The sequence below is a fragment of the Pinus tabuliformis genome, chromosome 3_1, assembly GCF_031772625.1.
Source record: "Pinus tabuliformis cultivar Carrire ecotype Pingquan chromosome 3_1, CPIR1, whole genome shotgun sequence".
NCBI lineage: Eukaryota > Viridiplantae > Streptophyta > Pinopsida > Pinales > Pinaceae > Pinus > Pinus tabuliformis.
This window is the reverse complement of record NC_142301.1, coordinates 393,241,619-393,313,707: the sequence shown is the minus strand read 5'-3', so window position 1 is coordinate 393,313,707 and position 72,089 is coordinate 393,241,619. Positions and strand designations below refer to the sequence as shown.

The following is a 72,089-nucleotide window of genomic DNA, read 5'->3' as shown; positions in this document are numbered from 1 at the left end:
CTCTACCTTTCTGTAATTAGGTGTTCATCGAAATGAAAGATGCTTTACTCATTCTAGTTGCATCCTCGGGTTTTTGATATATATACGGTAGGGCCTGGAAATTGAAACCTAATTCAAGATTAACTCTAAAATGAAATGAATGAACTTAACAACGCATTCGAACATAACGCACATTATTTAGAGGTCCAGACTAGAGACCTGCTCTGGCATCGTTAAATCTAGTCACTATTGCTTTCACTTAAGGTTGGGTGATTCCTCCTTCTGTGACTCAATAGCCGCTAGTACAGACTTGTGCTTCCAGTACCGTCGAGTATATATCAGGAAACTCCAACAAGTTATCATCTTACATCCATAGGAAGCCATGTCTACCTCCTTGCGAACCGTAATGCATTGAACACAGCATTCAGGAAGATTGACTATCGTACAGAAAGTCCTTGGTCATTTCTCTTTCATTTGATCACCAAGGTATATATGCAGTTTTATGGTTTGTATGGTTAACCTTTTGCCTAGTTCTCCAGAGTAGTCACTTTCATTGCTTTTTGACTCCTTAAAAGAAAAGGTCCATCTGAGCACTTGTCCTTTCAGGCTCATTAAACCTTGAAAGAGATAGAGTCACCTTTTCGCCCTTTTCTCGACTCTTGAAACATGAAAAGGTCCAGTTTTGTTGCTGTGTCATAAAATTTACTGCTTGCGAAATATTCCTGGTAACAGTTCGAGTTCTTAGTTATAGTATGAGTGTTTTTTAGGCTTGTTCCTTATGGCAACATTCCCCGAGTATACCAACCAAGGTCTTCCCCCAGATGGAAATCCTGGTCCATTTCCACCTTTTGGAAATGCCAGTGCTCCGTACATGACAACGTTGCCTTTGCCTGGGTTAACCATCGGTTTTCCCGTGTGGTTGTTTTCAACCTCGATGGTCCCGAGCATCATGACCCCTGTTCCGCCATCTCCTTCGTTTGAATCACGACATGATGATTCCAAGGTTGAGCCTTTGCCTTCTTCTTCTGTTTCTTCATCTTCATCTCCTACTTCGCCTCGTGAAAGTTCCACATCTAGTAACTAGGAAACTAAGAAGAAGAAGAAGAAGACGAAGAAGAAGAAGAATTATGATAAGCATGAGGCCACTTGTGCAACTATTTCTCCGAGTACATCTCAGATCAGAACACCTTCTTCTACTCTGCGGAAGGTTAAGTTTCCTTGTAAATTGTGCAAGGGTGACCATCTCCTTCGTGATTATCCTGGCATCCCTAGGATATTAGAAGTATGGTATCATGATCTGGCTCATCCCTCATCATCCTCAGAGGCTCATGACGATGCTACCCTATCAACTGGCAGCGGTAAGAAGAACGGGAAGATTTGATTCCCCTGTAGGTTGTATGAAGGAAACCATCCCCTTCACCTTTGTCCCTTCATGGATAAAGCTTCCGCCATTTTGGAAAGTCTTACAACTTCTTCACCTCAGATTCTCATTGGTTATCAAAGGCTCTCTTCAGACCCTCTCCCCGTTGACAAAGAGATTGACCTAGATTCTTCTCTTGTCCGCCCTCCTCTTTCCAAACCTAGCTGTGCTAAGCTTGTTCTAGACCAACCATTGGTCAGAGAGAGTGTCGACTTAGATTCACCACATGTTGATCACTCTGTTCCGGAGGGGCATCAGGATTACACTGCTCATGTCCTTCTCATCTCGTCAGATTCTGCAGAGTCCAAGAATGACCCTCCTATCCCAGCTGATTTAGAGAGTCCTTCGGTTCCTATAGAGCATGGGGGCAATCATATGATACCCCCACCAAGTAGTTTAGTCGTTTCCTTCCACTGGAGTCATTTGACTGCATTCTGCGTTCCATCTTATGTGCCTTTCCAGATTACAGTACATGCCTATGATAAGGAAGTACCTGGCACAGTCTTGGATGAGGGTGCGTTGGTTAGTCTCATGCCTTTCACTACTTGGCAAGCTTTGGGCTCCCCACAGCTTGTGTCGGTCATGCAGAATCTATTGGCGTTTGACGAAGGAACCAGTCAACCTTTAGGGATCCTCCCAAAGTTTCCTTTTTCTTTGGGGGGCAAGACCATCTATATAGACCTAATGGTTGTCCAAGGTGCTTTAGATTTCAGTCTTCTCCTTGGCCATGACTATATTTATGCCATGGGGGCCCTTGTCTCTTCACTTTTCCATGTGGTTTGTTTTCCACACGACGGAAGAATGGTGACCATAGATCAATTATAATTCTTTAGTCCCCCAGTGCCTCCTATGCCGCCATCGTCCCCTATCGGTTCTTGCTCGTAAGCAGTACCTTCCCAGCCGCAAGTCAATTATGTGGCTACCCGTTCCATCTCCACATCTACTGACGATCATGCAAATGGTCTCATACATCATGTACTGGGGGCATTGGAACCCGTTCTGTCATTAGTTCCTCATGACATGTATTCCTCCCAGAGTGCATTTCTTCCATCCCATGAAGAACTCTTGGGAGCCATGTTCTCATATGGCCCATGAATAGGATCATGGAGCATAGTTACTTGTCTTGTGTCAAGCTCGTTAAAAAATGAAACAAGGGTTATGAGGATAGTTCTTTTACTGTGTCAACCTCATTAAAAAAATGAAACAACTCCCTTTTCCAAAATCAGATCTTTGATTAAGATCTCGTAAAATACGAGTCGAGTCTTTCCAAGATCTTGAAAGTGAACCTTCATTCCATCCACCTCATTGAATGCAATGAAGCTTGGGGGGCATGTAGCTAGATTTGTGTCATTATGCTGGGGGCATGCACACTTATAACAAGCATAGTTTTTCGTTTCAAGCTTGTGTAAACATGAAACCGAATTAAAGCAGAGTTCTCCATGGTTCAAGCTTGTGTAAAAATGAACCCATACTCTATTTACATCTCATGATTACCGTTTCTATCTGCTAATTTCTGCTAGATGAGCCTTGGTTGTTTCATTCCATCACCACCATCTCTTTGGCCGATTGTATGCTTTCACTTGGTTGTTTGTCCTTTCCTGAGGAATTGCAGCGATGAGTGGTTTTATTAGCCAGCCTCTTGACCATTACATGTTTTGAGCAGTTCCACCATTTCCGAAACCAGCTGCTACCCTTTATACCACTCGTTCCTCTAGGACGAGTCACCTTTAATCTCTTTTGTGACTCGTAAAATATCGAAAGATTGGCGAGTTTTTCCTTTTTGACTCATTAAACGGAAAAAAGTGGCAGTCTGCTTTCAGCTCTTTTCCGACCATATAAACACGAAAATATTGTTGGACTTTTGTCGTTTCGAGTTCGATACTGGTTACGAAACTACATGTATTCAATCACTTTTCTACTTTTTTGAATCGAGGCCACTACTTATGAAAAGTACTCCTTGATCGTAATGGTCAAGCAGTTCTCTCGAGTATTATTACATAATTTTTCGAGCTCGAGGGACACAAATTTACGAAAAAGGACCCCCTGGAGTTTTCCTTTCCGTGTCTTTTTCAAACTCTTTAAACATGAAAAAGACTCCGAGTTTTCCCTATGTCGGACTCGTTAAACCCTGACGATGTTGGACTCGTCACCATGAAGAGACTCAAACTTCTCCTCCCTAGGGCTCATTAAATTATTACTAGGTTGGATTCGTCCGAAGGTCAAACTTATATTACAAGCAAATGCTATCCCCTTCAAACTTGTTTTCAAAAATAATTTGGGTACTCGCCAGTAGTGGTGGGGGAAAATTTGGAAGTCGTCATTGGTTACCTACGGTAGCTAGTCACTCTTAAACATCGACACTTTTGCTTCTTGTTGGGTTGGGATATCCTTGCATCGTCATTGGCCTTCCGGGGTTTTGGGTTTCCATTTTGCCTCACTCCATCTGATCCATGTTGTCTCCATCAAACCTCCGATCCTTTGGTACCAAAATGCTACCACATTCCAGAGTCGTGTTGCTGATATGTTCAAGAGTATAATCTTTCTACAGTTCACACCCTTACCTCCTCCTTTGATACTATGTTTCACCACATACCACTTGTTCCTTATCTCGTGTCATTGATGGGGGAAAAATTATGGCCCTCCTGCGACGGATCATCTCCTGTCGACATTAGCTCATTATCCAAGACATCGGTCTAGAGATCCCCTTTGGTACCTTGGAGCTTGCATGCCTCAATGGCAAGTTCTTCACACCTGACGATAGAATCTCATCATTGGTCTTCGATTGGGTGATTCCACGTTCGACTTCAGCTCATTTTTCACTTAGTGGATTGTACCGGATAGTACCTTGAGATCCATTGGCATTTTTGGTGGTTTCTCTCGCGCTTGTTAACGGTTTTCATCATTGACCAGTAATCAAGTGACTTTCTATCATGCTCGACCTCAACATGTCTGTTCACATGCTAAAATTTGTACTATGATCAGTTGCGTTTCAAGACCCCGAACTAAGATTACATATGTTCGAGCTGCATGGATTGGTTCGTGATTACATACATGACTCTTTGATGGATGGCTGTGACCATACCTGAGTCTTCATGGATGGATGCGACCATACCTTTATCATTATCATGGTCTTGTCAACTGGGTTGTTGTGTCCATACCACAGACCAAGTTTCATATGTCTTTTGGATGGCTACACCCATGCCTAGACTAAATGTATTTCACTATCAGAGATATCAGTTGTACTTGCGCCTGCAAGTTCTTCAAGGTGGTATTCCAGTTCAGACAGTTTCATAAATCATTTCACCCCTCCCACTCTCTCGAGCTTCATGCTTTAGGGGGCATCTATTACACAGTAATTTGTCACTATCCTCATCTCAGTCCCTCTACTGTGTCATGTGTCAAATAAACATGTTCATATTGATGAGCCTTAGAAATGGGTAATTATATGGGCTCATTTTACCTCTTAATTTGACTTAATCCACCATTCTCATTAGTTTATTACATGTTTTTTATTATATTTATGCTAATAGAGTGAATTGGGCTAGTCATTATGCCAAAAAGTCTAATGTGTGCTTTATGCAGATTTTTGGTCAATTTTGAGACAAAGACAAGGGTTTAATGAGCATTTGGCAGCCAAATTCGTGGAAGAACAAGGGAGAGGATTTTTAGGAGGGTGTCCCTTTCATTTATGAGCCCTTACCTTGAATTTTGCATCAAAAACTCAGAGCACAAAGCCAAGGGGCAGCCAAGCAAGTCAAGTAGGATTGTTGTTATCTTCAGTTCCAGGAAGTCGAGTTCCTTGATTTTAGGAGGACTGTTGGAGGTCCCAATTTGTATAAATAAGAAGGCTTAGGGCCTCAGTTTTGTTAGTTATATTTTAGTTAGATTTTATCCATTTGATATTCTATTTTCACACTTTGGTGCAGCCTTGTAATCAACACATTTTCGAGTTCTTATTGTAGACAGTTTTTGTGATGTAACTAATTTTTTTTTATCAATGAAGATGATTCCTGCTTTGCACCAGCTCTAAGCTTTCTTAGGAGGCTGTAGCTCTTGGGTTTGGGCCCAACCCAAGTGCCCAGTACCTCATTTGTGTACTTTTATGTGTTTTTACTGCATTCATAGGATAATTTCTATTATATATGTTAAATCTTGCTTTGTTACTTAGGTTGTTTTTTATGATTAAGATAGTTGTTCATGCTTCAGGTTGATTTGACAGTTTGGTAATCGGAAAAGATACAAAAAAATGCTATCAAGCAGTCCTTGATCTCATTTCTCCCTCCTTGGGACCATGAGCTAAGACCAAGGCATACTTGCTGCCACAAAAACATTGTTTTTGCCTCCCAATGCAATTGCTAGTGTTAGAGTTTAAGTTGGAAAAGTTGCTGTCAGTTGTATTTTCGTATTTAGATTTGTTCTTTCTCAGTTTCCATAGCTTTCTTGTGTAATTTCATGTCTATAAACTTTTGTTCATCATGTTTCTGGTTTTTAAGTCAGATTAGGTCAAAATAGATAAATCTCTATTTTTTTAGCCTTTGCTTGGATCAGTTTTGGAAAGTAGTGTGCAGAACACCTGTAAGACACTCCAACCTATCCTTCCTCCATCATACAACCTTCTCCCACCTCTCTCTCAAGATTTCCTTCACCCATTCGCCATGCTTTCCCATCTCACCCTAATTTCTACATTTTTGTGCAACATTGCTTCCTTCACCTTTAAACAAATCCAACCATCTTCATCACTCCTGAGCTTCATTTACCAGGTCCCAGACCCCTTAACATCCATATCCATCCTTCATTTCCACTTTCCCACCATTTTTCCACCATCAACCCTCTAAAAATCACTTTCGGCCTGTTCCTGTAGAACTTCCTGTAGAACTTCCTGTAGAATTTCCTATAGATCCCCTACAGCCTCCTGTAGAAGTTCACGCGAGCTATTTTTCGAGATCTAGTGGAAATCTCCAGAAGGGTGCTAGGGGCCCCTTAGGTCCTCTCCACACCTTCCCAACCTCTTGCAAATGCCCACTCCATTTCCTTTCACCAATAAACCTCTGCACAATCAAAAATAGTTAAAACACATGCATAATAATTCTGCATAAAATTGCTCAAAAATACAAAAAGATTATTTTACATATTTTCCTTCAGAAGTAGCTTGAACACATGAATTTTACCTTTTCAATAGTCAATGGCATCCATTTCAATAGCTTACATCTCTTTTCTTGCACAAGTAGGGTTAGTCGGTAAAACTAGGGTTTGCTCGGGTTTGCATTTCCTTTCAGCTTTCATCTTCTTTCTGCAAGTAGACTAGCCTCTTTTGAGTTAGTTTCATCCATCACAATTAAAAGCTTCTTCTAAGAACTCATATAAGTTGGCTTAAGCTCCTAGCGAACTTGTGCCAATTGATCAAGTGACAGCTTGCATTAAGAGCTAGTACTTGTGCATACAGCACCGTCGCTTCCAAGTTTGATACGAACTACCGGGTTGATAAAAGTAAAGAAGGGATTCCCAGGAGTTGCAGCATCATTGCTGCAATACTGAAGCCCACCACATATCTTCCTACCAATGTAGGAAGATTAATAAAATGCTCTCTGATGCTACAAGTTGACCCTCATTCCCTAAGTTTTTGCCTCGTCGCGAGTAAACCCTTAATATACGCGATGGTCCCCTGTCATAAACGGTCTCATCACGACCCCGTCGCAAGTGTACATCTGTTTCCTGTGAGGGTCGAATTTCAAGGCCCGGTGCGAGGCTATTGGATATTTATCGCGACGATTGGTCTGCATGCATTGCCTTCTTGCGATGCCGTCGCGGAGACTTAGTTCACAGCTAGTGACGATCCAGATTGGGCGAACTTTTTCCAACAATCATCCTTCTAGATGTCTCTAGACCTGGTTGTTGGGTCAGTTTGGGTCGCCCTTCCCCCTCTGGGATGGTAGTTCTGTCCTTTGTGCTACCATCTTTGAGGATAAGCTCCCTCTCCCTCATTTCATGAAGACTCCTTCTCCTATCAAATCATTGACCATTGCTATGATCTACTAGTTCTTTTGTTTGGACAGTGCTGCTAGTGCTTTTGAGTTTGGTAGATAGATTTGGTGTGAGTGTGGCAAGTGTGGGATTACTAATAGTTTGTAAGAGGTTGTGGAGTGCCCTTAACTTTGTATTAAAGCTTGTGAGTGAAAGAGAGATATTGTTTGTTGGGAGACCCATCCTTGAGAGTGAATGCTTCAAGAAACATACTGGCTGGACTCTCTAAGAAGGCTTGTGACGTCAAGACTTGGTTGTAAGCTTTGCTCTTGATTCATTATTAATACAATCAATGATGATTTCCTATGTTTTGTATGTAATTTACTTGATAGCTCATGATTTCTTGAATTTATGATTAAATAAATCATTATTGTTCTTGGTTACATGCTCTGTTGTTCTCTTGTGGTGTTTTAGGTTGATTGCTCATTAAGGAGAAGGAAACGAAAGCTGGAGCAGCGCAACGAAACTTCATCAACCACCAATTTGAGGTAGGCCTCCAACGATGACTATTTAAGGGAATGAAATGTTGTTTTGTGTTTGCTTTGACTAGACCCACTCTAGGGCTAGAGGGGTTGCCTCTGTCCGTAGAGGGAACACTTTCCTACCTCACAAGGCACGAGTAAGCACTCTGACTGGTTGTTCTTGAGTGACAGGATACTCCCACAGTCTCTCTTCTTTGGGTGACCCAGGCACGAGACTTAGAGGGATCTCTATTTCTTCGAGATGAGGCTTTTCCAAATGGGAGGAATGATCTTTTCAACCTTTACGATCCATGTATTAATATTTTTGAATCCACGCACGAAATTTATAAATAAAATCCTGTAAAGCTATGGACGGAGATTCAGGATCTCCTTCTAGCACCAAATTGTTGACATGGAGAATTTTCGTTGCCAACAAAGGGAACTAACCCAATCACAGACCCCAATTAGATCCACTCTTGTTTGGAATGGCTAGCTCCAACGGGTTTTAAAGGATCCCGTAAACTGTTATAGATGTTGAAAAATTGCTTCTTGGAGGAACACTTTGGTTAAATAAAAAAAGAAACAATTAACCTATACGTATCAAATCTTATCTACACTAATTCTAACTACTTATGCTAGTCCTAACTATTCTAATATATCCTGTAGGAGCATAACAAAAGAGGTTAAACATCATATATGGATTCCAAGTCCAAATGAATCAATTACTGGTTCACAGATGAACAAGGATGTATTAAATCATAATTGCAATCTAATTACTCATACAGGAATTCACATTCCTTTCCATACAAATAAAACTTGCAACTGATGTTTAATAGGTTTAGAATCAGCAACCTTTCGTGAATCAACCATGGTAACAAATTATATTTGAATAACCAAGACTAGTCACGAACTGTCTTTTATCAATATGCATAAAAACAAAACATATTTATACCTATGCCATCGACAACACCTTGATTTCAAAACATATGAAAGAAGAGGAAAATAAATCTGAAAAGGCTCTTTCTCAACCAAACAGTATTCTTTATTCACAATAATCAAAAGTAGTTCTGCCAAAAAAAGGTCACCCTCTCATCTCCGGAGGTAATACTTATGTAGAAGGAAATGACCCTCGGTCTTCCCTTAACTTTTCACCTCCCTTTTCTTTTCAATATACAAATCAGAATATACAGACGTAGAATAGTCAGTGTAATGTTGACACGTAAAGGGTATAACTCCTGGAATGCTTCATTTCCTGGGGAAATGAATAGATGCCGATGAAAAGGAAAATGAATGTGTGTCATCTCTTCATGACGAAACCTAGGACAACTTCATTTTGGGAATACGTAGGCAATGCGTGGAAACCTGACCGAGAATGCCTAAAGCCAGATCTTTAAACAGAACACACCCGCATATATGAACTCTTCGGATCCACTCACGCGTCTTTTACTCCTCGCCTACCGAGATAATTAACATTAGCTTTATGATTATGAAACATATGGTAGAAATGCCTAAGAACAACTCTTGCCATCATTAAAACATTTTAAAAAATGATAAGGCATAATGAAATCAGAAGGAGCGAGTGTGAAAGAATCGGCCCCTGGTTCAGCCAACGTGCAATCACATGCAACATCACCCCTATCATATTTTCCTTTGAAAACCTGGACCACAACATTTTATCGAATACACAGGAAAACACAGGAAAACCCGCAGCCGGACCATAAGGCCAGACTTCAAATATTATGCACCCGAGCGTATAATTATCGCCGAGTCCGTCATATGGTATCGCACCTTATGATAAGCACTTGACTCTGCCGACTGCGATATGCAATTGGGTAAGCGGACCCGAAATAGATATGTGTCGTGGTTAATAATGCTGGTGGATCCGCCATATAACACTTTCCTTTGAAAACCCAGACCACAACACTTTATTGAAATACACGGGAAAACACGGGAGAACCTGCGACTAGACCATAAGGTCGGACTTCAAATATTATGCACCCGGGTGCATAATTATCGCCGGGTCCACTCATCGCCCCTTCGCATATCGCATGGGCTTCAGTTTCGCCGACTACCAATTGTGATTACCAATAGGCCGGACCCGAAAAATATATATGCTGCATTTAATAGTCACGACGGGTTCGGTATATAGAGGTGCGCCTTATGTATAAGCCCTGGGCTCCGTCGATTGCGACTTGCAATTGGGGGAAGCGGACCCGAAAATATATATATTGTGGTTGATGATCCCGGCGGGTTCGGTAGATCACGGTGCACCTTATATACAAGCATTGGACTCCACCGATATGGATATGCGATGGGCTCTGGACCCGAAATAAATATGTGTTATGGTTAATAATGCCAGTGGGTCCAGTGTATCATGGTGCGCATTGTGTATCAATGTTGATTGCAATAAGCAAAAAGGGTAAGTTATGCATGTTGTATAGTATTTCTATTATCAAGGCATTGATAAAGGAATAAGGATGTGATGGGAGGTTTTGAGGGTTGAAAGAGTCCCGATGACGGATATGAATGAAGGGCTAGACTGGGTTATAAATGAATCATGCTGCAGAGATTTATTCAAGGGGGGTCTTGACCATTAAGAATTGAAGATTTGACTCGGCACAGAGTTAAAATCCTGAGATAAAAACAGATCTTTTGGAGAAGTGAAAGATAAAACTTCTAGGGGACCCATTCAAATTTGCTACCAGAGCATGTTTTAATAGGGTGGTGGTTGTGGCCACAACAGCTACATCTCCTAGTTCAACTTCCAATGCAAACCCTCTTTCATTAAAATTTATCAAAAATGTGTTTACATGCTTTACACAACTCAAATAGTAGAAATTATGTCTCCAATGGATCCAACAATATCAAAAAAACTTGTTTTGCTTCTTTCTATACCTCACATTAGGGGAATTTTGAGGTCTAAAATGGGCCTCCTAAGGAAATTATAAAATAATAGTGGAAATAATAAAATAAGATTAGATTACATCATCAAATTTTAGAGGGGAAAAAGAAAAAACTATTTGTTCAACTCATATTTTCAATTTATCTCCCTATGGGTTTACTCAAATTTTGAGCGGCAACACTCATTGCATACAGAATTTGATTCCTCATCTAAGGAGTACCCATGTTGCATAATCACTTTTTTTCATGTATTTCTCATTTTTCATGTAGTATGGTCCATCAAAAGTATGCAACATGGGTACTCCTTGGATGAGGAATTAAATTTTACATCCAACGAGTGCTCCCACTCGAAATTTGAGTAAAACCTTAGGGAGATAAGTTGACAATATGAGTTGAAAAAGTAGTTTTATTATTTTATTATTTTTTAATCTTTTTACTTTTATATTCCAAAAATGGTGAATCATCCCCCATGGTTGCCATCATCCTTTTGAATCCTATGGTTCTTATAAAGTTTATTTTGGTTGTACATTTTTCTTAGGAGGCCCATTTTATACCTTGAAATTCCCCTAATGTTTGGCCAAAAACTGAGAAAGTTATGCTTGTTTCTTCATTTTACCAAATTCTACAGCTAATCATCCTCCAATTCGACCTCAACCCGGGTTGAGCACCCCAAACGCGAAACGGACACACTAAACCTGACACAATTCTTGCTCGGTAGGAAAAATTGTAGGACTGTTAAGGGTGCCATTAATCCCCTAGTCCCGAAATTCCTGGTCATGTGGTGTCATGTGACCGCATAGTGGGGCGATATTCCAGGGTTGTTGTCTAGCACCCCACTCTGATGCGCCCTTGGTTCTATGCAACAAATATGACCATGGTTCGACCCTCCTTGGTGTTGGCTCCTCCAAACTCTACCATTGTTGGTCACATTGTAGGGTCATACAACTCAGGGTTGGCCCCTCCAAACTCTACCATTGTTGGTCACATTGTGGGGTCATATGACCCAGGGCTGGCCCCCTCCATTTTTTCACTCCCAGTTGCGATGTGGGCATGTGCCTATGCGAAGGGTCATGAGGGTTTGGCTAGGCCTTAGACCTTGGCCCCCCGCTAGTGGTCCTATGGCTCAGGAGTGCCCAGGGGTGAGGGCTTAGCCCAACCCCTTCCCCACATGTGTGTTTCCAAACTTTAAATATAATTCTCTTTCATCATATAACAAGTGACATGGCAGTGGCGCAATGGTAACATTGTTGGTTTCTTGGTACTTGGTCTCATGTTCGACTCCCAGGGGTGCTCTTCAACCTCCATAAAATTATAATTGGCCATTAGGAGGCCACGTGACAGCCAAGGATTGGCCCACATGGCTCCTCCTAATTGGTCTACCAAAACCAACCATTAACCAATGAAAATTTTCCGTGCCACAACTAATCAAACGATGATAAATGGAAGTCATTCATAGGCCCACCAAAATATATAGTCAACCCAGTCAAATGCCTAGTCAGCGTACAGACTATTGACTAGGTGTACATGCAACTCTTTTTCCCAAAAAATTTAGTTGTTTCCCAAATCGATCAGAGTTTAATTCTGGGAGCATCCGATGTGGGATTTTAGTGAAACGAATTGCGTTGGATTTAGGTCATCGAGATCTATCCATTCATTCATGTTTCGAGCTCTTTCACACACTTTCAATTTTGAGCATTTGTTTAATCCACTAGATTATAACGAGAGATTAATTATAAAGTTATATTGAAAACATATACATATATATTATGAAACAACATAAATATATTTTAAACATTATATTAACCATTCACCACCAAGTATGTTGTAGTACCATAAAAGAAAAACCTAAGTAGATCAACTATGGTGTAAAATATAAAGATTATTATTGACATAATGAAATAAAAGAACATAAAGGTAATAATATTACATGATTCAATTGAAATATAATTATTCCATGCATAGTAAAATGGTAAAAAAAAAAAAAAAAAACTTTGTATTGGGGAATGCTACAAGTGGTATCAGAGTTGAAGGGTTCAACACTGTGGCCTCACTAAGGGAAAGAGGACATAATTTTTTTGTTAAGAGTTCATTAAATTGGTACCATTACCTAAGTCAAATTATCAAATATTAATTATAAAAGTATTAACTATCTGATTGTGAAGGCTACCTTTATCTACAAAGATTGACTTGACTTATTGAGTGCCTAGGAGAACAAGCAACTTCTTGGAAGATTTATTTAGTGATTAATAATTAAGTAAATCATATTATGTCACCAAATTGGAAAACGGAAAGACCATGAATCTAAAATGATGAGGAAATGGATGCACCAAAAAATCAAAATATGAATATGGATAAACTAAGTAAAGTATGGATGCGTCTGAGAAGAAAAATGGGTGTTGCTTCTAAGATCATCCTGAGAAGTTTGGGGTTATCTGTAGGATGACTTCCTATTAGTGGTTGTGAAATTATTGTGTTAATTTACATAAGATTCATTTGTTTATGATTTCTCCCTACAAAGAGAACTAATAGACACAATAACAAAATTATGTTTGTATTATTTTTACTAAAACTTGTACATAGAATATCAAATGAAAGAAAACTATATTTTTTATTTATTGTATAAGATAGAGAATGATGTCCATAAAATATGGAAGAATTAGCTACATTATACAAGAAATAACATTAATATAATATAGAGATAGTTCCCACATATCAAAAAGAAAAGTATTTCTTAATGTACATAACTATTCCAGCGAAATATAGCAACCGGAATAATGGAATACTAATAATTTTAATAGTTTAGCTTAGCCTCCTCGTCAAGCTAGTTAAACCCCAACATCCTAGAGATAGCTCTAAACACAGAATTAGGGATTAAATCTGCATAGGTTACTTCAGATTCATTTCAACATGATAGAAAAAACACTCAATATGATGAATGCATTCAAATAAAATGAAAATCAAGAACCCTTGTTGTATATAAAGAAAAATGTAAGGTATATAGATATAGCTAAGGAAGTTGATTAAGCATACTTAAGGAGGGCTCTTTTCTAAGCTGGATGGGGATATAGGATGCTCATAATAATGAAACAAATGTAGTCCATGGTGGGTGATTGGTGGGAATAGTGGAATCCCTTCAATTGATATCACATATATTGCAAGTGATAAAAATAAAATGGAAGATAAAACTATATATATATATATATATAGCAACTAACACAAATAATTAACAAGGATGATTATAATAGTTAAGGTGGTCCTGAGCGGTAGCTAAAAAGTTACAAGATAGAGATAAGTTGTGATAGATATATTGGAAGGAAATTAATCTCGAAAGTAATAAGTAAACAATATATTGGAACCTTTAAGTTGGAAAGAGCATGGTAATTGTATCTGGGTTATTCCCTAATACCAAATAGACATGAATGCACATCAGAATAATGTTGCAGTAATCTAAAGAAGGTATCCACATTATATCAAATTTTAATAAGTACAAATAAGTAAGATCGGAGTCAAAACATGAAAATTTATTAAGGAGTAAAATAATTGTAAAACATGGGAAAGGAATCCAGATAGATTTGGAAATTCCTACCCCTTATGTGGGCAAAGGGCTCAAGGATTCAATATCCTATAATGATTTGGTAAATGTTATTTTATAAGCACCCCACATTTGAGAAGGATGATTGAAAACAATATAACAATAGAAATAGGATTAATTGAAATTACTATGACATTGAAAAGACTAGAGATAAGACTAGAGATAAGTTGATACCATAAGGAACATGAGTAAATGTATATTAAGGTTTATGGGCAATTTGGAGAACTGTAGGAAATTATATTCACACCAAATGACACAATTATAAATTATGGTCGTTGGTGATTTGATGTTTTTGCTATAAATATTTTTGGCCAACATCATAATGTTGGAAAGGAAAACATAAAATATAAGTATGTGTACATATATATGTGAGCTACACATGACAACAAACTTATATTTATAAGATCTCATTGTGCTAGCATGCCTTGAAGAATAGGTAGAGGGTTCAAGTAAAATGATGATTAAGATAACAAAGGATATGGCATTTAATATTAACAAAAATTAAAGTTAAAATTTTGATAGCAAATTAAGAGAAGTGTTATGACATGGATATGGTAGCATACCACCAGTTAATATTACCCGATTAAGTATCTCAGATATGACTCTGACAAACGCAAAAGAAGTTTGGTCAAGTGATTGAATAGAGTGAATTTTTTCTTACAAATTACCACGACAAGACAACCATACAAAGGTGACGTATTTAAGGGAAAATGATTCCCAGATACCCTAATTAATATTTGTAGAAAAAAAGGACATAAGAGACAAGATGAAGGTTAAGAGAAACTCCTAAGTGAGACAAGTTAGAAAAATACTATTACGAAATATAGTGACGAGAATTTATTGTCTTCTTTCACTAATTCTAAGTATTCCATACTATTCAAAGTTGTGTTATTAAGTTGTTATGGTGACTCCAATAATATTACCCTATGTTTTTTAAATCTTGTTGGTATTGGGAAAGAACAAAAAAAAATTAGAGTTAAAAAATAAATAAATAAATAAAATGAATTATAAAGTACGATTAAGAGTTCTATGTGAGGAAATTAGAAGATAAGTAATGTGGATGAAATCAGGTCCACCTAAAAAATGAATAGAGGTGGTACTTTCTATGGAAATGGTGAGACGAAGCGGTTTCACTAGAACCCAGACAACATGTTGTTGTGACATCCTAGACAAGGAGTGTGCCTAAAGAATAGATCCTTAGTTGCAAGCCATCATGGGAACAAAATAAGGGCTCTCCATCAGAATTAAAATAAATAAATAATAGAATGATAATGATAACAAGTATGACTAGTGCGAAATGAATAGTTAATCGCATATAAAGCTAAGCTTGTTGTTTTTTTTAACAAACCCCAGGATCCTATAGGTTAAAAGTATTAAAGTAACCTTTCGACTGAATGATGCGAATGACAAGCCAAGAATTATTATATATAAGGAAACACTATGCTATACTAATGTAGTGTGGGATAGTTAATATACATATAAATGTAAAAGAGATAAATTTTATGAAGAACTTTGGGATAGTTAATATACATATAAATGTAAAAGAGATAAATTTTATGAACAAACATGGAAGCAAATTGTGTACAAGTTTTATCTGTCACGTATAATGTAGCATGACAAAAGGCCAAAATTGAAGGAATGATAACTCTTGTTGTTGTGATGGAAGAAGACAACAAGCAATCTAAGGTGGACATAAAGGAGCTACTTGGACAAGTAGACAACAATATAGGCATCTTAAATGTGGAAAGAAGAGGAATTTGTACTAAACTCTACTTAAAGCATAATTAATGCATATGTAACCTAAAAGTATAAGATCATAGTAATGCTACCTAGTACGATAATGCACTAACTGTAATCCATTTTAAAAAAAGAGAGAGAGAGAAGAAAACAATAAAAAGTTCTTGCAATATTATTACCATGTAAATACTTGGTAGTTCCATGAATTAGAATTTATAATAGAACCACGTGATGGGGTACTTGGAAGTTGACAATTATTGGCTAAATGGAAGGGATCAAGGCTATTGTTGATGAGTTACTATGATGTTGCTAACTCTTATTGAGTGCAGGTTGTTAACCTTCTAGAGTGCTGAAGTATGTTAATGACTTCATTGAATACATAAGTAACAATTGGTGATGTTTGTGATACCATTTGAAATGATTATATATGTATACATGCTTCTTAAATAATAATTTATGGGAACTAACCATAACCTTTATGATGGTGAATGTAGGTTGAATTGGATGAAAATTGCTTGATCGAACCTCTATGTATTCTTAATTAGACAAAAAAATCATGCTGTAGAGATGACCAATTACCCAAATTAAGTGCAATGGAAGCACTTCAACTATAAGAGGTTACGTGGAATATGAATATTATATGCACAAGGAATATCATAACCTATGTGGAGGGATAAGAAAATATTGAGGATGTTGTTTCACTCAACGTAACACCCCTTGGTAGGAGTTATAAATGTTTTGTTTTGCCGCTAAATACTTTGTAAAAACTGTGGGCCAGGTAAAGGCCTAGGTGGATGGTAAAACATAAATGTTATTTATCTATTTTAGTTTATTTTTATAAATAATACAAGTTATTGACAACCATGAAATTACGGGAAAACGTGATAAATGTGAGTTTCATTTATAAGACAATTAAGACAATTATTCCTCTACCAAGAGATAAATAATCTTAGATGGGACAAGGGAGCCAAGAGGGAGAGAGGGAAGGAAAACCCGAGGTGATCTTGGAGACTTGGTACATGGCTGGAGGAGGTCCAAGAGAGGAGTTGAAGCTTCAAGCTTTGGAACCTAAAACAGGGCATTGCAGAAGGTTGGCAGGACACTGCCAATTATGATATTCTTGAGTTGGTTGGTGGTCAGTGGAAACTTTCAGACATACTTGTGAGTTTGTGTGTTCTTTGGTTGGATTTGTACAATCATGATGCCCGATAATGGGACTAGATCTAAAATTCATTCGACTTCGTAACTATTTCCATACTAGAAGTGTCCTTCAATCTCATTACCATTTCCATGCTAGAAGAGTCCTTCAACCTCATAACTATTTCCATACTAAAAATATCATTTACTATTATGAGTTAGCTCCTTTGAAAGCCATAAATTTGGGGATAGGGGTTGTGCTTTCCATGGATTGTATATCATTTTTTCCCAACTAGAAGAAAATTAATTGTACAGTCTATTTGGATATAAAATTGAAATTACATCTCAAAGATATAAATGAGCAGTAAATATAAAATATATGTATAGTTATAACTAATAAACATTTTCCTTTCATCTCATAAAATATAATAACAAAATCACTTTTAACACATATTTATTTTTATTTGATTTATTGTCATATAATAATGTTTTAATGATAAAATTAGATACATAATTTTTAATCATTATATCTCATACTTTAACAAAATAAATAATAATAATTTACAACCATTTTTTTTCCAGGAAAAATTGCAACCTTCTATTAATAAAAATAAAAACGTTACATATAGGAGATGCACAAGTGTATTCATATATTGTCCCTGACGATTGAGGACCACATGTATGTACTTTAAGCACTCATAGTAGCTAGGCTAAAAAGTTACATTTGGGCAGATAACCCCAAGCGATGGAGTATTGGTAACAATTGTCAAATCATCACTTTTTGAAATGTTTGGGGCTTCTTTATGAGTTCGAGCTCTCAAAAACATGAGATCTCTTTATTCCATCTGAGCCTTGATTGCTTCTCTTTTCTTCGTGTTGATTCACATGAATCGAAACCATCGCTGAGTCATTGGGATTTTATCTCTATTTGTCCTGATCCTTCAACCTCTCTTCTCCCTCCTTTTGAGAACCTTGTTGATTCTGTGTCTCTGGATGTTACTGGGTCTGATCCAATTCTTCATCCTCATAATTTGAAGAAGGCGGACTCGGAATTTCCATCCTTTTTTCTTTTGCGGCCTTTTCTTTGTCCTTTTCTTTGCTTGTGCGCATGTGTTCTGCACGTGCCATGTTTGATGGCAGATCCTGCATCTAAAGGAGACATTTTCAAAGTATAATCATTGCGTCCACTTGAAGTCTTAATGTGTGAGATGAATATGATCTAGAAGTCCTTTGCTTAAGTCCATCTCCACACACATGCATGCAAAAGTGAAGATATTTTTATCCATTCTTTCTCGGTCTATCTTTAGGAATCTTCCCAAAGAATTCCAAATGCCAAATGACAGGGGGAGATTATGTAGCCTTAACCAAACCGGCATTTTTGTAACCACCATTATGTTGGCATCTAAATTAGGAAACCAAAGGGTTACAAAGAGACCCTCCCTTCACCAAAATCATGGTCCTTCATTTATAACATAATCAAAGTCTATAATTTACAACTTATTCATTAACAATTAATAACTTAACTCATATTGATGATCGCTCAACAATCAAAACCATACTTTTACCTATCCAAATACCGTGGATACACATGGTAGATCAATAACAATAGCTTTTGTGGGATAAACTTATAACATTTAATTTAGGTTGTAATTCTCCATAAACCTGAAATTGTATTTTAGTACAAAAGTCATAATGGAAGTTGAACTGAAATAAAAATTAGTGAATTGGAATTTTAATTATATATATAAATCAAAATAAAATAAAAACACACCATATATACATTAACTTCAAAAATTATTTACAAAAATTGTTCATATTTAGTCAAGTTTATATTTCATAAGATTAGAATACATTTACTTAAGTTTAAGTTTTATTTTAATTTTTTTATTTTATATCTAAAATTAACTTTAATTTGTACATATCGTGGAGGGCAATGGTTCTTATTGCTAAATTAAGGACCAACTCACATCAACTTCGGTGTGAAACAGGATGGTGGAAAGGGCCTAAAGAAGCTTGGGAAGAATGGGTGTGTACATTTTGCATGTTTGGGGTTGTGGAATTGGAAAAACATTTCATTTTGGAATGTGATGCATTCAAAGACATCACATAAAGTTATGAGAACATGTTAGCATCAGTTTCTTGGCATTGTCTTTTTAGTGATGGGATTGTTGGAAAGTTAGGTAAGCTCATCATCAATTTGAATCGGAAAATAGTTGAATTGCAAAGAGCAAAAAACAGGGAACTAATGGTCTCATAGACTATTTTTAGTCTCGCGGACCTTAAAATATCATTTCATTATAATTGAATATTGTTATATATCTAAATTTATTTTTTATTTTTTATTTAAAATTAACTTTAATATGTACATATCTTATTTCATTAATATAATTTAGGAAGAATATATAATTGAATATCGTTATATATCTGAATTTATGATTTGGTTGATTAAAATGTTTTTTGTTTTCTTTTCGCAATTTAATTAATAAATGTTATAAATTTTTTAATTAAAAATAAATAATATAATTTTATATAAAATTACAAGTTTTTATTGAAATAGTTTTTTATTAATTAAGTTTAGGTTTCTATTATAAGAAATTTTTGTTAAAACTTTTTTTTTTAGTTTGGTAGGACTCTTCGATTTTCGTATTTACATATCTATTATTCACCCCACACAAGATTCAAACTCAAGATCTCTGGTTGGTGAGACTTCATTCCACACTCATCACCACTTGAACTACCCAAATAAACTTTGATAAAAAAACATCATCATTTAAATAATATTTTTTATTGTATAAATAAATTCAATGTTATTAACAATCATACAAATTAAAAATAAAAATTCCAAAGTTTAAATAAAAATAAAAATAAATACACCAAAAAGCCAAAAAAAATCTATAGCTCTATCTACCCTCGTTTTATTCCGAGTCAAATACATCTAACAACCAAAAAGGCGTTCGGTCTAACGTCAAAATCACTCCACTCAATTCCCAATCAAATACATCTAAAAGCCACAACGAAATAAAAAAATAAATATAAAATATAAAAAATCCTAGTCGAACGTCAAATTCACTCCACTTGTTTTATTGCCAATCAAATACATCTGAAAACCCAAAAAAGGTTCGGTGTAACGTCAAATTCCATGAATATATGGGGTAGGAAGGAGTCTGTGCATGACATCATTAGCTTTTTCATGAAAGATGAGTTATTGAAAAGAAGCGCCAATGGTGTCGTGCAATGAACCAGTGAGTGACAAGACTCATAAAGACCGAAGTTGTCCCGAAACAATGAATGCATACGCTTTTTCCTTTCACAAACCGACAATGCAACTTTTAATTCCAATGCTATTGTGTTCGTACCTGCATAATGCATTTAAAGGAGCAACAAACTACATTAAAGCTATCTCTATACGCCCGGCTGGCAGTGAGGGATGAAATTTGTGTGGCAAATTGTTTAGGGGGATTTTTGCTTTAAATAGATTTGAAATTCTTATGTTTTTAGAAGTTGTCATATAACGGCAGTGGCTAACCAGCTTGTCATAGGATATTAAATGTCCGGAGAGATGCAGGCTGGATAGCCTGCTAACACGCAAATTTCAATTTCTTATTTAGTGCCCAGTTTCGGAATTTGCGTGTTAGCAGGCTATCCAGCCTGCATCTCCCCGGGCATTTAATGCCCTATGACAGGCTGGTTAGCCGCTGTCGTCATATAACATTATTTGAATAATTAATTGTTTTTCTAAGTGTGGTGAATGAGTAATTTGTTGGTGTAAGTGCCTATTTTTTAGGCTTCTCACAAATGACCAAAAATCCAAGTGGAATTTAAAACTCAATAGAGAAAATAACATTTAGTTATCTTAACCATATTATTTAAATAATTAACAACTCATTACCTTATCAAAACCTAATGTGAGTAAGTATGAATATCGAAGTGTCCCCAATCACACAATCTAATCTCACTAAGTATCAGTTTGTCCTAACCACACAATATTCTACCTTATCAAAACCTAATGTCACTAGTATGAGTACTAGAGTGTCCACAACCACACAAACCTAATCTTACTAAGTATCAGAGTGTCCCCAACCACACAATAATGTATTGTGATTCCAATGGAGGGCTTTAAATGCTTGTCGAGGTGATGGAATCTCTCAGAAATTACGGAGTACGTGTATCTCTGGCTTCTCAGATAGTACAACCAATTGTTAAAAAGTTATCAGCTGTTTGGCTATAGCTTTATAATTGGGTCCCCTGGAAGCTTTGAGGGTGCTCAGCAATTGAATCACTAAACCTAACGTCTGCAGGAATCCCAGAGCTTCTCGCCCTTATGACTCCATATATCATAGCTCCTTAGTTAAGAAAGCAATCAATTCTTGGCCTCCAAATATGGAAAAGTCTGAATCTCATGGATTAATCAAAACTCTGAATGCTAGGGGAGGGACGTCATTACCTGTGCACCCTCCCCTCCACCTCAGCTTTTTCCACATGGACACCTACCAGTGGTGTACGACACCTGCCGAGTGGAGCCTGCCATGTGTTGTGGTGGGTGGGAACATTTAACTTACCACATACATCGTTGTTTAGGGTTTCATTTCAACTGTTTTCTCTGATATCTTCTCTGCCCTGTATTGTTTTGTTCGGGTCTGATGTGTGGGCGATGTGCTTCGCCAACGATGGGTTGAGACGACTCCAATACTAGTTCGCCTTGTCTACCATTCTTGAGCTGCTCACTTGGCAAGGTTGCTTGCAATGGTTCGTTAGCAGTTTAGGGTTTATGTTGTGGTTGTTTGATTGCACCTACCATTGTTGTTCATGGTTTAGGGTTTTGTTGCTTTACCTATTTTAAGGGTGTTAACTTTGTTGTTGTTGTTAAACGCTCTACATCGTCGGGGGTTTACAAATGTCGTTGTTGTTGTCCTTTCTGCACAGTTGAGGGTTTACATATACCTTGGTTGTTGTTTCATTCTCGCATCCTGTAGTTTGGGAAGGAGCCAGTGCGAAATTCTAACCAGTTCGAAGTCCATGAAGGTAAATTTCTAAATACATGGGTTTTCTTTCGAATTGTCTGTAATTTGTTTGTATGTTTTTTCCATTTGCTAATTTTTTCATGTTTTACAAGTTTTGGTTGCAAGTTTGGCGAGGTCTAGGGGACGTTTGGACACGGTGGTGGCTTCTGCATCTATCCAGTAGGATTCTAAATCCTACCAACCATTATGTTTTTCAACACCTAAACTTGTTGTTGGGGATTTTGTTCTTTTTTCTCTTACTGCACTGTTGTGTTTTTGAACACTTGAATTTGCTGGGAAATTAGCTCTTATCACATATTTTCTACATTTTCTTATGATTTTTGTCGATTCTTCTTGTTTTATGTTAATGGAACTAGCGTTCAAGTTCTCTGGGGTACTCGAGTTGACTGAGGGTGGAGAATTTTCATGTCTAGAGTCCCTCATAGGCTAAAGGGTGGAGGCCTCTAGCTTCCCTAGACTAGTTTACTTACTGAGTGCTCAGATTTAGTACACTCTAGATTCCCAGAACTAGGTGGAGTGGCTGAGCAACCTCAGGGGGGAGGGCAATCTCTGGAATCCATGAAATGAGAAAGGGTGGATATTTTCATCTCTGGAATCCCTCATTCGCTAATGGGTGGAGGAGGATTACCTATGGAAACCAGTACATGCCACAACTGACCACAATATGCAGGGTAGAGGTGGAATAGATCTCTGGAATCCCTGGTCTAGTCATTGGGACAAGCTTCATAATCTAGGGGGTGGCAGTGTTGTTGCCGGTCTATCAATGGTCGAGAGGAGAATTATTGACCTTATACCAATGACCATTTAGTAGCCTTACTACCTTTGATGTCCCAAATATGCTTGGACTGTCCACCTACCTGCACATGGTTGCTAGATTACAACACTATGTATGTTTTCCCTATACACCACAAGTCTGTCTGTGCATAGTTACAAGAGTTTAGTGATGTGTATAGTTACTAATTTGCATAGTAGAAAGGGGTGGAATAATGGATATGATACTGCAATCATGTATGTGGATTTAAAAATAGAATGTTGTATGTTGGACATTGATGTTAAATAATATACCATCCCCAAGTTGATCGCTATGCATACCCTAGTTAAATAGTGTATAGATCTCCTTGCTATGATGCAAGCTCTATGGAGGTCTCATTCCTCCTTAAGTCTGATTTGGAATTTTAAAATACCTCATGGTATCATTGGTTATCCACTTCAAGCTGGTGTCATGGTGGAACTTCCCTTTTTGATGACATATAGAATGACATTGTTGGTTCATGCAACAAACTTAGCATGTTGACTATGGCTTACTATAACTCTGACCCTAGTATTCCTTTGTATAATATTTGTTGACTTATGCTACTAATTGTGGCTTATGTCATTGTCTGTGGCTTATTATTCTAGTCTTTCCTTATATAATCTCTATTGTTACTACTGTTTTTCTTAGTATTCAACTTTTACTCTATTTACATATGCCCTCTCTAAGGACTATGCAATTGTTAGTTTCCCATACATATGTATGCAGTAGAGTAGGGAAGCTCGTATCGAATTAATAGTTGTAACTATACATAACTTTCTTACATAGATAGCAAGAGAAATTCGTGCATGTAGCTTTTAATGGCATTATCATCTTGCGCAATCATAACGTATTGCCATAACCTATGCATGATTGTCTAAATTCCAGCATGTGTTGTCTCACAATAATATTTTGGGTAAATGTTATGTGTTGTTTCATCATGAAGTATTGCTACAATTTGATGAAATGTAAACTAAAAATGTTGTCATTGTGTATTTATGGTTGGGCATGATGTTATATGTAATTGTAGCGCTAGGCATAATACATTGTTACAAGATGTGAGTCTATGATAATATGCAGAGATTTCACATTCAAAGGTTTCACATTCAAACTTCTTAGACAGATACTTTAAATGCAGTGACTGCATTAATCTATGAAATTCATTTTCCGATTCACTTATAGTTAAAAGATGTAATTTCACTTAATGTTTGGGTTGGAACGAATGTACAGTTGAAATAAGTTTGGGTTGGAACAAATGTACTTGTGTATTGTTGTTTCATTCCTTTGTGGCATTTGGTTTGTGGAGAAATCTGGATTTCATGTCATTTTGGAAATGGTTTTGGTTCTGGTAAGATTTCGTATGTTGTCTTATTGAGTTTGTATTAGATGGATCTAAGTTTTCCTTTTATAAATTTTCATCTTGAGGAGCTTATTTATTGCACTGTCTCCATATTTGTTGATGTATTGAATGTTGGTTTATAAGGGAACTTCAATTCCCAAAGTCCATTGCTCATTTGTATTGTGTTTTAATTGCAAGTGCATTGATTTAAAAAGGTAAACTGATGGTCATAGTGGGCTAGTCTACCAGCCCATTTGCATTGTATATTCATTTATAAGTCTTTCAATGTCCATAGTTGGCAGAATTGGAGGTAATTTGATTTGTAAGAGCAACTTTGCATTGTGTTTGGATTCGAAGTAAATTGGGTTATAAGGGAAATTCAATGCCGAGAGTGCATTACCCATTTGTATTATGTTTTAATTGGAGGTACATTGATTTATAAAGGTATTTTGATGCTCATAGTGGGTAGTCCAACCCATTTGCATTGTGTTTTAATTCATTTATCTATTGTTTGGAATAGAGTCCGTGATAATATGTAGAGATTTCACATTTAGAGGTTTCACATTTGAACTTCTTACACAGATAATTTAAATGCAATGACTACATTAATCTGTGAAATTCATTTTCTAATTCACTTAAAGTTAAAAGATGTAATTTCACTTAATGTTTGGGTTGGAATGAATGTACAGTTGAAAGATGTTTGGGTTGGAATGAATGTACAGTTGAAAGATGTTTGGGTTGGAACGAATGTACTTTTGTGTTGTTGTTTCATTCCTTTGCGGCATTTGGTTTGTGGAGAAATCTGGATTTTATGTCATTTTGGAAATTGTTTTGGTTCTGGTTAGATTTAGTATGTTTTCTTATTGAGTTGATATCATATGGATCTAAGTTGTCCTTTTGTAAATTGTCGTCTTGAAGAGATTCTTTATTGCTCTGTCTCTGTATTTGTTGATGTATTGAATGTTGGTTTATAAGGGAAATTCAATGCCCAGAGTGCATTACCCATTTGTATTGTATTTTAATTGGAAGTGCATTGATTTAAAAAGGTAAACTGATGCTCATAGAAATTTGGTCTACTAGCCCATTTTGCATTGTGTATTCATTTATAAGAGTCATTCAATGTCCATAGTTGGTAGAATTGGAGGTAAATTGATTTGTGAGAGCAACCTTGCATCATGTTTGGATTCAAAGTAAATTGGGTTACAATGGAAATTCAATGTCGAGAGTGCATTACCCATATGTATTATGTTTTAGTTGGAGGTACATTGATTAATAAAGGTATTGTGATGCTCATAGTTTGTAGTACAACCCATTTTCATTGTGTTTTAATTCATTTATGTATTGTTTAGAATAGAGTTTATGATAATATGCAGATATTTTACATTCAGAGGTTTCACATTCGAACTTCTTAGACATATATGTTAAATGTAGTGACTGCATTAATATGTGAAATTCAGTTTCTGATTCACTTACAGTTAAAAGATGTAATTGCACTTAATGTTTTGGTTGGAATGAATGTAAAGTTGAAAGATGTTTGGGTTCGAATGAATGTACTTGTGTATTGTTGTTTCATTCCTTTGTGGCCTCTGGTTTGTGGAGAAATATGGATTTTATGTCATTTTGGGAATGGTTTTGGTTCTGGTCAGGTTTAGTTTGTTGTTTTATTTAGTTTATATTAGATGGATCTAAGTTGTCCTTTTGTAAATTTCCATCTTGAGGAGATTCTTTATTACACTGTCTCCATATTTGTTGATGTATTCAATGTTGGTTTCTAAGGGAAATTCAATGCCCAGAGTGCATTGCCCATTTGTATTGTGTTTTAATTGGAAGTGCATTGATTTAAAAAGGTAAATTGATGCTCATAGTGGGTTGGTCTACTAGCCCATTTGCATTGTATACTTATTTATAATAGTCATTTAATGTCCATAGTTGGCAGAATTGGAGGTATATTGATTTGTAAGAGAAACCTTGCATTGTGTTTGGATTCAAAGTAAATTGGGTTATAAGGGAAATTCAATGTCGAGAGTGCATTACCCATTTGTATTATGTTTGAATTAGAAGTAAGTTGTCATTTTGTAACTTGCCATATTGAGGAGCTTCTTTATTTTTATGCCTCCATATTTGTTGATGTATGGAATGTTAGGTTCTTTGACAGATTTGTTGATGTAAGGAATGCTAGGTTCTTTGTGAATACGAAACTAATAGCTATGTACTTTTTTTGTTCACTGTTTTATGGAATTTTCATATTAAAATAAGTGACTTGTTCAAGATTTCATTATTCACTCGTTTGTCATCATATTTACAACTTAGTTATAAATGTATTGTAAATCATTTGGTGTGTAGAGGCATAACAGAAAATCCCATTTGCATTCTCAGGTAAGATTTCTACATTATAATAGACTATAGATGTTCCTTCTAAAATGGATTTTGGTTACAATGCCGAAAACAGTATGAAATAAAACAACCTAGGTTGTAAGCCAAAATATTTTTGTGACAAGAAAAGATATGATCCATCCAAAATCCACATCATAATGTGGTTACAACCAAAAACATATGACACCCCTATTCTTTATGGCCTTGAGAATCTTGAGTGCCAAAACTCCGTGATGTTGTAGGGAAAAGTATCCGACTCGGATGACCCTATCCCACTCTAAGGGTGATAGTACCTTAGCAACAACTGTAAAACAAACTACTTAAGGTTTACTTCTTTATGAAAGCAAAAGAGAATGGAGAAATGCACTAACCGTTGCCTTGCGCTTAATGTCGAATCCAAACTCTTCTCTTTGGCTGCTTGCTCCCAGCTCCTTGCTCTTTTGCTGGCCCAGCTACAATGAGATCCTGCAAAATAACAAAGAAGGAAACTACAAGAAGCATGCAATCATAACTGGTTCAAGGATTAGTGTAAACCAAACATGCAATTATCACAATATATTATTGAAACAAGAGCACATAGAAGAACCTCAATAGCTTTTATTAATGAAGAAGTAAAGGTTTTGAGAGTATTACAACCATTGAAGGCTCCAATCCAGCAACACCTCCCAGCAGAAAGAATTTCTCCTCTTCACCTCTCTCAAACAATCACCCAATAGCTCTATAGTGAAACCAACAACATATCATTACTTTGCACCAAATTCCAGCCTCCTGAGCTCATAGGAGAGAGCTCAATATATAGATGAATTGAGAAAGGATGAGTCAGCTTGCAACTGATGTGTAGCTGCCTTGTGTCCTCTCTCTCTTCAGTTAATCTTTAGTTGATCTTCAGTTCTTGAGTCCACTTGGAGAACCTTGCTTCCACTTGGAGAAACAGAGCTTCTGACTCATCACAAGGCGAAATACCTGATCCAAGTGTCATTTTTGGAAGATTCCAGAGCAATGACTCAGTGTGCCACTTGTCCCATCTCGCTCAGCGCAGGTGGCCTTTGTCCCACTTGCTTTGCAACGCAGGTACACCATGGAGCAACTGAGTTTCAGCGCAGAAACCTAGTGGAGCACCTGCTTTGATTTCAGGATTGCTTGTTTTTTAGTATTTTCAGGTGGAGAACTGATATGAGAGCTGTTGGTTTGCTGACCTTGTTCCTCTAGGGGTAGGAACATCATGTTTAGGGAACTTTGGATCCCTTGGATTATTGACAATTCATGTCTGTTGCTGTAAGGCACAAAATTGTCTATAACAGATGCCCCTAAAGTATGAGGTCGTTTATCGGGTGAAATGCTTTATTGAGAGGATCCGAAGTTCATTCAATCTGCTGAGAAGTGTCCTGTAATAAGATACAATACAATACATTATTTTTCATACATTTTCATGATCTAGCTGAGGCGGGCATTCCCATGCTCAGCTTTATAAATACATTTTGGTACATAGAACAGACGATCGTCTGATTGTAGACTGATAATTCTCTGCTGAAATTATCATCCTTTGAGAAGGATGATCATCTGCTGTAATGATGTACATATCAAATGTCTTTATGTCCTGAATATATATCACAGCCCAGATGGATGAAACTAGATCCGGGGTCTTCAATCTCTTCCGATCTTCACTCGATGTACAAGTCGATCCATGTGAGAATTTTTTGAAGTCGAACATGGAAAGACATCGCTTGATTACCGGTCAATGATGTAAACCGTTAACAAGCGCGAGATGAATCACCGATAAGGATGATGACCCTCAAGGTACGGCAGTACAATTCGCATGGCGGGAATAAAGGACTTGGCATCGACCACCATGCAAAATCTTCTGGTCGAAGGTCATTGATGTATACCTGTCGCCGGAAGTGAGAAACTTGCCATTGAGGCATGTAAGCTTCAAAGTACTGAAGGGGGTGTTCCTAGATCGACTCCTTGGATAATGAGCTGATGTCGACAAGGAGCGATCCGTCAAAGGAGGGCCTTAATGAATCCCACATCAGTGACACAGAACGGAGCTAGTGATTGTGATGAGGTGAAAACAAACTGTGATGTATGATTCAGGGTGGCGGTCATGAAGTGGATGAAGGATAATGTATGGCAGTGGATGGGACACGGTTGACTCTTTGCAGAACCACATCTCTTGAACATATAACGACACTGATGTGATGGATTGGTAGCATTACCCCAATTGTGGATGGTGTGGCGAGGACCATGGTTATGAGACCGGTGAATGAAACAACCCAACCCGATGTGATACGGAGGACAAAGTGTCATGTTCAAGAGCGACTTGCTACCATTAATGCTGTGAGGTTCTCCCAATTTTTCCCCAGTCATTGCTGACCAGTACCTCTTTATTTTTGTCAAGCTTGAGGAGGATAACATATGCTTGTTCTATAACCTGCCCTTCGGGCAAGCCCATCGCTATGTTTTAACGAGCCTAGCGATAGGGAAACTCGTTCTCGTCTAAAGACAAGTTTGTCGCTATTTAATCATTTTAACGAGTCTAACGACAAGGAAAACTCGGTCCTTTTCATTTTTAGAGAGTCTGAAAAGGTACAGAAAGTTAACTCCAAAATTCCTTTTTCGTCTTCTAATCCCTTAAGTCCGAAAAAGTATAAAACCATACAGAAGGGATGAATTTTCGATTTCTTTAACGAGCCGAACAAAACAAGCGCTCGGTCTTTTTGTGCAATAATCCCTCAGGTCCAAAAAGATTAAAATCTAGAGGAGGGATAGCTCTTCCGGTCCTTTTAACGAGCTGGAAGGCCAAAACTCGGCAAACTTTTCATATTTTACGAGTCAGTGAAAAGAGCTCAAAGAAGACTCGTCTTTTGAGGAACGAGTGATAAACAGGGATAGCAGCAGATTCCAGGTACAGGTTGGAATTTTCCAATCACGGCAGTGTCACAAGGATGGCTAAGTGAAATCACTCTTCGCAGCTGTTCCTCAAAATGGGTAAACACACATATGGAGATGAACGATTGGCCAAAATGAACGGATGGAGGTGATGGCATATAAACACGACCAAGGGCTTTTAATATGGCTTTCAAAGGTTACTTTTCTCAATGGTTATTTACCGGTTCATTTTTTCTGAGTGAGCTTGAACTGCTAGGGAAAGATTGCTCACAATTTATGTTTATTTTTTAACGAGCATGAACTCTGCTAAAACTGCTCAATTCTTGCGTTTATTTTTTAACGAGCATGAACATTGCTAAAACTGCTCAATTCTTGCGTTTATTTTTTAACGAGCATGAACATTGCTAAAACTGCTCAATTTATACCAGTCTTAATACAAGGAATGCCTTAGGTGAGGTAATCTTATTTAAGGAGCGATACCTCACTAATTACTCCAATTTGGCAGGTTTTAACTTTTGCCTTTCATCCTTTCTTTATGCAAGCTGGAAACGGCTAATCCTACGAGTTTAACGGGTTAGACCTACAGGTTCAAAGGGAGGACCTAAAAATTTAAAAAAATAAATAGTCGTCCCGTGCTTGCACTCCAAAAGGTTTGCATGCCCCCAGGTATAAAGTATAATTTCGAGATTCTGTCCTCTGACTTATTATCCGAAAAATGGTTTTGTTCGCTGCCGCAAACTAAACTCTCTTTTCGGCGATGTCTATCATTAGGTTGCTAAGGATGGTGACTACTTATTGCAGCAATTTCCTCTCTTTCTTTGAAGACTGCCCCTACTCTCTTTCAAAACATATTGTTTTAATGGGTGAGGCTTGACATTCAAAGATGGTGCCTACTTGCTGCTACAAGTGGATCTCCTCCTTAGGAGAGCCTACTTTTTTAGACAAAGGGAGCGATCCTTCCGCTTCACATAACTTTGACAAAAGAATTTTATCCTAGAACAACCCTCTCTTCCTTTTTCGGACGGGGTACGGACTAGTCCATTCTTCTGCGGAAATTAACTTTATACCCAAGGTTTTCTCTGCCCAAGGCAAGCCAGGGTGCATGCCCCCTGGGTCCTAGTTCTTTCTTTCCGAATTACTCGCATTCATCGGGAAGTAGAACCGGGGGTGGTGGCATTCCTTGAGTGAATAAACCGTTAAGGGATGGTATTTGACTATTTGCGATGCGTGATCCTGGAAATGAAAGTTGGTCTACGAGCTTGACCATTCTTCCTTCGTGCGGAAAACACATGACTCTAAAGAGCGCGGACACTATTGCCTCCATGCAGTATATATAGTCTCGTCCAAGGAGTAAGTTATAAACCAAGGGTCCCTGGACGACCATGATGTTCATATGAACTGTCTTCCCTTTCAATGTAACTGGAACATTGGGGAGAATCCCTAACGGGTGACTGGTTCCTTTATCAAAACCTGATAGATTTCTTATCTCAGGTAAAAGCGTCGGGCAACCCAGTGCTTTCCAAGCAATAGAGGAAAGGATACTCACAGATGCCCCTTCATCAATGATAGTTCCAGCCATCACCATTCTGTAGATTTGGACGATGATTCTGAATGGGATACCGGCTGGTAACCGGGGTCTGCCTAGTTGATTCCAATCAAAGGATACGACTAGGTTGCTTGGTGGTGGGACCGAATATACGGCCGGATACGACCCTGACGATGTTCCTTCCTGCGATAAAGGAATGGGCGCATTGCCCTGATGCTCATCAGAGTCTGTGTTGATGAAAAGAATATGGACGGTGTCATCCTTATCCTTTTCAGTGAGGGTGTCATTTGAAGATGGGTCTTCAATGACGGAGTCATTGGAGGATGAAACCTCTGAAGGAAGAACCGGGTCAACTGCCGTTTCGACCTTTAGACTTTCGTTTGGTCTGGATTCAGTAGGTTCATTCTCAATGACCGACACTTCAACCGACCACTTGAGCGGGTCAGCTAGATTTTCAACTATCGAGGGATTAGGCGCGAGTTTTTGGTATCCAGGAGGAAGTCGTAACGGTGAAACCGGACGATCTTCCAAAACTCTCTTTGCCTCATCTAAGAATGGACATCGGTGGATGGCATGATCGCCTTCACACAACATACAGGGTGATCTTGGTCTCCCTCTTCGTCCTTCACTCTCGCTAGTTGACGGACTGCAATCAACATGACTACCAGAGGTTGATGCTACCGGATTGTGCAACCTTGGGGACCAGTCCCTTAGTATCCGGGGAATACAAGGACAATCACGATGGAAGTGGGTCCCTTTGCAAATGACACATGGCGATTTAGGCCCGGTCGATGCAGTGTGTGGGTTTTTGTCAGCTGTCTTTTGCTTGCCCCCAGTCGCCTTCGCCATAGGCCCCTTCTGCTTCTTTTCTCTTTTCTTCTTTTCCTTCTTCTCCATGGGAGGCTGACTTTTGCCGGCTCTACCTTGTGAAGATGAAGGATCAGAGGAAGAATTGTAAGAAGTGGAACGCTGGTGGGTAGTTCTAGACTGGTCTGACTGTTGATTCGACTGCTCAGGATTAGTGGCGATCTGAACTACATTAGTTGAAAAGAACCATACAGGTAGGCCGATTGTCAATCCTGGAAGTGACAATGTGGCCATATGAGGCGCACCAACATCTCCCCAAGAGGAGAAGGGATTTGGACTTCCACCAAGGTTACTTCCTTGGTTGGTGGGCTCCATACTTTTCAACTGAAAGATCAACGTGGGAATAATAGGTGATTATGTTCCGTTTAAAATAAATTTTATTAACGACGCTTTTAGACACAAACTTGCTTTTTCATGTTTTAAGAGTCGAGAAAAAGCTAAATATGACTCTAGTCGCCTTCGATGTTTTAACGAGCCCGAAGTGACAAATTCTCGGATGGACTTTTTCAGTTATAGAGTTTGAAAAAGGCCAAAAGAAACTTCTCTGGAGTTCTAGGCAGAGGGTGTGCCAAACTTTTCGCGAAACCATAGAATACGTTTTACGGTACGGGTGGTCGATCTTCGTGAATGCTGTGTTCACTGCATCGCGATCAGTAGGGCGGCCGACACGGCTTCCTATGGATAAAGGATAATTGCCTATAGGGGTCTCCCAATATATACTCGACGGTACGTGGGAGCACAAGTCCGTATTAGTGCCACCGACTCTCAGGAGGAATCACCCACCTTCGTAGAGATCGACAGTCACTATGCTTAACGACGCCGGAACACGTCTCTACCTAGACCTCTATGTGTTTGCGTTATGTTACAAAGCGTTGTTATGTAAATTGGATTTATTTTAATGTTGATCTTGCTTAGCAGTTTGCCTTTAAGGATCACCACGAGATGTATATAACAAATTCCTGAATGCAGTCTAAGATGAGAAGCAAACTTTTCAATCTTTCAACTTTGAAAACCTTAACTACTGAGGGAAGAGAAAGGCAAATCTTTTCTCACAGATCATAGAGCACACACTAAATGCAATTTTTTTCTAAATCGTCAAGCAAACAGTCAAATGCAAAATGCACAATGCATGTATTTTCTTTTCCCTTTCTTAATGTGGATGGGTTACAAAAAGAAAGTCGTTATATAACTTTGATTTCGATTTAAAGCGAAAGTAAACAAGCTTGTCCAAAATCAAAAGACACCTTAAGATTTACTTGCTTAATCACTGGAAATGCATGAAATCAAACCATAATGACGAAAGTAAAATGACTAATCAGCTATGGACAGCAAACAAGCTAACTCTTTAGACCAGCAAAATGCCTAACACAGGTTCAGATCTAAGAGGCCAAAAGCAAGACTAGTTTACTCTTCGTTATGGGAAATTGTAAATGAGTAAGAAATACAAAGAACAAGTACAATTTCGTTATATAACAGAGGCAGAATGATGGCAAGTAATATTGGTTTCAGAGCAGGTACAAGACTGACACCTAGCAGAAAAATCTAAGTGAAAACAGGCAAGAGAAAGTGAGGAAACCCCAAATGCACTAGGCAAATTTGGGCCAACGCAGGTGCTGCACAGCCAATCTGGCTCTCAGCGTAGGTAGCCCCTTCGGGACCTGCGTTGCAAAGCAGGTAGCCTGTGTACTACCTGCTTTGGAAAACGAGAATTGCGTTTTCACAGTTTCCGGGTCATAATTTTCTCAAAAATGCACAGTTTTTGCTCAAATCAGAAACAATCAGTCAAGCACACTCAAAGGGATGATTAGGAAGGTGAAAAGCTATCACTAAGAGCTTACAAGGATCCTTGTAGATCAGCTCTTCAAATCATGAACTTGCTCAGAAATGAGCTAGAGTAGCTGCCCTCTACTTCGCTTTTGATATAGTCAAAAGCTTTTCGATTTGGTACTCTTTTGTTCAGGAAATGAATAGCAAAATACTACAAACACAATCAAACGGATACGATCCCCAGCGGAGTCGCCAGTTTGTTGTAGGGAAAAGTATCCGACTCGGATGACCCTATCCCACTCTAAGGGTGATAGTACCTTAGCAACAACTGTAAAACAAACTACTTAAGGTTTACTTCTTTATGAAAGCAAAAGAGAATGGAGAAATGCACTAACCGTTGCCTTGCGCTTAATGTCGAATCCAAACTCTTCTCTTTGGCTGCTTGCTCCCAGCTCCTTGCTCTTTTGCTGGCCCAGCTACAATGAGATCCTGCAAAATAACAAAGAAGGAAACTACAAGAAGCATGCAATCATAACTGGTTCAAGGATTAGTGTAAACCAAACATGCAATTATCACAATATATTATTGAAACAAGAGCACATAGAAGAACCTCAATAGCTTTTATTAATGAAGAAGTAAAGGTTCTGAGAGTATTACAACCATTGAAGGCTCCAATCCAGCAACACCTCCCAGCAGAAAGAATTTCTCCTCTTCACCTCTCTCAAACAATCACCCAATAGCTCTATAGTGAAACCAACAGCATATCATTACTTTGCACCAAATTCCAGCCTCTTGAGCTCATAGGAGAGAGCTCAATATATAGATGAATTGAGAAAGGATGAGTTAGCTTGCAACTGATGTGTAGCTGCCTTGTGTCCTCTCTCTCTTCAGTTAATCTTTAGTTGATCTTCAGTTCTTGAGTCCACTTGGAGAACCTTGCTTCCACTTGGAGAAACAGAGCCTCTGACTCATCACAAGGCGAAATACCTGATCCAAGTGTCATTTTTGGAAGATTCCAGAGCAATGACTCAGTGTGCCACTTGTCCCATCTCGCTCAGCACAGGTGGCCTTTGTCCCACTTGCTTTGCAACGCAGGTACACCATGGAGCAACTGAGTTTCAGCGCAGAAACCTAGTGGAGCACCTGCTTTGATTTCAGGATTGCTTGTTTTTGAGTATTTTCAGGTGGAGAACTGATCTGAGAGCTGTTGGTTTGCTGACCTTGTTCCTCTAGGGGTAGGAACATCATGTTTAGGGAACTTTGGATCCCTTGGATTATTGACAATTCATGTCTGTTGCTGTAAGGCACAAAATTGTCTATAACACGTGAGTTACCTGGTTGAGCCAGGTAGGTTGGCCTACCTAAAAAGGGTTGATTAGGAAATGGTTGATTTCTACCATATGATTGAGTCCAATTTGCACCTTCCAACCATGGAGGAATTGAGTACCCATACCTCACATTTGCACTACTAACCCCTGCATTAAGTGTAGGTGTGTAATGAGCATACATAGAATTGACACCTCCTTTGGTAGGAATAAGGCAAGTGGGTAAACCCTCAGTTTGATAGTGAGGCACTTGAATGTTTATGAGGTCTTGGAATAATGGTGTATTATTTGCAATATTGTCCAATGAGTTTGAAGTAATCCTGGTTTCATCAGCTATGCTTTCATCATTGTCAACCATATTGATCATCCCTTGTTCATTTTCAAGCATTTGCTGTGTCTTTCTTGATTCCTTTTCTTGTCTTGCCATTTGTTTTTGTTGGTCCTTAACTTGCCTTGCTTTATCTCTTTCTCGAGTCTTTCATCCACTCAATGTTATGCTGCAACAATTCTTGTTGCCTTCTTCTCCTTGACTAGATCCTTCCTTTTTTGTTTTGATTCCTACATTTCAAGCTTCTTTTTTTTCAAAATCAACTAATAGGTTTATATATTCTTTTGATGTCAGTAACTGTGAACTTTGTCCCAAACGAGGACTACCCAATGTACCTTCCTTTTTTTCATTGATACTCTCTACTGGTAGCTTTAAGAACCGACCAAGTATCTTCTCCACCTCTTCCACCTGCATGTCATTGCTTGATACTTCCCTTTCAGTATCTGAGACAACTGATTGAACTATATCATTATCTTCATTTGATGCCTCATTATGTGCTTCATCTTCTTCCATTGATCTGTTGTTCACAAAAAAAGGAACAATTTCACTGTTCAATTCTGCTGGTTGTGAGGGCATGTTCATGCTTTGTTCATTGGTTGTTGAGACACTATATTCATTCATATTAATCATGGCTTCTGCCAGCCATGATGGTGGGGTTATTTGGCTTGGAAATGTCAATTGGTCATTGTCAACTTCATGTTCAACAATGTCATTAACAATATCAACAACAGGATTTTCATGTTCTTGAGTTGGTAGAACGATCTCCATGTTACTACAAATTTGTTCATGATTATACTATTTTTCACATACAGTTTCATCATCTTCATCATATAAGTGTCCTTGAGAGAGGGAAATCATATTACCGCCTGCAACCACATAATCTTGTTCATCTACTTCTTGCAATTCAACACCTATTTAGACATGCCCTTCTTCCTAACCATCCACATGAAATGCCTAGCTACAACCAGTATCATGCATTAGAGCATCATAATTCAGTGGCCAAATTCCTATCCTCCTAAAGCCAACCTTGATATTTGATGGTATCACAGCCCTTTTAAAATATTTACTTGCAAGCTCTACTAGGTCGAACCTTTTTACCTCAACCTCTGGATTCTTTGCCATCCATGCAACACGCTCTAACCTGAAATAACTCTTGAAAAGGCCAAACATATTGACATCAAGGGGTTGCAATCTGTGAGTGGTATGAGTGGGAAATGTCAATAGGTCGATGCCTAAATTGTTTGCTTCCTCAATTGTTTGTACAACCATGTGGCTCCCATGGCCATCTAATATCAATAGGTGTCTATTATTAGGTGATAATCCACCTGGTATCAATGCAGCAAAGTGAAAAACCAAATTAAAAATAGTTCTTTAGTCATCCATGCATTGGGATGTGTAGCCATGCATGCACCTGGTTCACAATTATTTATATAATTTTTCAGTTGATTTTTGCCTTTGAATAGATAAAATCCTCAGATTGAAGTACCAAATGCATTGAAACAACATAAAATAGTTATCCACTCCCTACTCTTAGGCAAAATCTTTGGCACATTTCTGCTCCCTCTCTTGGAAATTACCCGCATGCCACAATTCCTCCCTGCTTGTAAACCAATTTCATCGCAGTTCCATATATGGTATGCTCCATACGAATGTTTATCGTAAGCACTAGAAAGAGTGTCATAGAACTAATGCACAACTACAAGGCACAAATTTAATGCTCTGTCTCTATCAAGGCCCTCAAATGTATGCAATACAAGGTCTGGATGCCTTTTTTCAAACCCAAAGCACCATGATTTACCAAGAAACCCATCATTTAATGGGTTTGAACTCCCTTGACAAATTTGAGCAACTGTGGATTTGAGTTGTATCAACTCTAGCCCATGTCCCAATTGGGCCATCTCTTTACACCACTCAACCACCTCGACCTCCTCCTCGTCAGTCATAACTGTAAGAGGCCCTCTACGTTTTGTATGCGTCATTCCATTTATCCAATAATGTATTGATGAGGGAGGAATACCATGCTTTTTTGCAGATGCCTGAACTGAGTATCGATTAAACTCTATGTCGTCAATTGCAACTAACATTTCTTCTTTTTTCCATCCTCTTATAGCGCTGATATGTTTAGTTGAACTTTCTCCTTGGACTGTTGTTGACAGTGGCTTTGTGGGTGATGGTGTGACAACATTAGCTTCAGTCTCATGGTCATCCTCAACAATGTTCCTTAGGGAATTGCTGACATTAACATCACTTGTCCTGTCGTAGTTGGGCACCCTGTGTCACTCTCCTGCCACTTCTCCTTGTACGAGCAACATAACTAACTCTTGCCATAGATGTAACAACCTGCAAAATTATTGCATGCATTTAGTTAAGAATATTTGTAAATTATGCTTTCATACAAGGCAAAAATACTTCTGCTTTATTACAGGAAATTATCAACATGTATGTTAGTATCCTTGAAAAATCAAATCTACATAATCATTTTGTTGTATGTCTTCAAAATTATCAGTGATTGTTGTTTTGATAACTTGTTTTTACACTTAAAATACCATGACTATATTTGTACTTGGAAAACTACTGTCAGTTTCCACCTTCTTCTGGTACTATGAGAAGATCTAGTAGTTACTGTTGTTTGAATTAATTTGTTTAGACTCATGTTTGTTATCACAATTGAATTCATTCATGACCCACACTATCTCCCCAAGTGGACCTACATTTTCAATCATATAGTTCAAGTAGTGTTTGCCTTATGCTGCTTTCAAGTTGAAAAGAACTTTTGAATAATAAGAAACTTCCATTGTAGTAGAATTTTCTCCTGCAAGATTTGATCCAGCATTGTTAGTGTCAATATTGCAGGCTTGTCTTGGTGTTTTCATATACTCTAGCCTCTCCCAACAACAATGGTCTGAGTTACCATAACCAACCTGAGAACATATTGAAGGGAATGATGTTTGCCTACAAAGTAATGAACTCTAAGATGAGGTCAACATTTGGTATTCTCAAGGATGCACTAATGAGAGTGGGCTCATGGTTTGGTAGGATGTTTTTGAGAGTTATACTATTGGAGGATCATGTAGTTCAAGTAGTATTTTCCTTATGTTGCTGTCAAGTTGAAAAGAAATTTTGAGTAATAAGAAACTTCCATTGTAGTAGAAGTTTCTCCTGCAAGATTTGATCCAGGATTGCTAGTGTCAATATTGTAGGCTTGTCTTGTTGTTTTCATATATTCTAGTATCTGCCAACAATAATGGCCTGAGTTACCATAGCCAACCTGAGAACATATTGAAGGGAATGATGTTTTCCTACACAGTAATGAACTCTAAGATGAGGTCAACATTTGGTATTCTCAAGGATGCACTGATGGGAGTGGGATCATGTGTTTGGTAGGATGTATTTGAGAGTTATATTGTTGGAGGATTATGCGATGATTTTGGGCTTGGATTTTATGAGGACAACACAAACATTTCCTTTGTTGGAGAAGGATAAACTTTTTATCATTAGAGACCGTGGTGCTCAGATAGTGCCAATGGCGAAGAAGAGTAGTGTGGGATATCATCTAATGGTAATCACAGTTTTGTTGTATGAGATAGATCCTCAGTTACATAAGTTTGAGAAGGGGACAACCCTATATCATGATCAACAAGAAAGGGAGCAGGCGGACATGCCTACATGAGCATCTTAAATTGACAGTATGAGTCAATTCATAGGTTGGGTAGGAGAAGTTGCATCCTCTCCCAATCTTGAGCAACATCAAGAGACTTAAACCAAGTTTATTCACCAACAATGTGATGTCAGAGTGAGAGGCTCAAGTGATTCTTCTAATGATGATGCTTTTAGTGCATAAGTGGATGATAGATATCATATGGGTATTGTGGATTATTGCAAATATGTGGTGGGGATATATGATTTTCAATTGACTGAGAAATGGCTTGCAAATATGAGTTGTTTGAAGACAAAGATTGAAGGAGTGCAAATATACATGAGGAAAATAAATTTGCTAGATACCTTAGCTGCTTAGATTAAAGGGAGTGACTTTCGAGTCTTCCTATCTATATAAATTATTTTGTGTGAGGGATGATTGAATCCCTTAGCGTAGAAGTTTCTCTTGCAAGATTTGATCTAGGATTGCTAATCTCAATATTGTAGGGTTGTCTTAGTGTTTTCATATATTCTAGCCTTTGCCAACAATAATGGTGTGAGTTACCATAACCAACCTAAGAACATATTGAAGGGAATGATGAGCACATTAATTGACCAATTTCAATCTAATTGTAATACTTCAGAAATTTATGAGGAAGACATAATATTTCATTCAAATATTCAGCACAAGATTAATGTCTCATAGGTTGTGTTCTTTTTCATCTGTAGCTAGCTATACCAACTAATACTCTTCATTATGGCTATGTCATATTTTGCAATCAACTTTAAAATGATCCAGAATATAGAAAAATAGATAAAATATATATTTTCATGAAAATGAAACTGTAAGAACTAAAATAAAAAAAATGTGAGAAATGAAAATAGAACTATACGAAAATTGTGCTGTAATTAAAATAACTAACCTGAATATACTGTCAAATGTTCTGTGATGGTTTGTCTCCAAGGCTAGTGAATAGTTTGAATGCATAACATTCAACTTCAGCAGTGGTTGAACTTGTTTTATAGTTTTTTGCACTTGAATTTAATTGGTGGTAAGGATGGACATGGATTGCAATGGCTTCATTTTGAATGTGAGATCTAGATTTAATTGGATGTGATCTAATGTTTGGGAATTTTTTATTTATTGATCCATGTTCTTTGATCTGTTTTAATGAGAAATAGAATGGGTTGGGTGTCATTTATTGAACACAATGGGTTTAAATGTTCAACAACATAATAGTTATGGCTGACATACATTCACTTTTATTATGTGCAAGTATGGATATTTATTTGGACTACATAGCTCCAGTTCTGATGAGTGGGGGTTCAAGTGATTGCTACTTTGCACTTATGGAATAGATCATTTTGGAAAGATTTATAGTTTTATATTTTTTCTAGTTGGGTCAATATGATTTGTACTCTTAAGTATTAAGATACTATTCATGGACAGTTGTGGGCCCAGTCAATGTACTGGGAAATTTTGGACATAAATTAAAACATATTTGCACTTAATGTCATTTATTTTTGTTTAAATATTGGTTGCATATCTCTCAATTTTTGGTATTTTGGTGGGATCAGTACTATATCAATTACTAGTCCCTGCACAACATTAGACATCTCTCCCCTAGAGTTATCGGCTCTGGTGAGTGGATATTATTTGTGTCACACGAATTTGGGGGCGATCAATCGATGTGGAGACATATTTTGCCATACATAGTACCTGATTTCAAGATCATCTTATTCAATATGATATTCTCTAGCAGTGTTGAATGCAAGCATTTCGACTTCGATAGATATAGTGATTCACTTTTTGCTTATGTAGATGACCTTCTGGCCATTTTAGATGAGCTTCAAGCTGACAAGTGCATGTATGTTGGTCATTCGGTTTTTGATATGGTGGGTTGTCTTGCCTCTATCAAAAGACAAGAATTGTTCGAAAGATTAATCTTACTATGTGCTTCCCCAAGGTAATAGAACATTAAGTACCGTAAAATCTTATCATTTCTTTGTGTATGTATGCCCTTACACATTATTATTTTTATTTTAGGTATTTGAACGATGAATGCTAGAGGGAGGATTCGAACGTGGGGAGATCGATGGAATTTTCAGCGCAACGAAATCAAATTATTCAGCATGGGTATCAAGCTTCGTTCCTTTGCTAGTTGGCATGGATGAACCCTTTGTGGTGAAGGAGTTTAGTACGAATGTGATGAATATGAAGCCTGAAATTGCATTCGTGGTTGCAAAAACCATCTTTGAGAGTGATGTGAGAAGCATATTATGCGATGTTAAGATCCCATGTAGCATCATCTAGACAAGAAAGGACATAGTCATTCCATTGGCAGTACAATATTGCATGCAACGCAACCTTAGAGTAGGGGAGATGGATTTAGTGCACATACTCAATGGAGATGGCCATATGCCACAGCTAACTTCACCTCATATGTTAGCAAAACTATTTGGCCATATTCTCGCATGGTCTTGAATACGAAGATGAGATAACTCAAACCTATGTATGTCTCTGTCTATTTTTCCTTGTACATACCCTGGTACATCAGATTATAAGTTCATATGCAGTAATAGACCATGATATTCATTTAGTCACATAACATGACCATGATATTCATTTAGTCACAAATTCATAATGGTGTGAGTTAAAATATTTGGTATATTTGAAAATATTTCCATATCAGTATAGATTTATCTTAAATACAGATCTAAAATGAGCCCTTAGGGATCCAATTTCTTCACTTGCAAATCAATTTCTTCAAGTGCAATTTTTTTTATGAACCAACATTATTTAAATATTTTATATGGTTTTTTTTTTTTTTTTTTAACTTTTTTATTTGGGCAAACATGAACAAAATTTCAATTTTAATGAAAGATAGACATGGTTACATATCATAGTAGGTAGTAAAATGAGCATGTAGACTTAATGAGATTTTCTAACTAAATATGTGATATTTGTTTTTCTTAATAAATATTCATTAAAAAAATAATGAAAACAATGTTATTCATAATGTTTACGATATATCAAGTTTAAAAAAATACTAAAAACAATGTTATTCATAATGTTTACGATATATCAAGTTAAAAAAAATATTAAATAAGATAAATTTCGGGAAATGTTACGAAAGATAATTTTATAAATTTGATTTTTTAAAATTTATCAAAAGAACAATTTTAATGGAATTTAAAGAATTTTTTCACAAACTTACATCAGAATATATACAATAATTTTACATAAAATGTTTTAGTAATAAAAGTGAATATATTGTTTATACAAATTTAGGTAATTAAATTAACCGCAAAAGTTATAAATTAATGTGCCCGCAAACTTATTCTATAACCCATGATAATGACTATGTGTGATGTTCTCTAGGTTAAACATGGAGTTAACCAATGCTTTTTTAAAAATTAAAATTAAAATATTCATGAAAAAAAATTATATAATAATTAACAAAAATGAATATTCACATTTCATTGTATTTAATTTATGAAACATTAATAATCTCACTTTAACTCAATTGATTTTTTATATTACAAGATAATATGAAAATAAGTTGCTCTCAATTTTTTTTCTATTAATAAAATATTTTATGCATATGTTGAATAATATAATTTATATCAATTTTAGAAAAGTTGACATAATTAAAAGTAAAAAAGTTCTTATACTTTTACTTTGGAAAGGAGGAAATGTATCATTCTTATACTTTTAAAAATAGTTCAATATAAACTTTAAATAAGCTGGTTAAATATGCATATTTACAATATCCACTTTCATTAAAAAAAAGTAATTAAAAGTAAAAAAATCACTTCCAAATAAAAGGAAAACCTATCATTCATTCATTTTATATTATTTTTAATATAAATTGATATGTGACATTTAAAAATATTAATAATCATAATAAAACTCAATATTTATCATAAATAAAATATTTCAATATGCAACAAGTATTGATATATTATTTAAAATTTTATTAATAACCATAGCAATTTCAATACGACAATGTAATTCATACATAAAATATTTCAATACCCTTTTTAATATATATATATATATATATATATATGCGTGTGTGTGTGGGGTTAAAACATTTAATTAGTTATATTATTTACATTTTGGTTTCTTTTATGATATTTTGTTGAAACTATGAGTTCAAGTTGTGTAATCTAAACTATTGAGAGTGTCCAAGGAGATTCTATTTATGCATTCAAAAATGCAATTTAGTTGTTGAATCTATTTATGTATTCAAAAAATTGAGATTTAAACAATGAAAAAATACACATGGTATATACATACATACATAAATACGTACACAACCAATATATATCCATCTCACGGACCTTGGTCTCTTAATTTAAAACATTACCAATATTTTAGATATGTAATAAAACAATACACATTTTGAAAAAAGGAATATACTCTACTATTTTTAAAAATCTAACACATGTATTTATAATCATAGATCTTTCTTAACTCCAAAATCTACCAAGCATCAAGACGGATGAAACCATTGAATATGCAAACCCATTTTTGAGTGCAAAAATTCAAGATATAATTACTCTCGCCTCTTAGTGTATAATCGATGTATGCTAATTTTGAGAAATACACTATTAAAATGTTTTAACTATAAGATTTTTTTTCATTTTCACTTGTTTTATATAATATTTACATTGTTACCATTGATATATTTATTTATAGTTCACATTCTCCACATCAAAATATTAATACATGCCCACACATGTTTTGAAGTATAAAACATATCTCACTCTCTCTCCCTATGTGTGTGTGATACACGCTGAATAATTTGTGTTCACAATATTTTTTAAAATATTACACATCAATTCCATATTAAATATTAAAGAAATTACAAATCTCCCACATACCATAAAGAGGTGGATTTTGAAGTTGTTGCTCTATCTATTCTTCTATTTTTTGAGTTGCTTGCATAACAATTGGTATCAAAGCTTTGAATTCTAGGGTTTCGCTACTCCAAATAGGTCATACTTTTCGCTATAACTTTGTTTCTACGATGTTTCAGAAGCTAAAATTAAAAATCATTTGAGCCGAAATCTTGATGAACCTTGGGTATGAATTTAAGATCATGTCTCTCTATGTTTTCAAAGATATGATCCAAGGAAGTTAGGGTTTTTGCAGGCTCCTGAATTATATCTGAAACAAGTGACTTGGGGAAAATCATCATAAATTTCTCTCTGAGCATCAGATTGAAATTTTGTAAAACATTGCCGAAAGAGGACAAACCTTATTTAATGTGTACTGGGTTTAGGTCCGAAGACTGAAACAGTGACACATGTCACTTCGTATACGTTTTCTCTATTGAACCAGTCTATGAATCAGGTCATCGTGGGAGATTTGGAATAACTCTTTCTTGGAGAATCCAATATTGATTAGACTTACGGGGTTGGAACACGAATGTAGAGGGCACCATAGGACACAATTTCAAACCTCAGAGATCCCAAACTACAAACATAAAACCTATTCAATATCAAGCTCCTAATCTTTTTAAAATTTTGCATAAGTTTGGTTTGAAAAAATAGTTTGAAGGAATTCAAAGGACAGAGTGAAGCATAATTATCATTAAATGATGCCTCAAAGAAATCAAATGGAAACACCTAGTAAGAAACCTGAAATCTCTAGCATGACTCATGAATAAGAGGAAGAAATGCAACATGATATATCAAAATTATGACACCAAGTGCAACAAATTTCACTCTCACAAAAAGTAACAAAAGCTAAGATGGATGGTTTAAAGAAAGGCATGGAAGCTAAGATGGATGGTTTAATGAATGGAGTGGAAACTAAGATGAATGGCATGAAAGCTAAGATGGATGGTGTGGAAGCTAAGATGGATGGTTTAGAAGTAAACAGGAAAGACATGGAAGGTTTGAAAGGACGTTTGGAAAAGTTTCTATAATAAATGCTTCCTAATGGAGAAAAGGTAGTAGAGGAAACTCATGATGAGAAAAAAAAGAAATGTTAGTCATGATTTCATAGACTCTAACATTGGATTGAATGCCCACCATGCTCCAAAGATCGATATGAGGAAGTTTGATGGCAAAGATCCTGTAACATGGATACTATAGATGGAACAATATTTCGATTTCCATAATGTGCAAAACACACAAAAGCTACACATTGAGACTTTATATTTTGAACCCAATCAGTTTGTATGGTATCGTTGGCCTTGCTCTCCTAAGAAAATTATCACTTGAGAAATTTTTACGGAAGAAATGATAGCACATTATGAGGATACAAAAAGAAACACCTTTTTTAGCCAATTCATAAATCTCAAACAAAAGGGTTCAATGATGGAGCACATTGAGGACTTCCAAAAATTTAATATGAGGGTAAAAGATATTCTATAGGAGCATAGGATTGATGTGTTCATAGGTACATTAAAGGATAACATCCAACATGAGGTTCGCATTCGGGAACTTGATTCATTGGAGAAGACATTCAGGTTGGCAAGAAAAATTGAAAGCAAAATTATGGAAACAAGGAAGCCTACCAATCAAAACTATAAATATGGAAGTACTGTTGCCCCTAGCCTTCCACAACCTACAAGGTTGACACCACAATAATTGGAAGAAAAAAGAGAAAAAGGGCTTTGTTATAGTTGTAATAAAAAAGCACTAAAGGTCATAAATGTGTTGAGAAAAAATTATTTTACATAGATTGTGAAGAGGAAGAAGAAAAGGAACAAGAAACATCAAAAAAAGAGGATACACACCAGGAACAAAGCCTAGAGAAAGAATAAATGAATCTAACCATATCTTGTAATGCATTGGCAGAAATAACAACTCCTCAAACTATCAAGATAGAAGGACATATCAAGAAGAAAAAGGTAATAGTGTTGATTGATTCGGTAAATACCCATAATTTTATTCATTGTAAGATAGTGAAGGCATTGAATTGCTTCATATATCCAGCACTAGAGTGTTAAGTGATCGTTGCAAATGGAAGAACCATAAATTTCTCAGGAAAGTGCCACAAGATTAATCTATCCATGGGAGAATATGTGTTGAATAGCCTAATTCTTTCCATTCCAATGGGTGGTGCTGATGTTGTACTAGGATTCCAATGGCTACACTATTTGGGTACAATAGCTTTTAATTTTCAAGAACTTTTCTTAAAAAAACTTTTGGAAGGAAAGGAATTTGAATTAAGGGGTTTGCAGGGAAGCTAGGAAAGATAATCAGCTCTAACAACATGACAAAGCTTCTAAAGAAAGAACAATGTGGCATAATTGAACAATTATGTTCGTTAGAGGTTCCCACGTCGAAATCATTTATTTCTCCAGATCTCCAAAAAGTCTTGGACAATCATTCCAAGGTATTTGAGACTCCCAAAGGCCTGCCACATATTTGTGATCATGATCATGCTATTCATTTGATTCCAGGAAGTGTTCCTCCAAACATTAGGCCTTATAGATATCCATATGCCCAAAAGAGTGAAATTGAATGTATGGTTGTAGAAATGCTAGAGGCTAGTATAATTCAACCTAGTTAAAGTTCTTTCTCTACTCCAGTAGTATTGGTGCACAAGAAGTATGGATCATGGGGCATGTGACCGAATTATAAGGAGTTAAACAAGCTCAGTATTAAAGATAAATTTCCCATTCCTATCATTGATGAATTATTGGATGAATTGCATGGATCAATTTACTTCACCAAGTTGGACCTTCATTCAGGATATCATCAAATCAGAATGAAGATTGAAGACATTTTGAAAAAATAATTTAGAACTCATGTGGGTCATTATGAATTTTTAGTCATGCCTTTTGGACTTACCAATGAACCTTCTACATTTCAAGGTTTGATGAATTCCATTTTCAAACCCTTAGAAAATTTGTGTTAGTATTTTTTGAAGATATACTAATCTACAACAAGTTTTGGAAGGATCATGTCCAACATGTTGATAGAGTGCTCAAACTATTGGAGGAGAAACAATTATATGAAAAAACCTCCAAATGTTTCTTTGGAGTACAAGAGGTGGAATATTTGGGTCATATTGTATCTCATGAAGGTGTTAAGGTAGACCCTAGTTGATAGGGTACTATCATAAGTTTGTTAAGAATTATGTGAGAATAGCAACACCTCTAACAACATTACTAAAGAAAGATGCATTTTATTGGATTCCAGAAGCAACACAAGCCTTTTAACATCTTAAAGAGGCAATGTGCCAAGCACCAATCTTAGTTATGCCAGACTTCATAACAACATTTATGGTGGAATGTGATGCCTTAGGAAATGGAAATGATGTTGTTTTAATGCAAGAAGAAAGACCCATTACTTTCGAAAGTTGTCCAATCAAAGGAAAGTATTTACACAAAGATATTTATGAGAAGGAAATTTTGCCAATACTACATGCACTTAAGAAATGGTGACCTTACCTAATGGGAAGACACTTCAAGGTAAAAACAAATCATGACAGTCTTGAATAATTTTTAGAACAAATATTATCTTCAAAAGAGTAGCAAAAATGGGTCACAAAGATGCTGGGTTATGACTCTAAAATCATCTACAAAAAAGGGAAGAAAAATGTTGTCGCAGATGCAATCTCAAAAAAGGATGATAATGTGGAAGCATTTCTTTGTGCCATTTCTATTATCCAACCAGATTGGATAAACGAAACAAGGGAGGAATGGAAGCATGACGAAGAAGGGTGGGCACTCATTCAAAAGTTACAACAAGACCCTATTACATCTAATAAATTTAGTTGGAAAAATTATTCGTTATGGTACAAATATAGTGTACACATTTGTTGGGTCCCTATAATACTAGTGATTACCCCATTACTATTGTAGTTATACCCCTTATTAATATTATTGTGCCCCTATTGCCCCCATATTGTTATTACTGTGCACCATAGAATCCCTCTATTGTTATTTTTGTGGCTTTATATTATTATTGTTAGGTCGGCTGGATTATATTGTGACTCCTTAGACTCCTATATATAGAAAGGAGCTTTTGTCATTTGAATCATCCAAGAATTTTTCATTTATGTAATGTAAAGGAGGTTTCCCCCTCGAAGAGGCTGAATTCTAAGGCGTTGATCTATCTTTTCTATCTTTTCTTGAGCTGGTTTCATAACATTTGGTATCAGAGCTTTGGATTCTAGGGTTTCGCTGCTCCAAACAGGTCATCGGGAATTTTCGCTATAACGTTTTTTCTGTGACGTTTCAGAAGTTGCAAAAAAAACCCATTTGAGAAGAGATTGCGTTGAACCTCGGGTCCGAATTTTAGAAATTTTTGCGCTATATTTGCTGAGATATGATCTGAGGAAGTTGGTCTTTTTGCAGACTCCTGAATTACATTCCAAAAAGGTGATTGGGGAAAATCATCATAACTTTCTCTCTGGGGATCGGATTGAAATTTTGTAAGAAGGTACAAAAAGAGGACAGTTTGTAGTTTCTTGTATGCATTTTTCAGATCCAAAGGTCGAAACAGTGACTCGTGGCACGTCGTACAAGTTCGCTCTACTAAACTAGTCTATAATCGAGTCACTGTGGGAGATTTCGCATAACTCTTCCTTGGAGAATCCAATTTGGGTCAGACTTGTGGCATTGGAAAGAGGACACAAAGGGCTACTGCACGTCACAAATTCAGAACTAGATGATTGGAAAGTACAGAGATACATCAGAGGCAATATCGAGCTCCTACAAAGTGAAAAAAGGTGTGTAGATTTTCTTAAATTTTTGCTTAAGCTTGGTTTGAAAATTTATTTTGAAGGAATTCAAAGGGCATAATAGAGCATTATTGTCGGTAACTGATGCCCTGAGGAAAGAAAATGCAAACACCTAGTAAGGAACCTGAAATCTCTAGCATAACTCATGAAGAAGAAGAAGAAATGCTATATGATATATTAAAATTACAAGAACAAGTGCAACAAGTGTCACTTGCACAAAAAGCAACAGAATCTAAGATGGATGGTTTAAGGAAAGATGTGGAAGCTAAGATGGATGGTTTAAAGAAAGGTGTAGAAGCTAAGATGGATTGTTTAAAGAAAGGCGTAGAAGCTAAAATTGATGGCATGGATGATAAGATGGAAGAATTGAAGATAAATATGAATAAGTTGCTACAAGAAATGGTCACTAAGGGTGAAAGGGTACTAAAGGAAACTCATGATGAGAACAAAAGAAATGTTAATCATGATTCCATAGACTCTAATGTTGGATCGAAGACTCACCATATTCCAAAAATCGATATGAGGAAGTTTGATGGCAAGGATCCCGCCACATGGATATTACAGATGGAGCAATTCTTCGATCTCAATAATGTGTAAAACACACAAAAGGTATGTATGGCAACTTTATATTTGGAACCAAATCAGTTTGTATGGTATCAATGGCTTTGCTCTCGTAAACAATTTATCACTTGGGCAATTTTTACGGAAGAATTGATAGCACATTATGAGGATACAAAAAGCAACACTTTTTTTATCCAATTGATAAGTCTCAAACAAAAGGGTTCAATAATGGAGCACATTGAGGAGTTCCAAAAATTGAACATAAGGGTAAAAGATATTCCAGAGGAGCATAGGATTGATGTGTTCATAGGGTCTTTAAAGGATAATATCCAACATGATGTTCGCCTTTGGGAACCTGATTCATTAGAGAAGGCATTCAGGTTAGCAAGAAAAATGGAAAGAAAAATTATGGCAACCAGGAAGCATACCACTCACAACTATAAAAACGGAAGTGTTGTTGCCCCTACTCTTCCACAACCTATAAGGTTGAAACCACAACAATTGGAAGAAAAAAGAGAAAAAGGGCTTTGTTACAGTTGTGATAGCAAATACACTAAAGGTCATAAGTGTGCTGAGAAGAAATTATTCTACATAGATTGTGAAGAGGAAGAAGAAAAGGAGCAAGAAAGGTCAAAAGAAGAGGATATACTCCAGGAACAAAGCCTAGATGAAGAACAAATAAATCCGACCATATCTTGTAATGCATTGGCGGGAATTACCACTCCTCAAACCATCAAGATAGAAGGACAAATCAAGAAGAAAAAGGTAATAGTGTTGATTGATTCAGGAAGCACCCACAATTTTATTCATTGTAAGGTAGAAAAAGAATTGAATTGCTTCCTATATCCAGCACCAGAGTGTCAAGTGATGATTGCAAATGGAGGAACAATAAATTGCTCTGGAAAGTGCCATAATATCAAGCTATCCATGGGAGAATATGTATTGACTAGCCCAATGCTTTCCATTCCAATGGGAGGTGCTGATGTTGTACTAGGAGTCTAATGGCTACAATCCTTGGGTACAATAGCTTTTAATTTTCAAGAACTTTTCATCAAATTTTCAATGTAAGGAAAGGAAGTTGAATTAAGGGGTATTGCAGGGAAACCAAGAAAGATAATCAGCTCTAATGGTATGACAAAGCTTCTAAAAAAGGAGCAAAGAGGTGTAATTGCACAATTATGTTCGCTAGATGTTTCCACATCGAAATCATCTATTTCTCCAGATCTCCAAAAAGTCTTGGACAATCATTCCAAGGTATTTGAGACTCCCAAAGGTCTCCCACCTATGCGTGATCATGATCATGCTATTCATCTGATTCCAGGAAGTGTTCCTCCAAACATCAGGGCGTACAGATATCCCTATGTCCAAAAGAGTGAAATTGAACGTATGGTTGCAGAAATGCTAGAGGCTGGTATAATTCAACCAAGTCAAAGTTCTTTCTCTGCTCCAGTAGTATTGGTGCACAAGAAGGATGGATCATGGTGCATGTGTCCGGATTATAGGGAGCTCAACAAGCTCACTATTAAAGATAAGTTCCCCATTCCTGTCATTGATGAATTACTGGATGAATTGCATGGATCAATTTACTTCACCAAGTTGGATCTTCGTTCAGGATATCATCAAATCAGAATGAAGACTGAAGACATTCTGAAAACAACATTTAGAACTCATGAGGGTCATTATGAATTTTTGGTCATGCCTTTTGGCCTTACCAATGCACCTTCAACATTTCAAGGTTTGATGAATTCAATTTTCAAACCATTCCTTAGAAAATTTGTGTTAGTATTTTTTGATGATATACTAATCTACAGCAAGTCTTGGAAGGATCATGTTGAACATGTTGACAGGGTGCTACAACTATTAGAGGAGAAACAATTATATGCAAAAAGATCCAAATGTTTCTTTGGAGTCCAGGAGGTGGAATATCTGGGTCATATTGTATCTCATGAAGGAGTTAAGGTAGACCCTAGCAAAATTAAAGCCATTAAGGAATGGAAAATCCCCACATCCATAAAGCATCTGCGAGGATTTCTCAGGTTGACAAGGTATTATCGCAAGTTTGTTAAGAATTATGGGAGAATAGCAGCACCTCTAACAACATTATTGAAGAAAGATGCATTTTCATGGACTCCGGAAGCAACAAAGGCCTTTGAACATCTTAAAGAGGCAATGTGCCAAGCACCAGTCTTAGCTACACCAGACTTTACAAAAACCTTTATTGTGGAATGTGATGCTTCAGGAAATGGAATTGGTGTTGTTCTAATGCAAGATGAAAGACCCATTGCTTTTGAAAGTCGTCCAATCAAGGGAAATTTTTTAAGAAAAGCTATTTATGAGAAGGAAATGTTGGCAATACTCCATGCACTTAAGAAATGGTGACCCTACCTAATGGGAAGACACTTCAAGGTAAAAACGGATCATGATAGCCTTAAATACTTTTTAGAACAAAGATTATCCTCTGAAGAGCAACAAAAGTGGGTCACAAAGAATTTGGGTTATGACTTTGAAATCATCTACAAAAAAGGGAAGCAAAATGTGGTGGCAGATGCACTCTCAAGAAAGGATGAGGATGTGGAAGCATTTTTGTGCGCCATTTCTATTATCCAACCAGATTGGATAAACGAAGCAAGGGAGGAATGGAAGAATGACGAAGAAGTGTGGGCACTTATTCGAAAATTACAAAAATATTCCAGTACGTCTGATACATTTAGCTGGCAAAATGATTCGTTATGGTACAAAGATCACTTATACCTATGTAAGAATTCCCAGCTAAAACAAAAGATTCTTATGGAATTGCACACTTCTCCCTTAGGAGGGCACTCAGGATTTTTAAAAACTTACCATAGGGTTAAGAAGGAATTTTTTTGGGATGGCCTTAAATCAGATATTCAAAAGTTTGTGGCAGAATGTTTGGTTTGCCAACAAAATAAAGTTGAAACAATTAAGACACCAGGTCTATTACAACCTTTATCCATTCCAAGCCAATGTTGGGAGGAGGTTTCAATGGATTTATCACAGGTTTACCCAAGTCTGAGGGAAAGAGTGTCATCATGGTGGTAGTTGACAGACTTACCAAGTATGCACACTTTTGTGAATTATCACATCCATTTAAAGCCAGTACAGTTTCTACTGCATTTATGGAAACAATTCAAAAGCTACATGGGAACCCAAAGATTATTGTAAGTGACAGAGATCCCATTTTCATTGGAAATTTTTGGACAAAATTATTTTCTTGTCTTGGTACTCAGTTAGCTCATAGCTCATCTTATCATCCTCAATCTGATGGGCAAACTGAGATAGTAAACAAATGTTTGGAAGGATATCTTCGTTGCTTTGTATCTGATAAATAGACACAATGGGTCAAATCGTTGCCTCTGGCTGAATGGTGGTATAACACTTCCTTCCATACAACAACAAAAATGACCCCATTTATGGAACTTTATGGGTATCAACCACCATCCATCACATCATATTTAAGAGAAAATTTTAAGGTTCAGGCAGTGGAACATCACATCGAACATCAACAACAAGTCCTCCAACTCTTAAAGGATAACCTCATGTTGGCATAGAATAGAATGAAACAACAGGCAGATCAACATCGCAGTGAAAGAAGTTTTGATGTAGGTGATTGGGTATTCCTATGGCTACAACCATATAAGCAAATGTCCCTCAAGCAAGCTAAGAAGGATAATAAATTATCACCAAAGTATTATGGTTCGTACAAGGTGTTGCAAAATATTGGTACTATGGCATACAAATTGGAGCTTCCTGCAGCTTCTTGATTGCACCCAGTTTTCCATGTTTCATGTTTAAAGAAGGTTATAGGCGACAAGCTCCCAGTTCAAACAATATTTCCAGAACTTGACGAGGAAGGAAAAATTATATTGGAACTGGAAGCAGTCATAGAAACAAGAACTCGACAGCTACGAAATCGATCAATTTCAGAGTATCTTATCAAGTGGAAGAACTTATCCACTGAAGATTCCACATGGGAGGATGAGCATTTTATGCAGAAGTATCCAGAACTACTCAAGTGTTGAGGACAACACATTTTTGAAGGAGAGGGGCATGTTGGGTCCCTATAATACTAGTGATTACCCCATTACTATTATAGTTATACCCCTTATTAATATTGTTGTGCCCCTATTGCCCCCATATTGTTATTACTGTGCCCCATAGAATCCCTCTATTGTTATTTTTGTGGCTTTATATTATTATTGTTAGGTCGGCTGCATTATATTGTGACTCCTTAGACTCCTATATATAGAAAGGAGGTTTTGTCATTTGAATCATCCAAGAATTGTTCATTTATGTAATGTAAAGGAGGTTGCCCCCTCAAAGAGGCTAAATTCTAAGGCGTTGATCTATCTTTTCTTGAGCTGGTTTCATAACAACATTTGCAAGAATTCCCAACACAAACAAAAGATTCTTATGGAATTGCACACCTCTCCCTTAGGAGGGCAGTTAGGATTTTTAAAAACTTATTACAAGGTTAAGAAGGAATTTTTTTGGGATGGCATTAAATCTGATATTCAAAAGTTTGTGGTAGAATGTTTGGTATGCCAACAAAATATACTTGAAACAATTAAGACCCCAAGTCTATTACAACCTTTATCCATTCCAAGTCAATGTTGGGAGGAGTTTTCAATTGATTTTACCACAAGTTTACCCAAGTCTGAAGGAAAGAGTGTCATCATGCTGGTAGTTGATAGACTTACCAAGTATGCACACTTTTGTGCATTATATCATTCCTTTAAAGCCTGTACAATTGATATTGCATTTATGGAAACAATTCAAAAGCTAGATAGAAACCCAAAGATTATCGTAAGCGACAGAGATCCCATTTTCACTGGAAATTTTTGGACATAGTTATTTTCTTGTCTGGGGACTCAATTAGCTCATAGCTCATATTATCATCCTTTATTTGATGGAAAAACTTAGATAGCGAATAAATGTTGCGAAGTATATCTTTGTTGCCTTGTATCTGATAAACAAACAAAATCGGTCAAATGGTTGCCTCTGGCTGAATGGTGGTATAACACTTCCTTCCATACTACAGCAAAAATGACCCCATTTATGACACTTTATGGATATTATCCACCATCCATCACATCATATTTAAGATAAAATTCTAAGGTTCAAGCAGTGGAAGATCACATTGAACATCAACAAGAAGTTCTCCAACCCTTAAAGGATAACCTCACTTTGGCACATAATAGAATGAAACAACAGGCATATCAACATCGCAACGAAAGAATTTTTGATGTCGGTGACTTGCTATTTCTACGGTTACTACCATACAAACAAATATCCCTCAAGCAAGCTAAGAAGGATAAAAAATTATCACCAAAGTATTATGGTCCATACAAGGTTGTTGCGAAAGATTGGTACCATGGCATACAAATTGGAGCTTCCTACAACTTCCCAGTTTTCCATGTTTCATACTTAAAGAATGTTATAGGTGACAAGCTCCTAGTTCAAACAATATTGCCAGAACTTGATGAGGAAGGAAAAATCATATTGGAACCTGAAGCAGTCACAGAAACAAGAACTCGACAGCTATGAAATCGACAATTTCATAATATCTCATCAAGTGGAAGAACTTACCTGAAACAATTAAGACCCCAAGTCTATTACAAGTTTACCCAAGTCTGAAGGAAAGAGTGTCATCATGCTGGTAGCTGATAGACGTACCAAGTATGCACACTTTTGTGCATTATATCATTCCTTTAAAGCCTGTACAATTGATATTGCATTTATGGAAACAATTCAAAAGCTAGATAGAAACCCAAAGATTATCGTAAGCGACAGAGATCCCATTTTCACTAGAAATTTTTGGACATAGTTATTTTCTTGTCTGGGTACTCAATTAGCTCACAGCTCATATTATATCCTTTATTTGATGGAAAAACTTAGATAGCGAATAAATGTTGCGAATTATATCTTTGTTGCCTTGTATCTGATAAACAAATAAAATCGGTCAAATGGTTGCCTTTGGCTGAATGGTGGTATAACACTTCCTTCTATACTACAGCAAAAATGACCCCATTTATGACACTTTATGGATATTATCCACCATCCATCACATCATATTTAAGATAAAATTCTAAGGTTCAAGCAGCGGAAGATCACATTGAACATCAACAAGAAGTTCTCCAACCCTTAAAGGATAACCTCACTTTGGCACATAATAGAATGAAACAACAGGCATATCAACATTGCAACGAAAGAATTTTTGATGTCGGTGACTTGCTATTTCTACAGTTACTACCATACAAACAAATATCCCTCAAACAAGCTAAGAAGGACAAAAAATTATCACCAAAGTATTATGGTCCATACAAGGTTGTTGCGAAAGATTGGTACCATGGCATATAAATTGGAGCTTCCTACAACTTCCCAGTTTTCCATGTTTCATACTTAAAGAATGTTATAGGTGACAAGCTCCTAGTTCAAACAATATTGCCAGAACTTGATGAGGAAGGAAAAATCATATTGGAACCTGAAGCAGTCACAGAAACAAGAACTCGACAGCTATGAAATCGATAATTTCATAGTATCTCATCAAGTGGAAGAACTTACCTACTGAAGATTCCACATGGGAGGATGATAATTTTATACAAAAGCATCCATAACTAGTTATAAGTAGAACTTCGGCGTAAATCACATAAAGAGAGACATTTGTCGATGCGTTTCGAACCAACCAGTGTGGCTCATTGTCAGGACAAGTTGAAGAAACAGATCCAGCTTTGCATGCTAAATAGTCTAAGCAGAGCCTCCAACAGCTATCTTGATCAACGGCTAATTTTGACTTAGGGACAGTAGTCAAAAAGTCAAAAAGATAATTTAATGGGAGTTAGTCAAAAAGTCAATCTATCTTGATCAACGGCTATCTTTTTGATTTTTTGACTACTGTCCCTAAGTCAAAATTAGTCGTTGATCAAGATAGCCGTTGGAGGCTCTGCTCAGACTATTTAGCATGCAAAGCTGGATCTGTTTCTTCAACTTGTCCTGATGATGAGCCACACTGGTTGGTTCGGAACGCGTCGACAAATGTCTCTCTTTATGTGATTTACGCCAAAGTTCTACTTATAACTATTATGGATCACAGAAGCCTCAATTCAACATCCATAACTACTCAAGCATTGAGGAAAACACTTTTTTGAAGGAGAGGGGCATGTTAGGTCCCTATAATACTAGTGTATTCCCTTATTATGATTGTCATTGTAGCCCCTTATTGTTATAATGGTGCCCATGTTGTCCCCATATTGTTATTATTCTGCCCCATAGAAGCCCATTATTGTTATTTTTGTGCCCTTACATTATTATTGTTATGTCGACTTTGACTATATTATGACCCCTTAGACTCTTATATATAGAAATGAGGTCTTGTAATTTGTATCATCCAAGAATGGTTCATTTGTGTAATGTAAAGGAGGTTTCCCCCTTGAAAAGGTTGGTTTTGAAGTCGTTTCTCTATCTTTTCTTCTATTTTGTGAGCTAGTTGCATAACAAGGTTAACCTTGCAACTTTAATGTATTTGAATAGGTTATAAATGATGATCTTAAAGGTTTAACCCTTGGATATTTTGCCTCACAGAAGGTCTAAATGTAAATCTCTACCGGAAATGGAACTCTAATTTAAAATAGTTTCTGGCCACGAGGAGTTCCCTCTTCCTAACGATGAGTCTGAAACCTTAGCTGGCACACATGTATCTTGTGTTCAGTGCACCAATCACCTGCGTATCTATGTGCCCTTCCCAGGTGAAGGTCACCTGAGCAGTAAGGTTCCCTCGCCGTGGATGGTGGGATGGACATAATATGGCATCAATGGTGGTGGTCGTTTTCCTTCAAAACCCTAACTCTAACCTCACTCCTCCATTCCCCATTTTCATACCAAGTGTTACCCATTTATTTGGTTCGATTCTAAAGTGTGGAAACTGGCCAAGCTTCAAGTTGTGGCAGTGCCTCAAACCCTAAACTGAGAGGTAAATATTTGCAATGTTTACATAATTACTAGTGTCACTATTCTCTGCACTGGTTATGAATCCTCTGCTACGGATTATCACATTGTTTTTCCCTTCTACTTGAGTTCTCTACGGCAAGATAAATGTTAAAATTTGTGTTACAGTTCATCATTTGGAGGAATGCACATCCTGTTAAATCCGGTGGCTGCCTCTTACATTTCCAGGTAAACGACAGCAACCTCAATATTTTGTTGAGAGAGGCTTCAGTGAAAATCACATCATCATTCATTTGTCAACACGTTTCGAATCTCATTATTTTGTTTCTTATGGATCTTTATTGTTTCTGGACCATAGTACTGAAATTTTACTTAAGTTCCTCATATATATTATTTTTCCAAAAATTTATAGCTCTTTTCTAAATTATTAAGTTCCTTCATTTCCTTTAGGGATTATCCCCATCCACAGTTCAATGACTCAAACTAGTTGAGGTTGTGATGCTATCGCTTCCTTTCTCGCTTATATCGGGTGTTGAAGAGAGGATTTTTTTCTTGAAATAGTGGACTCGAGTTCTGGTGAATCAGAAGCAATTTTATCTCAGGTATTGTTAATATTGTTGAATGGTTCTAGTGTTCTAACCATGTCACGGGTCTTTAAGATGTCAATTCTATGAGTAGATATTTTCATTGGCTATTTGTTGTCTAAATTAGTTGTTGATGCATGATGTTGTGAAAAGTGTGATTAGGAGAGAAACTATTGTAGATGCTTACTTCCTCCTATGACATGACTCCGTTGATAGGTAAGGGTTTGGTTATGCCCTGTTATCATTTGTACTTTAGTTTCTATACTAAATTTATTCCATAAATTTGAGACTGAGGTATGAACTCTTAATGCCCCGGACCCGTTTGTTTTATAGGTGCACTCGTCCCTTTCCAACAGTCTCCCCTGTGTTCCTCTGTGATGACCGTGTAAAAAACGACAGACAGTCCTCTATGACTTCTAGGTTGTTGTCCCTACATTCTATGATGTTCACAATGATGCAATGCACCATGTCCTTCTTGGTCGATCATATTTTGGTATGTGTTCCTCCGATGTACACCTTGTATGAGTAATATATATTTTCAATATTTTCCTATTGCTTAGTCAATTTATTATTCCATCATAGTTATCCTAGATTCTTATGTTGTTTCCAGGATCAATCTAAGGTCCTCCCTCATAACCATGAGCGAAACCTTGTTCGCTGTGATAATCAACACAATTCTCTTGAAATGGTTTTTTTTTCTATGATGTCGTGGGTAGGAACAATTTGTTCCTTTAATTTTAGTAAGCTTAGATTATATTAATGAGCTATACTCGAATTATAGCCTACTCCAGGCGTTTTCGAGGTGTAATCTTATACACCGAGGATTAATATGTATTTTTACATATTTAAGTTTTACAACTCTATCTTCTGTGTCAATCAAATTAAATGGTTGGTTTCGTATTTGTAGCATCGTCAGTTATATGGTTGATTACTTTCATGGATGTACCCACATATGTTTATATTTTCAAATGTCTATTGTATCACTTTAATTCCCACATGTCTTATTTATTTCCTTCCTAAAGTTCTCAATTGTCATTTTGTTTATGTAAAGGAAGGGGAATGATAACCATTATGGATATGTAAGGCGATTGAATTAGCCGTGTATAATGGTATTTAGATGCTAATCATTGCCTAGCCTCCTTTTGAAAATATTTATCAATTTTATTATTTTCATTTTGAACAAGCTATGGTCAGTAATCTTAAAATGCGATCAACATCTTACCTTATAAAGTAACTAGTAATTAGTTCAGAATAAGCTCTACTATTGGTATACAAAGTTTACTGTGTTTTGTTTTCTCACCCGAAATTGGTTGTTGTTGCTTGACACTTTAACAAATAAATGTGGATGATATTTTAATTTTATGTTCTAATAATCACATGACCACATGTCTCGAGAACTTATATTACATAATTCTGCTAAATAATTTATGAGTAATTCGTTCAGTGTCCTTGGGTGTCCCCCAATCAGGTATGTTTCCAATCTATACACCTATCAAAGATTTATTTGTCCTACATATAGTAATGATCTCTTATGCACATAGTTTATAAAGAGAAATAAGATAAATCATATCCATGTTAACTACCACGCTTAAAGTACTAGACATATATTTAGTTCCTTTCTTTCTCTGTGTTAGCAACAAAATCGAACAAGGATAGGATCTACTTCTTTCCTATAAATTACATTCGAACCCACTAAATTTAACATGGCTATATTTATTACAATATCGAGGTTATATTTCCTACTACTAATTTTTAATACAGTAAGATTCATGCCCTTCAGTACATCAGTAAAATAATTCTCTAATGTTTTCCATATTTCTATTCACAGAATCATACTTCAGTTCACCAATTATCAGCCTCTCTATGTTACATCAGATTTCACAGGACTAGATTTGTACTGCTAATAACTCTAGAATATAACATTTACATAAAACTGTTACCAATAAGAATATAAAATAATGTCTAACACAATAAATCTACCAATAGGGATACTTCGGAATTCCACAACTATTGTCACCCATCCTAGAACTGTATTCCTCCAGTTCACCCCCGTGCTGAGAAGTCCTTGCTTGGGTATCAACAAACTCTTGTTGATCCCTTCAATAAGTATTTATTAACTTTCTTTTATGATAAGGTTTCCTTTACCAGTGTCCCACTTTTGTGGATCTTTTTATCCACTTGCCTATGTTTTTCCATAAAAGCCCGCCTTTCTCTCTCCCAGTTCTTTTATGTTTTTTCCAATATTAGCATCTTTCTTTAGCTAAGCAACTTAATGGATCTTTCTCTCCTATCCATTAATTTTATCTAGAATACTTATCATGAAAGAATTATCAAATCTCATTTACCCATGTGTTGATGGTGCTAGACCCGCCAACATTTGAGGGGATCTCCTTGGTAAGAAGTCCCAACTAGACCTCAGACCATTTGGAGTAGGAGTCCTAGTAGTGGGTCGTAATGTAGTGCCTTGATTATGGTAGTGTGTGTTGGCATTATGATTCAAGTGTTGTCCTTGATGGCAACTCACTCAGAGGATGGTACAGGTGCTCAGACGTTGGTACAGGTGATGGCAACTTAATCAGAAGACAGATCTTAGTACAGCATGCCAAGGAAGTTCATATACGCATGTTCGTTAAGCCCAAGTCGCGTGTACACGCTAGTTGGATTCAGAAAAAGCGCGTGTATGTGGAAAAGTATCTTTGGTCCATGGTGGTTAGTCCTTGGAAGTTGTGCCTATGATTTCGGATCATTGTGTCTCGACGGGCGTGTCGATCCCTAGTTTTGAAGTTGATGGTATTGTGTTACTATGGTTTTGGCTCTTGGTATTGAGCTAGGCCTAAGACTATATAAGGAGAAGAAGATCATTAGGCAAAATTATCTTTTGACAAGGCTTGAATATCTAAGAGAGAAAGAGATCTGATATGCAGGTTCTGGGTTGCTTGATCTAAGCCAAGGAGAGATCACATCGGTTGATGGAAGACTAGATCTAAGGATAGATCGGGATCTAATGGTTTGAAACGCACTATCATGATATGGTTGATTATGCGTATTTCTAGATCTGCATATTGTCGCAATGTTATGTTCTGGGTCTAACTAATGTCTGGTACAGCTGCAAATTGAGAAAGTTTATTTTTAGATCTGTACGCAGGTTGGCTTCGGTAAAAGCGCGTGTATACGCGGGTTTTGCTCATTGAAGTAGCGTATATCTTTTGAAGCTTGATTTTGGGTTTTACAGTGGGGTCTGACTTTTATTGCAGAGTTCTGTAGTCTGCTCTGTGTTCTGGTAACTGGTGATTGACAGGATTCAGTGGTTCAGTGATTCAAAGTTTGGTTGTTTTATGCTTCAATGATCTATTGTGGAAATTGAATGAATTGTGGTCTTCAGATTGTAATGTTGTGCTTCAGGAATATCCAAGTCTGAAAATGTATGAAAAGTGATACCTGAAAGAAAGAAGATTGTAGGTCAGCACCTACGTACTAGTATCTTGGCTAGTACAAGAGCAAAGGGGGTTGGAGCTCCCTTCCAAGGAAGTTTGGAGAACGAGAGAAGGTTGTAGCCTTCTGCATGTTGTAGCCTGCGTACTGGTATAAGGCTGCACCAGTACAAAAGACTGTAAACTGAAGTTTCATATTAAAGAAAGATAGAGACAACTTGCAGCAGGTGGTTTTCACCCACATTGGGTTTCCACCTTATATCTTGGTGTTCATGTGTGTGGCTTTTGATCTGTTCTGTTATACTGCACATGTTTACTGTTAATGTGGTGAATAATGTCCTGATGCACTTAACTGAAGAATAAGCTAACTAAATTGTGAGTTTTCTTCTTATACGCTGTTTTACTTAGTCACAGTAGCGTGTACACGCTGGTTCACTTAACTGAAGTAGCGTATATGTTTCTGAGCATTGAAAAAGTTTGATTGATCTGATAATACTGATTCACCCCCCCCCCTCTCAGTATTATTTCCAACAATTGGTATCGGAGCAGGTCCTTCAGAGAAGCTTGATCGCTTGAAGGTAGATCATTCATCATGAGCAACTACGAGAAAGAAGCATCAATCAGGCCACCGGTTTTTGATGGAACAAATTTCAATTATTGGAAGGTAAGAGTTACTGCATATCTTCAATCTCTTGGTACAGAAGTTTGGAACATTGTAGAAACAGGCTATGCTTTTCCTTCAGCTACTCCTACAGATCCAGCTGAGAAAAAGGCATATGAAACAAATGCAAAAGCAGTCAGTACTCTATTAGGAAGTATATCCCAAACAGAATTCATGAAAGTCATGCACTTCAAATCAGCAAAAGAGATATGGGACAAAATGATCACTAGCTATGAAGGAGATGAACAGGTAAAGCAAGCTAAACTTCAAACTCTCAGGATTCAATATGAGACTCTCAAGATGTATAATGATGAAAGTGTGGCTAATTATTTTCTTCGGGTAGATGAGATTGTTAATTGTATGAAAAATTTGGGTGAAGAAATAAAAGAGACTATGGTAGTTCAAAAGATTCTAAGATCATTATCCCCCAAGTTTGAATCTAAAGTATCTGCAATAGAAGAAAAGGAAAATCTCAAAGTTCTCACTATGTCTCAGCTACATGGAATTCTAACTGCTTATGAAATGAGAAAGGGAGGTCCATCAGACAGAAGGGAAGCTGCTTTTAAGGCATCAGGAAAAGAAGATTACTATGAAGCAAGCCATGTTCCAGAAGAAGAGGAAGAAGAATCAAATTTTGTCAGAAATCTTCAAAGGGGTGCTGGAAGGTTCAGAGGTAAGCTACCTTTCAAATGCTTTGCTTGTGGAAGAGTAGGTCATTATGCTGCAAAATGTCCTTATAAGGATAAAGGAAAAGAACCTGCTAGATGGAACAAGAAACAAAGTGCAAATAAGAAAAGCTACTACACCCATGAAGATAGTTATGGCTTATCAAACAGTGATGAAGATGAACAAGGTAATAAATATAAGCTGTTAATGGCATTTGAAGATGATGATTATGAGGATGCTGTAGATGTGGATAATCTCTATAATGAAATTACTAGACTCAAGAGATGCATAGAAGAAAAGAGTGTGATCATTGATACTTTGCAATTTCAAATTGATGAAAAAGAAAAACATCTTGAAAAACTAGAAGGTGAAATTGTTGGTCTCAGAAAAGAAATTGAGAAAACAAAAGCTATTAATCTTAAGTTTGTCAAAGGATCTGAAACTTTGGATGAGATTATCAATGTGCAGCGGTCTCCTCTAAACAAGACAGGTTTGGGCTATAATGGAGAAACCTCTCAAGCATCCACCTCAAAAAGTTATCTTGATACAGCAAGAAGAAATGAGCAGAAGAACAATGAAGATAATCAGGTAAAGCAGGGACGAATTACAAACAGAAACTATCAGGGACAATCCTTCTTAAGGGTGAACAAAAGCTACAACCAACCACAGGTAAAATCTTCTCAGTTTGGCACAAGAATAGATGAAAATAGAAATTACAATCAGTTGGCTGGTAAATTCAATAACCGCAGAAGCTTCTTCAATGGACAATGCTTTTCTTGCCATAACTTTGGTCACAAAGCAGCTCAGTGTGTTGCATATAAAACAATCATGACTAGGGAAGCTCAAAAACAAAGAAGTATGACAGGGATTACAAAGAGGACCTATAACAACTTTTCGGTTCTTGAAAATGAAGTTGAATGTTCTATTTGCAATAATTTTGGTCATAAAGAATCTGAATGCAGGAGCAGGTTTCAGGAGAAAAAGGAACAAGCCACGAGCACCAAAAAATGGAGAATAAAGGAACCTCAGACAGAAAGATGTGGGATAGCTTTTTATGCAGAAGGACAGGAAAATCTATGGTACATTGACAGTGGATGTTCGAAACATATGACAGGTGATAAAGAAAAACTTGAATCTTATTCTACTTTAGAAAAGGGAAAGAAAGTTTCTTTTGGAAATGATACTCCTGCAACTATAAAAGGAAAAGGTATTGCTCCTTTGAAAGAAAAGGTCAAGGCTGGAAATGTTTTGTATGTTGATGGATTGAAGCATAATCTACTAAGTGTCAGCCAGATGTGTGATCAAAAAACCGAGGTTATTTTCAGATCGAATGGATGTCTTGTTCGTGATCTTGATACAGGTAAAACAGTTCTCAAAGGCAAAAGAACTCCAAATAATCTGTACATATTTGAAGAAGGACAACAACAATGCTATCTTAGCAAGGATGAAGAGCACTGGTTATGGCATCGAAGGTTGGGACATCTAAGCTTCTCACAAATAAGAAAAGCATGCAAATATCAGGCAGTTCGCGATCTTCCAGATATCAAAATTCCAGACAACACCATATGCAAATCTTGTCAGTTTGGAAAGCAAACCAGAACTAACTTTCCAGAGAAGGAAGGATCAGCTAGCTTGCCTCTTGAGCTAGTCCATACAGATGTATGTGGTCCATTTAGGAAAAGGACACCTCGAGGAGAAGAATATCTGATATTATTCATTGATGATTTCTCAAGGTTTGTTTGGTTAGGGCTTATGAAGCACAAAGATGAAGCATTCGAAAAATTCAAATCCTTCAAAGCATTGGCTGAAAATGAATCAGGACACAAAATTAAGTGCCTCAGATCTGACAGAGGTGGGGAGTTCACATCAAATGAATTTTTCGATTTCTGCGATGAACATGGGATAAGAAGAGAATTCTCTACAGCTAGAACTCCTCAGCAAAATGGGGTTGTGGAAAGAATGAACAGAACTATCCAACAAATGGCTCGTGCTATGCTCGATGAATCAGGTACTCCTGCAACCTTCTGGGGTGAAGCTGCACATGCTGCTGTTATCATTCTTAACAAAACAAATGTTCGAGTAAACAGCACTCAAACACCTCATGAACTTTGGAGTGGTAAAACTCCTTCCGTGAAGCATTTCAAAATCTTTGGGAGCAAATGTTATATTAAGAATACTGATGAGCAACTTGGCAAACTTGAACCTAGAGCAGATGAGGGCATTCTTCTTGGTTATTCTCCACATAGCAAAGCATACAAGTGCTACAATAAAAGACTTGGCAGAATTGTTGACAGTATTGATATAGTGGTTGATGAGAAGGGATATATTCCTAGGCAAGTTCATCATGAAGACATTGAAGAAGATGAAGGTTACTCTCAAAGGCAAAATGATGAAGAAGAAGAACCTCAAGAAGAAGAAGAATCTCAAGAAGAACCAGAGGAGCAGACAAGAATAGAAGAGAAGACTCCATCCAGATATGTCCAAAAGAATCATCCAGAAACTCAGATTGTGGGGCAGAAAGAAGCAGGAGTACAAACAAGAAGGACACTTGCAGAAGCTTCAAGCTACTTGGCACTACTCTCCTCCATTGAACCACAAAATGTGAAAGAGGCATGCAAAGATGAATGTTGGGTCAAAGCAATGGATGAAGAACTTGAGCAAATCGAAAAGAACAACACTTGGGAATTAGTTCCTAGACCAAAAGATAAGAATGTAATAGGAACAAAATGGGTCTTCAAGAATAAATTAAATGAAAATGGAGAAGTAATTAGAAACAAGGCCAGACTTGTTTGTAAAGGGTATGCACAGCAAGAAGGAATAGATTTTGAAGAGACCTTTGCTCCTGTGGCAAGACTAGAGGCCATCCGAATGTTCCTTGCTCTCTCAAGCTTTCAAAACTTCAAGGTATTTCAAATGGACGTGAAATCAGCCTTCCTGAATGGAGACTTAGAAGAAGAAGTATATATTGAGCAGCCAGATGGTTTCATTCTTGGGAATGACCCAAACCTTGTATGCAGATTGAAAAAGGCACTCTATGGACTCAAACAAGCTCCAAGGGCTTGGTACTATCGGTTGGACAAATATCTTCACCAACAAGGCTTTTCAAAAGGATCAGCAGATAGCAATCTCTATATAAAAGTTGAAAATAACAAATTGCTAATTCTTGTTGTTTATGTAGATGATATTATTTTTGGCAGCAATGAAGAGACTATGAGTCAAAACTTTGCCTTGGTTATGCAGAAAGAATTCGAAATGTCACTTCTTGGAGAATTGACATATTTTCTTGGATTGCAAATCCAACAAAATGAAGGAGGTATCTTCTTGTCTCAAACCAAATACCTCAAGCAGATCTTGAAGAAGTATGGCATGGAAGAGTCAAAGCCAGTATGTACACCCATGGTTACAGGATGCAGCCTCAGTGCAAATGATGAATCAGCAGCAGTTCACCAACCCACTTATAGATCCATGATTGGGAGTTTGCTTTATTTGACAGGTACTCGACCAGATATTACACATGCAGTAGGAATGGTTGGAAGATTTCAAGCCAACCCAAAGGAAACTCATCTTCAGGCAGTCAAAAGAATCTTCAAATATCTTCAAGGGACCCAAAACTATGGCTTATGGTATCCTAGAAATACAGATCTCACTCTTCATGCTTACACAGATGCAGATTGGGCTGGAAGTGTGGATGATAGGAAAAGCACAAGTGGAGGTGCTTTCTTCATGGGTTCCAGATTAGTATCTTGGTTCAGCAAGAAACAAAGTTCGATTGCCTTATCTACAGCTGAAGCAGAATATGTGGCTGCAGCATCTTGTTGCACACAACTTCTTTGGATGATGCAGACCTTGCAGGACTTTCAAATCACTTGCACTCCACCTGTCTCTATCTTATGTGATAATACAAGTGCAATCAGCATTTCAAAGAATCCAGTCATGCACTCAAAGACCAAGCACATACCAATCAAGTACCATTTTCTTTGGGAACAAGTGCTTGAGCAGAAGGTCAAGTTGGAGTATGTTCCTTCTAAGGAGCAAGTTGCTGATATTCTCACAAAACCACTGCCCAGGGAAACTTTTGAATATCTCAGACAAAAGCTGGGAGTAGTTGATGCTTCATCCTGTTGTTAAAGTTTGTTTGTTCTACAGAAAAGTTGGTATACGCAGGTTACGGAAGGGATATGCGCGTATATACGCGGATTCATGATGGGTAAGTCGCGTGTATGTTGGACGCTTGTTGCAGAAAGTATATCCGCGTACATACGCTGTTTTATACAGGAAAAATCGCGTATATGAAGTTCTGAACAGCAAGGGAAAACTCTGGAGTTCTGAACAGCAATGGGAGTGTCAGAATTCTTCAGGCACAGTTTCAGGGAGTGCAACAGGCACAGGTTCAGGGGAGCAGCTTAAAAGTCTCATAAAGCATTGTTGGCATTCAGATGTTTTGGTTGTTGGTTTCAGGAGAAGGAGCTCAGAAAGAAATCCTGGTTGCTGATCTAACAAGATGTTTATCAGATGCTGCTGGTGCCTTTCCTAAGTCTTGGTCTAGATCTGTTGTCTCTATGTCATGTATCTCTCTTGTCATATCTCTTTTATGGTGTCAAGGTCATGTAACGGCCTATGTTGGTTTCCCCACTATGCCTGGGATGAATGCTGTAATATAATTGGTTGTTTCTGATATGTCCCCTCTTGGTAGGGAGTATGGATGTATGTATTGAGTCTTTTGGTGATAGGACGGTCCCTTATGGTGTATAAGTCTTGGTTCTTGTTGAAGAACATCTTTTGCAGATCTGGCCTACTGTCAGGGGGAGCACGAGTCAGCACAGCCAAGCAGAGGTATCAGCATGTCCTCAGGGGGAGCACAGCCCTTTGCCCTTGATGTCAAAGGGGGAGAGTGACTTGGTGTGGTGGTTGCCATCAAGTCCAAAGGGGGAGATTGTTGGCATTATGATTCAAGTGTTGTCCTTGATGGCAACTCACTCAGAGGATGGTACAGGTGCTCAGAGGTTGGTACAGGTGATGGCAACTTAATCAGAAGACAGATCTTAGTACAGCATGCCAAGGAAGTTCATATACGCATGTTCGTTAAGCCCAAGTCGCGTGTACACGCTAGTTGGATTCAGAAAAAGCGCGTGTATGTGGAAAAGTATCTTTGGTCCATGGTGGTTAGTCCTTGGAAGTTGTGCCTATGATTTCGGACCATTGTGTCTCGACGGGCGTGTCGATCCCTAGTTTTGAAGTTGATGGTATTGTGTTACTATGGTTTTGGCTCTTGGTATTGAGCTAGGCCTAAGACTATATAAGGAGAAGAAGATCATTAGGCAAAATTATCTTTTGACAAGGCTTGAATATCTAAGAGAGAAAGAGATCTGATATGCAGGTTCTGGGTTGCTTGATCTAAGCCAAGGAGAGATCACATCGGTTGATGGAAGACTAGATCTAAGGATAGATCGGGATCTAATGGTTTGAAATGCACTATCATGATATGGTTGATTATGCGTATTTCTAGATCTGCATATTGTCGCAATGTTATGTTCTGGGTCTAACTAATGTCTGGTACAGCTGCAAATTGAGAAAGTTTATTTTTAGATCTGTACGCAGGTTGGCTTCGGTAAAAGCGCGTGTATACGCGGGTTTTGCTCATTGAAGTAGCGTATATCTTTTGAAGCTTGATTTTGGGTTTTACAGTGGGGTCTGACTGTTATTGCAGAGTTCTGTAGTCTGCTCTGTGTTCTGGTAACTGGTGATTGACAGGGTTCAGTGGTTCAGTGATTCAAAGTTTGGTTGTTTTATGCTTCAATGATCTATTGTGGAAATTGAATGAATTGTGGTCTTCAGATTGTAATGTTGTGCTTCAGGAATATCCAAGTCTGAAAATGTATGAAAAGTGATACCTGAAAGAAAGAAGATTGTAGGTCAGCACCTACGTACTAGTATCTTGGCTAGTACAAGAGCAAAGGGGGTTGGAGCTCCCTTCCAAGGAAGTTTGGAGAACGAGAGAAGGTTGTAGCCTTCTGCAGGTTGTAGCCTGCGTACTGGTATAAGGCTGCACCAGTACAAAAGATTGTAAACTGAAGTTTCATATTAAAGAAAGATAGAGACAACTTGCAGCAGGTGGTTTTCACCCACATTGGGTTTCCACCTTATATCTTGGTGTTCATGTGTGTGGCTTTTGATCTGTTCTGTTATACTGCACATGTTTACTGTTAATGTGGTGAATAATGTCCTGATGCACTTAACTGAAGAATAAGCTAACTAAATTGTGAGTTTTCTTCTTATACGCTGTTTTACTTAGTCACAGTAGCGTGTACACGCTGGTTCACTTAACTGAAGTAGCGTATATGTTTCTGAGCATTGAAAAAGTTTGATTGATCTGATAATACTGATTCACCCCCCCCCCTCTCAGTATTATTTCCAACAATTGGTATCGGAGCAGGTCCTTCAGAGAAGCTTGATCGCTTGAAGGTAGATCATTCATCATGAGCAACTACGAGAAAGAAGCATCAATCAAGCCACCGGTTTTTGATGGAACAAATTTCAATTATTGGAAGGTAAGAGTTACTGCATATCTTCAATCTCTTGGTACAGAAGTTTGGAACATTGTAGAAACAGGCTATGCTTTTCCTTCAGCTACTCCTACAGATCCAGCTGAGAAAAAGGCATATGAAACAAATGCAAAAGCAGTCAGTACTCTATTAGGAAGTATATCCCAAACAGAATTCATGAAAGTCATGCACTTCAAATCAGCAAAAGAGATATGGGACAAAATGATCACTAGCTATGAAGGAGATGAACAGGTAAAGCAAGCTAAACTTCAAACTCTCAGGATTCAATATGAGACTCTCAAGATGTATAATGATGAAAGTGTGGCTAATTATTTTCTTCGGGTAGATGAGATTGTTAATTGTATGAAAAATTTGGGTGAAGAAATAAAAGAGACTATGTAGTTCAAAAGATTCTAAGATCATTATCCCCCAAGTTTGAATCTAAAGTATCTGCAATAGAAGAAAAGGAAAATCTCAAAGTTCTCACTATGTCTCAGCTACATGGAATTCTAACTGCTTATGAAATGAGAAAGGGAGGTCCATCAGACAGAAGGGAAGCTGCTTTTAAGGCATCAGGAAAAGAAGATTACTATGAAGCAAGCCATGTTCCAGAAGAAGAGGAAGAAGAATCAAATTTTGTCAGAAATCTTCAAAGGGGTGCTGGAAGGTTCAGAGGTAAGCTACCTTTCAAATGCTTTGCTTGTGGAAGAGTAGGTCATTATGCTGCAAAATGTCCTTATAAGGATAAAGGAAAAGAACCTGCTAGATGGAACAAGAAACAAAGTGCAAATAAGAAAAGCTACTACACCCATGAAGATAGTGATGGCTTATCAAACAGTGATGAAGATGAACAAGGTAATAAATATAAGCTGTTAATGGCATTTGAAGATGATGATTATGAGGATGCTGTAGATGTGGATAATCTCTATAATGAAATTACTAGACTCAAGAGATGCATAGAAGAAAAGAGTGTGATCATTGATACTTTGCAATTTCAAATTGATGAAAAAGAAAAACATCTTGAAAAACTAGAAGGTGAAATTGTTGGTCTCAGAAAAGAAATTGAGAAAACAAAAGCTATTAATCTTAAGTTTGTCAAAGGATCTGAAACTTTGGATGAGATTATCAATGTGCAGCGGTCTCCTCTAAACAAGACAGGTTTGGGCTATAATGGAGAAACCTCTCAAGCATCCACCTCAAAAAGTTATCTTGATACAGCAAGAAGAAATGAGCAGAAGAACAATGAAGATAATCAGGTAAAGCAGGGACGAATTACAAACAGAAACTATCAGGGACAATCCTTCTTAAGGGTGAACAAAAGCTACAACCAAACACAGGTAAAATCTTCTCAGTTTGGCACAAGAATAGATGAAAATAGAAATTACAATCAGTTGGCTGGTAGATTCAATAACCGCAGAAGCTTCTTCAATGGACAATGCTTTTCTTGCCATAACTTTGGTCACAAAGCAGCTCAGTGTGTTGCATATAAAACAATCATGACTAGGGAAGCTCAAAAACAAAGAAGTATGACAGGGATTACAAAGAGGACCTATAACAACTTTTCGGTTCTTGAAAATGAAGTTGAATGTTCTATTTGCAATAATTTTGGTCATAAAGAATCTGAATGCAGGAGCAGGTTTCAGGAGAAAAAGGAACAAGCCACGAGCACCAAAAAATGGAGAATAAAGGAACCTCAGACAGAAAGATGTGGGATAGCTTTTTATGCAGAAGGATAGGAAAATCTATGGTACATTGACAGTGGATGTTCGAAACATATGACAGGTGATAAAGAAAAACTTGAATCTTATTCTACTTTAGAAAAGGGAAAGAAAGTTTCTTTTGGAAATGATACTCCTGCAACTATAAAAGCAAAAGGTATTGCTCCTTTGAAAGAAAAGGTCAAGGCTGGAAATGTTTTGTATGTTGATGGATTGAAGCATAATCTACTAAGTGTCAGCCAGATGTGTGATCAAAAAACCGAGGTTATTTTCAGATCGAATGGATGTCTTGTTCGTGATCTTGATACAGGTAAAACAGTTCTCAAAGGCAAAAGAACTCCAAATAATCTGTACATATTTGAAGAAGGACAACAACAATGCTATCTTAGCAAGGATGAAGAGCACTGGTTATGGCATCGAAGGTTGGGACATCTAAGCTTCTCACAAATAAGAAAAGCATGCAAATATCAGGCAGTTCGCGATCTTCCAGATATCAAAATTCCAGACAACACCATATGCAAATCTTGTCAGTTTGGAAAGCAAACCAGAACTAACTTTCCAGAGAAGGAAGGATCAGCTAGCTTGCCTCTTGAGCTAGTCCATACAGATGTATGTGGTCCATTTAGGAAAAGGACACCTCGAGGAGAAGAATATCTGATATTATTCATTGATGATTTCTCAAGGTTTGTTTGGTTAGGGCTTATGAAGCACAAAGATGAAGCATTCGAAAAATTCAAATCCTTCAAAGCATTGGCTGAAAATGAATCAGGACACAAAATTAAGTGCCTCAGATCTGACAGAGGTGGGGAGTTCACATCAAATGAATTTTTCGATTTCTGCGATGAACATGGGATAAGAAGAGAATTCTCTACAGCTAGAACTCCTCAGCAAAATGGGGTTGTGGAAAGAATGAACAGAACTATCCAACAAATGGCTCGTGCTATGCTCGATGAATCAGGTACTCCTGCAACCTTCTGGGGTGAAGCTGCACATGCTGCTGTTATCATTCTTAACAAAACAAATGTTCGAGTAAACAGCACTCAAACACCTCATGAACTTTGGAGTGGTAAAACTCCTTCCGTGAAGCATTTCAAAATCTTTGGGAGCAAATGTTATATTAAGA

The 72,089-nt window shown here is 37.1% G+C and overlaps 1 pseudogene; it reads left to right on the top strand.

The window, feature by feature from the left end:
* Positions 1-17,130: 17,130 nt before the first annotated feature.
* LOC149187375 (putative strigolactone esterase DAD2 pseudogene) lies at positions 17,131-41,614 on the top strand (annotated as a pseudogene).
* The last annotated feature ends 30,475 nt before the right edge of the window (positions 41,615-72,089 follow it).